The sequence below is a fragment of the Aythya ferina genome (genome assembly GCF_964211825.1).
Source record: "Aythya ferina genome assembly, chromosome: 3".
Lineage (NCBI taxonomy): Eukaryota > Metazoa > Chordata > Aves > Anseriformes > Anatidae > Aythya > Aythya ferina.
In genome coordinates, this window is record NC_140298.1 from 32,040,149 (window position 1) to 32,109,221 (window position 69,073).

Here is a 69,073-nt window from a genome sequence, read left to right on the forward strand (position 1 = left end):
CATATTTCCTAAAGAGATGCAGTTTGCTTTCCTTTCTCATGTGTGACATGAGCGTGCACAGTGCCCCAGGTATTTGGAGTCTCCAGGCATTTGCTTGTGCTCACACTGAACCCATTCTCACCTGGAGAATATTTTTCACGCTCAGGACAGACACACGGGTGTTTCTGGAAAACCTCGCCTTTCATCTTCTCCAAACTAGCCATAATAAGCGTCAAAAGATTTTAACCTGCATTTACTGAGCCACTATCCCACAAACAATTTGCAGGTCAGTTTACATACCCTCCACACAGTCTTTGGGCTTTAGAGATGGAAGCAACCCTGGCCATGCCAATGGGTGTTACATTACGTGACAGCTTGGTGATGTTGGGTTAACCTTCAAAGAAACTGGACTGAAAGCATGTAACTATTTTCATTACAGCCTTCCACCTGGACTGACATCACAGTCTCACATAATAAACAAGAGCCCTGTCCCCTAAAGCCTTTCAAGCTGTATGTTTTAATCAAGTTTTCAGCTGATGCAAAGATTTTGGTGAAAATCCCACTTTGAAAAAAATCACACTGTGAGTGCCTTTATGTTTGTGGATTTCCCCTTCCCTTGATCACATTTTATTTTGTTCCACTTTCTTTACTAATTTTGCCAAAACTAACTTCTGCTGACTTTGGTTTGCTTTACTCCCAGGTTTTTACTTCAAACATTTGATTTTGAAAGGTTTTAAAATCTGGACTTGGGAATAAATGTCGCAGGTTTTCAAAGCCAGAGCAATTTGCTTTAGCAAGCTGGTGTATTGCACCTGTATCAGCTTAGTGGCACAAAACATCTTTTGGGAATTTTTCGTTAAAGATTTTTCATTTTATTTTCACTTAGACATCAGAACAAGAGCCTAGCCAAGACTGATTGAACTTTAAATAGTTTTACTCACAGCAATGAGGAGAAACTCTGTGCTGCATAAAGGGTTCGCTTGCTGTGTGCTTGGCCTGTGTAAACGCCATGCCATTAGTACCAAAATTATTCACACTCGTGTTCCTCACTTAATAGGTGAAAAAGAATAAAGTATCAGAAGTTTGAGCAGATAAGGCAAGGGTTCGACCCATGTTGTGAGGGAAAATTTACTTTACTAAAGCTGAAGAACTGGCTGATGTGCCTGACAATCATAGACAATTATCAGCATTTTAAAACACAGCCAAATTTGGCATTTTTATACATGCTAATACTGTTTTGTGCTATTTAAATTATTCACGTCTTATTTTGTATGCCCAGGGTGAGAGATCTGCCCTTCTTAGCACACTTCATGTTGCTGCTCATGACCTCAGCGTTATTTCATATAGGCAAAAGCTGATGTTTGCTTCATTGCTGTCATTTTACTAGGGATGGGTCATTATGCAATTATGGGTCCTTTAATACACAAATTAATTAGCTTAATTACTTTGTATTTGCCTGCTTTGACTGGGCTCTTTGCCTAATGAAAAGATCTGTAACATAGGAGCCGGCTGCCTGCCCTGAACCTGTCATTTCTCCACACACGCTGCTCTGTCACAGCTTTTGCTGGGCACACAAAACAGGATGACAATCAGAATGCGCAGAGGGGAGAGAAACTAATGAACAAAGCCTGTGTTTGACAGCTTCTATGTGCTGAAGCCAGCCAACACCTGAAGTCACCTGATGCCGGTTACAGGCACGTCTGCTGACAGAAGCTGGGGCATCTGCAGGGAAGATGCAGGTCTAGAGGATGTGCTCACAGCCTGTCAGAGCTGGAGGAATACAGCTCAGGCACAGCCCACTGCTGGCTAGGCTGGAAGCTGCAGATACCTACATCTTGGCTGAAATGGTATCTGACCCCTTTCCTTAAGCGGCCGCATGGGAAGGTCGTGTGGGAGGCAGGTGTTAACCCTGTTTAGATCCTTTTCTGCAGGTCTATTTACTGGCAAGGAGACCCAAAACAGGCAAGGGAGGTGGATTTGTTTCAGCCCATCCTTCTGTCATCCTTATGTTGGGTAGGAGCTTTCCAAAGCTATCCTTGCTGGACTCCTTGAGGAGTATCAAAGTGAATTTGTCATGATTGGTAGGAACTGGATCACCATCTAAGGCCATTGGGGAGGAGAAGTCAGAGAAGCAAGCGATGAGTAGAGTTCAAAGAGAAAGTACTCCTGCTGGACCCGTGCCGGTTCTCAGGTCCAAGCTTGGCATCCATGCGGGCTGGACACAACCTGTACTCGGTCAGAGCACTAAGAGGACTGAGACACACAGTGGGAGCCAGCCACATCCCTACATGCAACTGTGCCGGCATGTAATCCCTCTCCAAACATCCTGCTGAGACTCCACCTGCACTTCTTTTCTCTCATTCCAGAACCTACGAGTTTCCTCACCAACTGCCTCCTGGTTCTGCGGGCACAACCATCTGCAGTGTCTGGAGGTGGAAACCTCAGAGCGCTCCTTCAGCTGCTTGGTGCCTGTTCACGTCAGCTCTTCAGTCACCTCCACTCAGCAGCATCTACTGGCTTTTTGGGAACCTTCAGAAACAAGGAAGTCAGAGGTGCTCTGAAAAATATTTCCCTTTTTGTCCTTCACTGTGACTTGCCAATCATTTAATCTTCAGCCTCTTTGTTGTTTGTTTTTTATTATTATTACTTGTTTGGATTTTTTTTACACGGTCGTAGAAAGGCTGGGGTTGGATGGGACCTCTCAAGATCACCTAGTCCAACTCCCCATGCTCAAACAATGCCAGCTAAAGCAGGTTGCTCAGGACATTGTCCACTTGGGTTTTGGAATATCTCCAAAGGTGGAGACTCCACAACCTCTCCGGGCAACCTGTGCCGGTGTTTGATCACCTTTACACTAAAAAAAAAATAAATTCCTACGTTTAAATGTAATTTTTTGTGTTTCAGTGTGTGCCCATTGCCTCTTGGCCTTTCAGTGGGCACCACCACATTGCTGGCTCACTTGTAGTCCGCTGGGGTATCCAGGGCCTGCTTTCTAGCTAGCCAGCCTTCAGCATTTACTGGTGCATGGGGTTATTCTTCCTCCAGGGCAGGACATTGCATTGCACTTCTTGAATTTTGTAAGGTTCCTCTTGGCTCATTGCTTCAGCCTGTCAAAGTCCCCCTGAGTGGCACCAAACCCATCTGGTGTATGAACCATTCCTCCTTGTATTGTACCATCTACAAACTTGCTGAGGGTTCAATCTGCCTCAGCATCTAGGTCATTAATGTCGAGGTTACCTAGCTGCCGAACAATCAGATATTTCAAATGCTGATAGCTTTTACTCACTGGTAGCGCATTTGCTCATTTTATTTATGAATATCCTGTTTGTGGAAAGTAAAGACAAACAATTCTCCATTATTCACCTTTGTGTTTTAGGTGCAACATAAAGCCAGGGGATTATTAAGTGAGTCTTAATCTGATGAAAACTGTAACAGACTATTTCCAAGAAAGCAGTTTTGTTTTTCAGGATGAACGTCATGTAACAACAATTAGAGGAACGCTAAGACTTATTTTTTTACTAAAGATTATGTACTGAAAACAGTCTGTTTTCTAAAGTGGGTTTTGTGGCTACAACACAGAACACACATACTGAAAAAGAACAAAGGAGACATTAAAAGATACTCCCTAGCCCTGGAGTAAAACTAAAACACTGGAAATAGGATGTTCCCAGAAAAAATAATAATAATAATAATAATTTAAAAATGCATAAAGCATATCTAAATATATGTATATGTATATAAATATAAATATATATATATATATGAGAGAAGTTTTATTTTTGTTTTCCAGCCAGCACAAGCATACCCTAGCTTTGACAACAGCACAGTGTAGTATGTATTTTCATGCCAATATGGGTTCATTCTCTTGATGCAAACGTGTGCAAAAGATGGGAGACAGATCTGAGGTGGGGAAGTAACAGATGTATACACAGACAAGCTTGTAAAGCTCTCCTGTGTAAGAAACAGAGCAGCAGCTAGAATTTGTACAAGGCCAAGAGCCTCCATCCTCTTTCCTAGCAATAAACAAGGCCCTATAATGTCTCTGATACATTGATCTTTGCATCTGTCTTACCAGAACTGTGTCTTGTTTTGTTACAGTAACCCATAGGGTACTTTGCTATCACTCTCAATCCTGAGAGATAATGGGGCAAAACGTAACTGTTGTTTGTTCCTTTGCGTTCACAGGCTGTGTTCCTGTTTGATTAGTGATGTTTCCTCTTTCCTGTCCTTTGTTTATTGCTCTAACACATTTCCTGTTTATCAGTTTATAGTAACCAGACAAAAATAAAATTGTTTAGAGCTCTGAGAGACCTCTGTCTGGAAGTGCTGGAGGTTCAATCAGACAAAGTGTTTGACTTCTGCACTCCTTCCTGATCTCTCTGCTTCCTCTTCCTCTCCATTTTCTCTCCCCTTTCCCAACTCTCCTCTCTTTGCCATCTCACATGGTGCTTTTCACTCACCCCCAAACCTTTCACTCACCCATTCAGGCACTGGAAACTTAAGTATTTGGCCAGAAGGAGGGAAGGAACCACAAAAAGAGGCCACAATGCAGCCAGTGTAAACATGAGCTTCACAGAGGCAAACCATCTTGGTCCAGCAGTACTGGTAAGAGAAACAAAATTGGACTTGGCTCTCCTGTGATAGGACATGCGCAGGGCAAGCCAAACAACTGAGTGAAACTGAACCCATTGCTGGGCGTCCACCAAAACCTGGATTTAGAATTGTAAACCTCAATAAATAAATAAATAAATAAGTGCTGCTTTTGCTTCTTCATGATTTGGGGACATTTAGGGTTTACAATTCTAAGCTTCCTTTTACCATACGGAAGATTGTTGTTTTTAAATTACTGTTTTATTTTTTTGACAGAAGCTGACATTCACAGGTAACATCCTGACAACAGCATCTAGATCTTTAAAAAGACAGGACAATACAGACACCACTCCAAAATACCACAGCACCTTACCAGCAGAGAGATCTCTTTACCTGTTGAATGCACCTGCGATTGCCCTGAATTTGCTAGCAGTTTGGAAGCAAGCTATCCTGGTTTCTTCATCAGGCTCCACATGTGCCACCTGCACCAGCATTCCCCAAATGTACACGTGCAGAGAAACTCGAGGCCTTCATTAGGCCTGACAGAGACCTTGCCTAGAAATATTCAGGGCACAGTTGTCATAACAATTATTGTAATTGCACAGATTATGCCTTCACACCCAGCCCCAACAGGACAGTGAATTATAGGAAAACAAGTGTGTTTTTTTTGGCCCAACGTGAAAGTCATTCCTTCCTTCCACAGACAGTTGCACCCTGTGGTGCAGAGCCACAGAGCAGCAAGCTGTGGTCTCACAGCTGCAGTCTCCTCAGGGGCTCTTTGGTGACCACTGGAAAGTAGCTGCTTGCTACTGCTCTTCTGGCCCTGACCACCACAGGCTTCTTTCTGCAGCTGCAGAGCCTGGAAAGCTGTCTCCGATCTACTTCTCCTGCTCCTACTTCCCTCCTGGCTCCTTCTTGGGAGTAGAGTCCTGTATGGTCTAGAGGATTTACTGGAGGATATTGCAACCTGGAGGCTGGAACTGTAGGGTAATATCACATCTAGCAATGAACCTGACAGTCCACTGCAACAAATGAGACCTCACAGAATCACAGAATCCTTTAACAGCTTGGGTTGGAAGGGGCCTTGAAGATCATTTTGTTCCAACCCCCCTGCCATGGGCTGGGATGCCACCCACTAGACCAGGTTGCCCATAGCTTTGTCCAGCCTGGCCTTGAACACCTCCAGGGATGGGGCATCCACAATTTCTCTGGGCAAACTGGAAGGCTTTTGTCACAAAGGGGTGTCAAGAGCCATAATTTTCTTTTTTTTTTTTTTTTTTTTGGCTATAGATATAGCTCTCCTTCTTGCTAGCCACTTACAGTCTGTATAAACAATCTTATTAGCTGCTTAATGAAGAGGAATTATGTCTGTCTAAAAGGTGAAGGGGATGCCCTAAAGAGAGAACTTAGATCAGATGAGGCAAGGAATGAACATACCAAGGAAACCAGATTTGCCCTTACATGATGGTTTTTGTTCAAGGAAATACTTAAAAGAGAGCTTGGAGAAACTAACTGCTTGGAACAAAGTTTGCTGCAAGACCAGTATGGATGTAAGTCATAGCAGAGGGCAGAAAAACTATTTCTTAATTAATAACCTGACTGCAGCATCCAGAGTTTCCCAGTGACAAAAACCATAGCTGTGGCATGTGATGTCATGTAACAAGTCAAGTTTCACAATCCCTCCCACTAAAGTAACTGAAGGCATGAGAAGGTTATAGACAGGAGGTCAAGCTTCGATGCTTGGAAATCATGTGTATAAACAACTTCAGCTAGCATTTCTAAAGAAGTTTTCCATTCATTTTTTCAGTTCTTACTAGGTAAGATAATGATGCTAACTATTTAGATACTTACTGATAAAATTAAGTGTCTGACTTGAGGTGTAAGTTTCAAAATGCTGGCCCAAGTTCCTTGTCAATGCTTACAGTCAGTCACTGGAAGAAGGGCGACTGCTTTCCAAAGCACTGCATTCCTACCACTTGACTGGATGTTGGAGAACGGAATAAAAAAAATAATTGTAGGGTAATAAATTCTTGCCTTGAATGTTTTCATTTTCATAGGCATTCTTGTCCTGAGTGTTTTCACAGGCATTGATTTCCCTCAGGTAAAAATATATGCACCAGAGTCACATTTACATTTTTGTCTTAGTGTTGCCACCCTCTGTTTTTCAATAAGTTTTTATGCCTTTATTTAATGACATGTAATTTGTAGTAAGTTTTATGCTTCAAAAGAAACACATAAAATTCAGTTTATTATCCCATTCTTTATTTGTCAGCTGAGTTCAGCTTGTCCCCCCATGGCATTGAACAGTCATTTGCTAACAACTTAGACAGTAGATAATCACCACTTTTGTCTCCAAGAGTTAAAATAGTTCAGGGTGGTGCCTGTGAGTTTTTGTGTGTACATGCACACCCGTCCCCTGCCCCCAACAAGCCACAGTGACCACAGGCATATCTCCACATATCTAAATACCGTTTTTCCTTGCACAACAGTGGGAATATGTCCTGAGTCACCCCAGCTCGCTCTTTCTCTTTTTCTTTGGAAGCATGCAATTAGCATCTGTTTTTAGTATGTAGTGTTCAGGCAGGAGGGGAAGGAGAGAAGTCCCTGTTGTTAGCTGTTGCTATGGCCTAGTTGGTAGCAGTGTGCAAAATCATAGCCAGCAGAGCTAGAGGGATCGCTCTCCCAAGTACATCCCCACATATTTTAGTTATTAGCTTCCCTTTCCCTGTGTATTAATAAAATATTTTGGAGATGGAGAGTTAAGGGTCGTAGCGGAGGGCCAAGCAATGCTCCATCAGGGTGCAAAATAAGCTGTGGTAGGAGGGGAGAACAGAAGGGGCCCACAGAGTGCTGCTCCACCTCAGCACAGAGGAAACACACCTCACTGAAAGACTTAGGTTTCTCAGAAGTCTCTTCTCCGTTCCCACTTGTAATGCACCTGAGCATCACTGCAGGCACGGCAACACAAGAACTCTGATCTGGCAATGTTTTGCTATTTGGTTTCTGAACTTTTAACAAGAGTATTTTATGGGGCTGCACAAAAGACATGGAGAAGGATAGGAGAAAATTAGCAACATTTTAAGAAAGAGAAGCCTCTCAGACCTTTTTAAGGTCAATAATTTGATGTTAGCCCCAAAGGACTCAAAAATAAAATGTAGCTCTAACATTACATCTAATTATCACTTAAAACTCAAGTCTGCTCAAGGTGGTTGCGAATTGCAAACATCAGATTAAACAACTCCTACCACCATACTTGCTGGTTTCCAGTTAGGTCCTTTGAACAAGTACCGCTCACCTCATTTCTTTACCAAATCAAGCACGTTAAGCAAGTTGGAGACACAGTTACAAACACTGCAGTCCAGAGTACCCAGATCAGTAGGCAGCTCTTATGGAGAGAGGTGAAGAGTTGAGTCATGGCCAGAAGGAATGTGTGTGAGTGAGGCTGTAAAAGGGAAGAGATAGCAGCAGAGTGGGGAGTGAGGAGCTGGATGCTGCCCTTTGCAATGGTTCCCTGGTGCTGCGAGCAGCCACAGGGACATTATTAGCATTTTGGACATGATGCACCAGGCCCTGGGGAGCAAGCTGGATTCATGGATTGACAAAAATCCTGGCTGAAATCTGTTTTGCACACTTAAAATATGATACAATTTTATGATTCTGAAATGTGTGCTAAAGAACACAGTGAATCACTCTTAGAAGTGCCACATCTTTCCCTTCACAACATCCAGTGCAACAGTTTCAACTATGCAACCACCATGACTTTAACAACACACTGGTGACTACTGGATTTACACTTTCCTACTCTTCCAGTCACAATTAGCCATAGTTTTACTGCAGCATTTTGCATAAGGGTTTGATGTATGATGATCTCACTTTATGTACAAGATACTACCGTTGTGCCAGTAGTGACATAGTAACATGGCGACCTGGCTCTTTACGGTTGTTGCAAGGTAGGCCTAAACCATGGATGCCCATATTTTCAAAATGTTTTCAGCTATTGTGTATATTGCTTCATTCTCTGAACATACATATACACAATTTGTATATTATATACATACTTATATATATACGTGTATGTGTACAATTCATGTATTGTGTATATTGCCTCCCTCACTGCTTAGGCAGCCATCTTGTTATTGGCTGCAAACTTTCTACATGCAGCAAAGTTTTCCCCACTCTCGATAATTTCTATCAAAGCAGCCAGAGGCAATGATAAACAGCCTAGTTACACGTTTTCGTGAACACAGAGCCAATTTTTTTTTCTTGTTGTATCAAGCATATGTTGGATTGAGCTAGAAGGAAGTGTTTGTGTATTTAACTACACATCCTTTTAAAAAGGATGAGCTATTCTGTTGTCAAACCACATTAGCAGTTAGACAAGATGTCTTGTCTGTGATTTGCTGAATATTCAGCCCCGAAAATAATGAAACGGAAATTCTAATCCTAATTACTGTGGGCTGAATGCATGTGCAAATTAACATAGACTAGTACTCTACATGTCTGGTAGCAAGGAGAGCCATAATTGCAGACCTTGAACTTCTAATGCCTATTGCTGTGGGAGAAGTAGGAGAAATCAAGGTCATTTCCCATTCTTTCACTAGTCTCCCTCTGGAAAGGTCACTTTGACTTTCATTTGAAAAACAGTGCATAATTATATCACATCAACAAAAGATGTTGCCTGTAAATGTTATGACCTGCATTTAAATTACAGGTGAAACTTGTTCCAGTTGGCTGACGAATTCCAAAGTGGAATCAGAAGCAGCAGACTGGAAACTCGTGAGACGTAGCTCTAGCACATACTGTGGGTCCAGTGTTTTACCCTTGCCATCTGATTTGACACTAGGCTTTGGGATTTAGCCTGTTCTGGATTTGAGACCAGCCTCAGGGTCTGATACTATACAGCATCGCAGGGTACAGCCACATGGACGTCAGTAGAACTCTGTGGTTTATCCAGTGAGTTCAGTGAAAACTATTTCATCCAATCAGTAGTGCAAGACTGAAATGCAGTTTATCAGCAATCTCAGAGCCTGCAAATGCATGGCTTTTATGCTGCTGATGGGACTTGGCACAGCAGCTAGATACCAATGTTGCAATCAGCAACTGAGATCTCAGTTGCAATTATCAGCAATCTCAGTATGATTTGAACACATTTCCTCCAGGATTTCAAAGTATTCAGTCCTCATAGTTGTCTATAAAATGGCTCCTCTATCTACTACAAGCATGTCCTAACTGCAAAACTGTTTACATTAAGGTAATTTTGTTATCCCGTTTATCTGAAGAATCCTTCTGAGAGAAGCTTTGCATAGCAAAACTCCAACCAACTATCTATTATTTGGGTGGTTCAGAAGAGCATTGTTTCCAAGAAAAGGCTTAGCTTTGACCCTGCTAATTAATAACCATCTTTCCAAAGATCAAAGAACAGAACCTGATCAGGAACAGATGCTGTTTTGTATCATTATTTACATTTTCCCGCCTGATATCCTAACATGTTTTTAATGATTTATCTCCCCTTTGCAATGGATAATTCCACAGTTTTATGAAAGAAAATTGATGTGCCTGTTCTTGGCAGATGACTGCATACCTAAGATTGTGCTGCCCTTGATCTGTACATGGAATTTTTCCCAGCAGGAATGGGAGTTTCATACAACATGTGTGACCACAGTCCAGGAAGGGAAAAATCCTGCTGCCTTCAGGGAGCTTTTCCTGGAGAGCAATGGGAAAGCAGTGATACATCATGGGGCAAAAGGGCCACAGGACTCAGGCATGAAGACTGGAGAGTGTTCGTAACACAGCGGCGTCTGTCTTTCCCCTCACGCAAAGGTGTCATTGTGCACATTAGCATGGCACATCCCTACTCTGTCCATTTGGGTGTCTGCAAAGAAATCTTTATTCCAGGTGTTTCAAGGCAGTAGGTGCTGTTGCTAACTCAGGCTGGATAGGTGACATGTCTAAGCAGTAAGAATCTCTTACCACCGTGTTTATGCCAGTAATCCAAGTTCAGGCACACAGCTCTGTTAAGGAAAAGTAAACTCTACTTTAGCTAAAACTGAACAAAAACTGTATGTTGGTGAAACCTAATGGTACCGAGCTCAATTTCCACCTAGAGAAACTGAAAATAATGACCACTAACTTATTAAATATATATATATATAGGTATACTGATGTGCAATTAGCTCAGAGAGAAGGCAGAAAGATGACAGAAATGACAGGGCAGTAGGTGGCAGAGAACAGATGGGGAGAGAGGAAAAAATTCTTACTCTAAGCGAGATTTTGCATGCATGCATATCCTGTATATAGGCCACCCATCCATGACACATGGATTTTGGAAGGGTGTTATTCTACCCCTTATACATAGCACTGGCTTTCCCTGTAACTAGGAAAACATTTATTTTAAAAATTGAATCAACCCTGACTAAAACATGGGTTTCAGTTACAGGAAGAATAGGTTCATGAACTCCAGCTAGATTTCTGAACCCTGCCATCTTAAAAGCAAAATCAAAAAATTGCATGTCTGCAAAACTCAAACTCCAGGAGGCTCACCTCTCTCTGGATCATCATGCAAACTACCCAGTAAGGGGTTGCAAACTGCACATGAGGCAAAATAGCTGCTAATACTAACTGTTAACCCACTGAGAAAGAAGTAAAAATGAGAATGGGTACTGTGACTTTCCTACAAAGTGGAGCCACTTCATTCTTCTGCTCTGAGGCAGTACTCATAGGCATGTTATCCCAAAACTCATGGTAATCTAGACAGCTATTAATGCTAAACTGGGACAGATTCAAGTCTCCTAAAGAGCGATTGAGAAAGCTCTCCAATTTCTTCTGTTCCTTTGCAGTCCTTAAAAGCTGAGAGGATTTGTAGTCTTGGTGCAGTTACCTATCCCTTCTTCCCCATAAATAAGAGGTTTTACCAGCCAACCCAGCCTCACTGGCCAGTGATGGGTATCTGCAGCCACTGGTGTATGATGTGAACTCACAAACCACTCAGGGAGGACTTCAGCCCCTTCAAGAGAGCCCTTGGTGGTCCTACCCTGGCAGTGCAAACAATGTTAGCAGAATAGTCTTTGGACAAGCAAATGGGCATATCCTCATGGGTATCCAGAAGCTTGACAGCACTATTTTCCATACCATTGTTTGCAGAGTGCAGCTTATGTTTTCCCCACTGAGCATAGCTGTGTTAGTGATGTGGTGTTGTTTCTATAGGTATGCATGGCAGTTCCCAGAAGCAGTAGTCACTGACTCATGAGGGAGGAAGGTTTAGTTCATGGAAGCATTTTACCTCTGCTGATGTTTTGCAGCTTTCTGAAGGCCCATGTCTACATAGCCAAATGCTATTAAACATCGTGTGGCTTAAATTTCTATATAAGCCAAAACCAAACCTTATTGTGGTCTCATACCACTTTTGCATCACTACAGCCTCACTAATTCAAGGCTCTGGGTGACTTGAGCTGTAAATGGAATCCAACCTGTTGCTCTAACTTTCTATAAATTAAAAAGTAGGGTTAATAACTGATCTCCATACAATTAGCTTGGATTGCACCTGAGGATAAGAAAGATCAGAGTCTTGCACACTACATCTGGAAGTTTCATTTGTCATAGAGGTATTTCTGGCTTTTCCGCAAACCTCAAGTTATGACTTTTGACAAGTTCATCTCTTCCATCTTCTACCTGCCCAGGGTCAATCAGTGCACATGTTGGTTTGACTAGGATATGAGCAAGCAAGCACTTAGCTGGTTGCATCCGAGAAGATCTGGCACTTGGGCTACAGCTCTCAGTGTTGTTTGTGCCTATGAATTCAAACATACTGCTGCAAATTCAGCAGCTGTGTCTTCCCCACATAGTGAGACCCTTCTTCTGCATATAGAGAAGGTCCTCGGGAGGCTTGCCACGTTCAGGAACAAGGCTGTTCTGTTTGTTGTGGATGTTTACGTGACCAGATATACTCTGCTGAACAGTACTCGAAAAATATCTGTGGCATGTGCTTCATCCCAACCACTCATTCCCTTTCCTTGACCTGCCCTTTGTGGAGAGTGTGGAATGTTAAACATTTCTTGTTGGTCTGCCCAGCCTCCTGCTTTATTTACACTTACTCTCCCATTCCCTTATCCTGGGGCACCTTTCAGGATATTTTCTTTCCTGCTGCAAGTAACAGAGTGTTGGTAGGGCCAGATTCTTCAGCAGTAACCAAGTGGCGTTGGCTATGAAGGCTGGAGTCTGTACCCACTGAAGCTGCATGTAGGCTCAGAAGTAAGAAGTAACAAAGAAAGTTAGGGTTTAAAAATGCTTTAGACTTCCTAAGCATTTCCTTTAAAATATCTTTTTTTTTTTTTTTTTTTCTTTTTCTTTTTCTGCTGCTCTGAGAAGTATTTTTAAAACTGTAGGTAAAACAGTCAGTTCTGCTGAAACATTTCTTCCCAGCATAAACAAGTCTTGGGCTCTTGAAACCCAATGGTTCAGTAATAACAGGGCCATCTCCGCTGCATTTAACAGAGATTGTGTAGCAAAGAATGAGCCTCACAGCAGGAGAGCCAAGATCCTGCACTTTCATTCAAACTTATTTACAGATTCTATTTTAAACTATTATAGCAAAACTAAGCTATCGGAACAGTTGCTTAAAAGTTAGTCAGGATTATTCCACTTTCTGTAAGACCACCTAGAAGCTGCTTTAAAATAAATAAACGAAAATAAAACTCTGTTGCCACTTTTTGCATTGAACTTACATGTAGATATACTTGTATATATGTGAGATAGGTAAAGTAAGATAAGGATGCTGATAGACAGGAAACAGCGCAGTGTCAGTCACCCAGAAATTCCAGGTAAATAAGGATTCGGTTATTTCCCCAGACTTCACCTGTTGCCTCAGAATTCATCTACTTTCAAAGCTTTACATCACCTCTTGGTGAGGTGTTGTGATGCTAAATCTTCCCTGTATGCTGCTTAATCTCATCTTTACTTTCATATTTCAGTTTAATGTGCTATGCATTTTAAAAACATGATGTCACCTTCCCTTCTTCAGCGTTATCCTTTGCATTAAGAGGAAAGAGGAAATATGTTTTCAGCAATAAGGTTGCAATAGAAAAGTAATTTTAAAGGGAAATCCATAGAAAAGCATAGAGAAGCCTCCAAACTTTTTTAAAGCACCCTTCTCACATATCATGTTAGATGTAAGATCCAGTGAGCCCATTGTGATGGTGTCAAATACATAATATTCAAGGTGAAAACCACTGGTTTTGTATGTATTGTCACACCTGGATTACTTCTGAAAGTTCATACTTGTAAGTATTGATATATTGCAATCAGTGGATTATGTCCTGTTATCCCTGTTCCTTTCAAGTACAGCTTGCAGGCCAAAGCAATCCTATCAGAAGTAAATAGCTGTCTGAGAGGAGCAGAGGTAGAAATGGGGCCCCACTTCATCTCAGTTGGGTACAGATTAAGTCCTTGAAGTACTAAGAAGATTTCTGTCTGGCCCCTTGTCCGCAGTAAACATTATGAGTGCCTCTAACTTTACAGCAGTTCAAGCCTTGCTTTCTCAGAATAAACACTGGCCAAGATTTTGAAATATGCCTAGTAAGTTCAGATGCCCCCCACATTTCAGGTACTTTGCATGACCCGGTTTACAGGACCTGCTGAAAATACTCCCAGCCACGTAAGGGGACTAGTTCACTAACCAAAGATGCAGATTTTCTACATGCAGTGTTTAGCTGTAGCATTCAGAATCCAGATGAAGACCTAAGACTCGCAATTGTATTTGCTAGCCTGGTAACAGTGACACCAAAAATAGGCACGCACGCCAGTGTCACAGTAGCTTAGTATGTTCGGGGCTAAAACACTGCCTGTCTGCCTCAAGTGGTCATGAGGTTTAGATCCAGCTGCCGGCTGCCTGCCGAGCTTTGACCCAAGCTTACGAACAGCAAATCTGTCCATGCCTTACATCTTGGTGTGCTTTTTGGTGATAAAGGGGACATTTGCCTACAGTAACAGATGCAAAGCAGATCCACGTCTTCCTCATCCTTTCATCTAACAAGCAGGATAAGAAGGATCATGGCAGTGGCAAAAGGCTGCTCAGTTCATTCATTCATGTGTGCCAGAGGGAAGTCAGATTTCATGGTGAAGAAAAAAAAAATGTCCAAAAAATCTGACCAAAAAATAGTGCCATCGTATTCTTCCTTGCTGCTGAATGGGTGATTGACCACACGTCTCATCAATAAAGCCATTATTCGTGATCTCAGCTATCTGGTGGAAAGATTCTTTGGGGACATCCGAAAATAACTTTGGTTCTAAGGATTTGCAGGGGGAGAGGGGAGGAATTCCATGCGCAGGCCACGTTCAAAGCGTGTGGATTCCTTGTGGTTTCTCATATTCCTGGAGGTAAGCTAAGAAGAGAGAAAATGTGCACCAACTTTTCATTGCACAAGAGCCCTGTAAGATGATCAGAGAGACTTACTCACTAGATGCCAAGAAGTTTATTTAAGGTGAGCCTCTGCCCTGCATGGGGGTATGTGATGGTGGGGTTGTATGGAAAGAGCACCCATGATGTGAGTAAGGCAGAAGAGAAGCCCCAGCACTGCTTTCTTCCCTTCTTCAGTGTGAACAAAAAAGCAGAGGAATCACCAGGTCAGATATGGAAGCAGCCTAGGATTTGGGGATTTAAGCCCCCACTGTGCCATCAGCTTCTTCAGTGGCATGGGGTGAATCATTTAGCTATTTTGTGCATTTGTTCTCACTCTAGGAAGAAGGTTAATAACATTTCATATGGGTTTTTATGAAAGAAAAAAAAAATAAAAATAAAAAGTGTTAAAGGCTGGGAAATGCTAAATCCCCACAGAATATAGGAGAATATAAATACTTAACGTCAGGGCAGACACAACTGCCATCCACATTGAGGACATACAGTAAGGATTTCCATGGGTGCAAGCTTGGATAAAAACGTGGGCACCTAGTCCCATAGCCCACGTGTGAGGTGAACAGAACAAGGATGCCCAGAACTTACTAAAAATGTATCAGAAAGTTATCCAGTGCCCATTGCATTGCGTATGGACAGTAAATCCAGCTCTTCCAAAACATTTAGTATTTAGTAAATGTCCAAACAGTGTCCAAAGAGTGGGGGAATTGCTGGTGCCTGGATGAGTGCTCTGCACTGATCAAAGCTAGTGGTGAAAGTCAAGGCAATGTCACCTCCATACCCAAAAGAGTAAGGGCAAAGGCAGCCCTCACCAGGAACAGAGGAGAGCAGAGTTGGGTGGCAACACCAAACAAAATGCTTGGTGCAGAAAAAACAAGTCGCTCCCAGCCCTCCTCAGGCCTGAGGGGATTTTATCACCCTTGAGGTGGCTCCAGGCACCGTCCCCAGAGCGGCTCTGCAGTCCCAGCCCCAAACCGGCCTTGGAGCTACTTGGTGCCAGCCGCTGCGTGCAGCCAGGCCATGTTTTTTAAACCCACAGCCAAGAGGGAAAGAGCAACTTGAAGGTGGATGAGGTAATGACAGCGCATAGAGATTTAATTGGCATTATCATGGCTTAGGATTCTCATACCTTACAGTGTCTGCACTGAGAGTCTGGGAGAAGCCTTTTCAATTGCACAGCTGATGAAAGAGAAACTAAAATAAGAACTGGAGGGCTATGGGGAGAGAAGTCGAGACAATTCTCCCCACTCCTGTCTATATCAGGAAAGAGACAAAGGCTTGTATGGAAGGGGAACCCTTGTTGTTTATATCATGGTCTCTTTCTTTGTGTTATCTGTAGCCTGAAGTTTTTGGCAGTCAGTGATTAGAGAGCCTCAGTGACAGGAATTGGGCAGTCACCTTCACTGGAAGCTTTAATAATAAGCTTTGGAAAAGGACCCTGAATAAACCAAATATGAAATACAGAGTATCCAGGTAGTCAACATGAAATTTCAACATGAAGTTGGTGTTGTAAATAAAATGTTAAATAAGCAAATAAACAAAATAACCCCATAGCTTTGGCACTTCATATTTGTCTGATAAAAATTCTTCAAGCACAACGTGTTTCTTCCATACCAACAGGGTTTGCATTTTAGTTCAAAGGCCACAACCAAAGCATGAAGTCTGAGATACACAACTTCATTTACAGAACAAGAAAAATCTGAAAAAACACTTTGACGTCACCACATGCCTACCCTTTAGGAAATAGTATTTCAGTACTGGCCTTAAGAACAACCTTCAAGGAGTGGATTTGATTGGTACTGTGTACTATTATTATTCTTTTTCTCCTGATAACAACGAACTGTATGAATACACCAATGCCTAGTTCAACCTCCCTCCACCCCCAAAAGCCTGTAAATTGTTCTCCAGAACTTTTGCGGGTAACTTTATCTGCTGCAGGCCCCAGTGTAAGCTTCTGAGATATTTTCTTCCACTTTTCTTACTTGTACCACTGCATTTGCACAAGCAGCCTGTCATTCTCCCTTATATGAGCTTAGGTCTCATTGCAAAAATGGCAATACCCGTTCTTTGTCTTTGCAGACCTGACACTTCCCTAGAACATTTGCAAAGACTTTAATCCAAATACAAACATACAAAGGAGGAGGTAGGGAGAGAACAGACAAATCTAGTCCTTCCTTTAAGACTTGATTTGGTATTGGCCTGAAGTCAAAAACCTGTCTGAGCTGCAGCTACCCACACCAGGAAAGTATCAACCTGCTTTACTTTTAGCCATCATTTTCTAAATCCTTCTAATTCACAGTTAAATCAGAGCAAAGTTTACATTACGTGCAATCAATAGCATTGGATATTGCCATATTTATCCTGCTTGTCTAATTAAACCAACTGAAAAATGAACCTGATTTCTGTAATTTTTAGTAAGGATTTTTCACTGAACCCATGTACTTGCTATAGACTGTTACCTGTTCACTTGAGGTTTTGATTCCTAACAAAAACAAAGAAGAGACCAAAGCCACTCAATCCACATCTGGCATCAGCTGTCCCAAAGCCCAGGGTTCATATGCCAACACACGGTCCAGCCTGAAAAGGCTTCCTCTGACATTTAGATCCGCACCTGGGTCTTCAGCAGAATGCCCTTGCTGTCGCAAGGACTTGAACTGGCCATGGATTTTACATGAAAACGATTCACAAGCACACTCTACTCCTCCTCAAAACTGAGAACAACACCAAAACTGCTATCATGAAATGATCGAACCACCATGGACTGCTTAATATAAAGATCTTTGACACTATCACCTTGAGGTGAACTAGAACAAGGGATATAAAGTTCTGATCACTTTGAGATATTTGAAATTTGAAGACTAGTGACAGTCTGATAACTGTTTCACAGGAGTGTGTCTCACCTTGTGGCTACCCATGTCAGAATTTCTTGTATATATTTTTGAATCATCAGATACCAGATGGATGGGAACAGTTTAGCATGGCATTTCCTGTCCATTCCTATCTGTGAAATGAATACAGTTGTGTGGCTTTCCAGTGCTTTGATACCTACTGGAATTACAATACAAAATAGAACAAAAATACCTTTACTAATACAGAAGATTTAGGAAGGGAAGGTGAAGTGGTTTGATTTCTAGTTTTAGAGGTTCTGTAATCCTGTATAACAGTCAGATTAGTAAGCACACACTCAATAAAAGTGTATTCTAAAAGTCTGAAAATACACTAATTTATCCATAGAAAAATCAAATTACTTAAATAATCTGATTGAGGGTGCACAGTTCAATGTGCTTTTTTCTAAAAACTGCTAGGTTCTTACTTGTTCCCAGCAATTTAAAACCACATCAGCAAGATAGGATATCTTCTCTTTTTCCTCCCAGACCTTTACTTTTCCCATATGTAAAGTATATAAGTTTGTAAAATTTTAAAATATGTAAAATTATGATAGCAGCCTAATCAAAGATGGAATTTTTGTTCAGGGAATAAAAGACACATATGACTTTTTTGCTCAGGGAGTGGTATCCCATCAAAAGGAGAAACAGGATTTGCCTCTGAAGAAGGGACCTTGTTATTGAACACATTTGAACTTAATTTCCAATGTTAACATCCTTTTCTCTCCATAAACAGAATCAGGAGTTAATCAAAGAACTTCCAAGTTAAATTCTCCATTTTCCATATCAATAAGAGAAATTCTTCCAAACCCACAAACTCCGTTTTTTCACTTTGTGTTGAAAGAGTGAAACTGGTAGCCAAACCTCAGTATGCTACACATTCAGCAGTGTAGCATCCGTTACATGGGTAATAAATTGCCTCCGGAGGAAGAATTTTCCAGCTCAGATGAGCTTCCAACAGCAAAGTGCAGGTGTTCCAAAGAAGCCCTTGGTTTAGATGTGGTGAAAGGATTTTGCAGATGATAAATCAGAACTATTACTTTAGAACAACTACCTGGTTTTTATTTCTAAATTACCCATTTGCATCACACCTCCTCATCTCTGTATACCCAATTTGAAATGCTCCTTTCATTTACCAGTGTCACGACCACCCAGCGATTTCAGAAAGTGTGTTCTGAGAGAGAGAGAGAGAGAGACAGGGAAAGAGCATGAGTGTTCACAGCTGCCCACTGCCAGAATGAACACCCATAAGTAATTTTCCAGGGTATGGAAGTGATTTTGGATAACCTTCAAAATGAAATGCAAATCCATTTCCCTCTTTTAGATATCTATATTTACATGCCTAAATATTCTCCCCGCAGTACTAGCATCACAGCAAAACGAGGGAGCGCAGTTGCAGGCTGTGCTGGCATCAGCAAGCAAGGACAGAAGATAGCCAAGAGAAATTGATGGTTTGGCCTTTTAGGATGTGCTAGAAAACAAAATACATGGGCAGGATTCTTGGGAGAGTTCTTCGTGTGGTGGCTGGCTATGCTTATACATTGGACTTTTAGGTCTAAATTATTTTTATCATTCATGCTACTGGATTTTGCTATCAAGGTAAGCCTACCCAGATAACAATCATAATTTTCTTCTCCTGCACAGACATACCAGAAACTGCCACCACCAGAGCTTGAAGTGGAATTCAGGATTTTACTTTGAACATCTCAATCACATTCTTTAACTTCTGTGAGGTTTCCTGGCATTAACACATGCCACAGTGTTTGGAAAGAAATTTTTGTGGCACCTTGTTGCTGAGTTGGCATTTCAAGGAGGGTTATACTTGGAATCTTTTTTTTTTCCCTCTTTTTCTTTTTCTACAAGAAAATGAAGCTCTATCTACATTTCTGCCACCTTAGATTCCACATGTCTTGTCAAATTACCTTCAAATTCTCACACTGGAACTGTTCAGGTCTCTAAGGTGTAATAACAGTTCAGTAAGAACAAAAATTTGTTCAGATGACTGCCCTTTGAGTTCCCAGATCAGAAACAAAAACAGTTAAAATCAGCACTTTTTAAAATGTACACAAATATATGTTTAGTTTAAAGAGAAAATAAGTTAACACTGCATGAAGTTTTTCAACATTCATGTTTGAAATGAACTTTTCCTCCTCTCCACTACATCTGCAGTTCACCCCATGCAGACAGGCATCGTACATTTTTGTTGAAACGGAAAAATGCAGTAAAATAATACGAGAGAAATTATAGCCACTAATGGCTTCTGCGGAGTCACTGGGGTGTTTGAAAATAGCACTTCATCATATTTTCTTCTAGGCAATTTTTGTTGTCTCCCACAAAGAAGACTGCCAAAGACCCCACGCTCAACAAGCAGTGCTCCTCACAAAGCCAAACTGCTGTTTGAGTCCCAGTCCTTCCCAGGATAACCACTGTCTCGTTCAATGTGTTTGTTGATGAGTATTTCACAGATACATTTTGGTTCTATTATGCCCTGGTTTTTACCTCTTCCAAGACCATGTGTGACACCAAGCTACCATCTGCTCAAACTCTCCTAGATGCTCGTGCATCAGCCCAGGGTCAGCTAAGCACATCGCTCATCCCCAGACTGCCAAGCAAGTGAGAGGAGAAGAGCACAGAATGTGTTAAGCCAGCTGGAGACCTGCTCAGCAGGAGGAGCTGCATTCATTTTAAAGCAGATGATATTACACTTAAATCTCCTATCTTACTTGCATACTTGAAACCATGGGTCGCTACATTCTACTGGATAACCTTTACTTCTAAGCTGCCCCGATATTTCCTTTCACACTACTTCTGTACTGCCTCTTCAATGAAATAAACATTCCCAGCCTCGGAGTAGAGGCAATATCTTGCCATAAAAAGTAATTTCCCATTGCATCTCATTCTCCCAGTTTACCACCACCACTGGTGTGAACTTTGATATTAACTAAAGCTTCAGAGACTGGGGATTTTGACCCTTCCATCATTTTGAGGTCTCCTCTCTGTGAAGAACATTATTTTTGTCATTAGCCCAACTTCCACATTTTCCTTCTCTTTAGTGGAAATCCATTTCCCCTAGTTACTGCTGCATGCAGCACCACATAACCCCTGCCCTTATTGGGTTGTGCCATGCCCCTCTTCCCAGCTGCCTTCAGCCTGTCCCTGCTGCCCTCAAGTACTCCATAGGATGCTGACTACACTGCGTGGCTCAGGAAGCAACAGAAACCTACTGCTTGGAAAAGCCATCATGATGGTGCCTCTAAGCGCCTCCATCCAAAAGCACCTTTCAAAAGCAAGAATTTTGGAAGGAATCAGAAAGTCAGAGCACCTGCTTAAAATGTCACAGTGGACGTCTGCTCTAGCTAGGAGAGTGTCTGCAGGTAAAATAGAGAGGACACTTTGACTCTACCAGCAGACTAGTCTCTCTCCTTCCCCTCATTACCAGGCACAACAGTCGCAGCTGGAAAACCTGCCTGTACCCTTCTGGTTTGCAGTCTAGGTCCAGCCCTCCCAGTCTCTACCAGAGTATCTCAGTGGTTATGCTCCTAGTAAAACTGCAATTGCTTAAGTTTCTTTCTGTTTCCTGTTTTGGGGAAGGCAGCCTTCTAACTGGCTTCTAGCTCTCCAGTCTGCATTTGAGATATGTTGATCCTATCAGAAGTTATTTTCATAAAACTATGACATTCACAGAAGAAGTAGCCATTGTCTGATGATCCTTTACCAATGGAAAGTATGACTGAATTTTCAACCATTAGCATTTTTGTTACCTGTCTGTTTCAAGAACACTCTTCTCATTGTTTTACAGACTGTGAATCTACATGTTCCCTTTGCTAATAACCAGTCAGGAACATATTCTTGCTATGTATTCTGTAAGTTTTTAATTAAATGACCTCAGTATGACCACTCTTTGAAGTTGAATCCATAAAACATTATTAAAAATTACTCATATGCTCTTACTTTGGTATTAAATTCTATTGAATACGTGTGAAAGTTTTTCATTCTTCACCCTTAACAAGAATTGTAATTACCTTACGATAGTAATAAGAAGAATAAACAACTTAGTCTGCCAAAAATTGTTTACTTACCCGTCCTAGCAGGGTAGCTCCAATCATTATACACATTTTTCCAGTTCTCTAGAAATACAACAAAATGAAAAAAACTATACTTTTGAAAATGTTCAGTAGCATGATCTCATTAACAAGAAAGATTTTTGCTACCAATAACTTAGTACTTTTCTAAGTAAGTGCTTTTGGACTTTGCAGTAGTATTATCAGATGATACAATGCTAGTTGTTTTTTTTTTTTTTTTCCCACTTTGTTTTGTTTTTCTAGGATACTATTTCAATTTTATTCTACTGCTTAGTAAATGCTGGGTTGTCATCCCTTTGAGACTTAAAGCTCCGATTCATAGTTAATGAAGCATAGGCAATAAAGCTCTTATTCATAACTAGTGAAGCACAGTCAAAAGCAAGGCAAGAATCCCAGTCTTTATAGAGGTAGTTAAGAAATAAAGGAAAGCATATCATTTGTCTAAATTCAGTATTCTTAAAACTTACCCTGACTAGTTGCTATGATATAATAAATCATTAGTATGCCCTAGCAGTACATTGGATGGAGTGCTCGGATGGATAAGCCAAATGACATGAGCAAAATTTCAGCTGAGAATGTGGCTTTTGAACACAGACTTAAATGTTGCAGCTAGGGTTACAGGCTCATTTTATATGTCTCCTATGGCTCTCAGGCATCTTCAGCTTCAGTAACAGGTTCAAGTACCTGTTCAAGGAGTTAGCACTATTGTACTGAGCACTGGTGTCCTATACCCCATTGGTATTACTGCAGGTCATTTTTATGTAAGAACAGTAATATGTACTGTTTGTTTCCACCAATGGATTATTCTTTTTGAATGGATTCTGCTCTGGTCCCTCAAATATTGTCTTAAATAGATTAAACAATGGCAGGTGAGACAAAAAAAATAATAATAATAGCATTTTAAAGTTCTATTCTATATGCCATCTGCAGAAGAAATCAAGATAGTTGCCACCATTGTATAGTGTGACTAAATTATGTATTACAGCATAGCTGCAAGAACTGTAAGAAACTCCATTCTCTTTGTGCTGTGTGAAAAGTCCTCTGGGGTAAAATGTTCTGTTCATTAAAATATGAATAGGCAATGCCATTGAATGTTCTTCAGCTTCATAAAATCACGCTTGGTAGCACTGTTGACTTAAGTGAGCATTACAAACACTTTCTACCTACTCCCTTCTCCATTGCAGAGCCCTAAATGGAACTCCTGTGGGCTCCTTTGCCTTGAGGTGGGAAAGCGTGAGGGTCTGTTGAAAACTGAGGGGCAGATCTGAAGACTAAGGTGCATCTATCACTGTGTTAAACAACTAAATTACTGGTTAAAACTCAGTGAATACTAGTTTATTGAATGCCAGCTAGTAGAAATTGTAAAACCAGTCTACAAATACTTTAGGCTTACCCATCACTTAAAATACAAATTTCCAACTTCACTTTCTTCCCAAAGGTAGTGCTTTTTACAGTCTCTCAAGAGGATCTCCTCAATTACTCTCTTTTTTTTTTTTTTTTTACTAGAAAACTGTTCCAGTTTCTCCTTTATCCTGTCTATCTAGAACAAAATACTTCTGTCACTAGGACACGGCTCTAATTACCCTGCATCATTAAGCAGTGTTCAGGCAGCTGGCAGCAAGACAGCTTAGTTCAATTACCTATGATTTTGGACTTTACTGGGCCTCTGCAAACATGCAATTGGATGTTTGGTTCTTCACGTTTCCTCTGGAGATCAATCCACTTTTTCCCATTTAAAACAGAGCTGAAATGATACTAGGATATAGCTATTAGCACAGTTACCTCACTGCTGTAATAATGCAATTTGCTTACTGAACCGTAGCAGCCCACCAAGCAGCAGCCAGCCTTCTCTCAGGTTGCTTTTCTGCCATTTCAGTGACCACTTCAGCTGTGGAAGTAGCTTTCACTACAGCTGGGGCACGTCCACCACTAACAGTACCCAAGTTCCTCTGAAAGGGTGTGCAAAGAAGGTTCTAGATCAGGGTCTGAGACCTGAGACCTGCACCTGGTGATTGATTGGTAAGCAATCAGCCACCTGGACTGTGGCTGATTGCTTACAGGCATGGGCTGGGCCAAGATGGCAACCACCTCCACACAGGCCTTGCTGCTGGTCAGGTGGGAGACCCTATGCTGGCTGGGCCCCTAGCCTGGGGTGAGGACAGGCCAGGAATCCTCTTCCTTCTGCATAGAATCATAGAAAAATTAAGGTTGGAAAAGACCTTCAATATCATCTGGTCCAACCATCACCCCACTGCCAATGTCACCCACTAAACCATGTTCCTAAGCACCAGGTCCAACCTTTCCTTGAACGCCCCCAGGGACGGTGACTCCACCACTTCCCTGGGCAACCCGTCCCAGTGCCTGATCACTCTTTCTGAGAAGAAATGTCTCCTCATTGTTATGCACCCTCTTGGTACACAGATGTACCCACGCAAACTGAAGGTAGGAGTCTCTGCACTGGATTATTTATAAAGGCTCCCTGTCAAAAGTTTTTGGCCTTATTAACAGGAAGTTACATTCCTTTCATTGTAGTTCTTGGATGAACTTGTTGATACACATGGAAAAATCCTGTGCCTCACGTGTGCATGTGGGAGGCACATTTTACTCTTCCTTAATTTTATTCTGGGCTTTGCTACTCTTCACTTGCATTACAAAACATATTACATTAGCACCAACAAAAGATATATATATATATATATCTTTTTTTTTTTTTTAAGATATATATATATATATATATATATATATATATATATATATATATGCCATGTTTAATGTCCTGAATGCTCTGAGGGAATAAGCTAAAAGCTGTTACTACCACTCGAGGGAATAAGAGCTAAAAGCTATTACTACCACTCAGCATCTGACACTCAGCATCCTCCAAAGCTATCTGTGATTACCCTCAGACCAAAGAATTACACCTTCCTTTAATATCAAGTTTTGACTTACCCCTGAAGGATAAAAGACGTGGTAGTTTTGAATCAGTTAGCACATGGAATTAGGTTTAAAGACCACACTGTAACAGTGACTGACACACAGAGTTGCAGCCCTTAGAAGGAGATATAATTATGATTGCATTTTCAATCCTTGGCCAAGTTCCAACTCCAGCACTCCAGCTGTGGGGTTTCATTGTTTTAAATTGCTGTCCCTAAGTTGTAAGATAATCTCTACCTCAGATGTAGATGCTACTAGGAGATGCTTTGGTGTGTTCTGCTCTCTGTCATCCATGACATGCACTTGTCTAGGCTTTAATTTCTTATAAATGGGAACAAGTAGTTTGTGTTTTGCCAGAAGTGTGATGCTATCAACATCTTGCAAATCTACAAGCAGCTCATTCACCCATATGTTCACCAAACGCCCTTCAGCTCTATCTGGGCATCCCATATCTGTCTAAAAGCCATCTGGAATAATGCATTGCCAACTTCTGATCTTAAGTACAGTAGCAACTTTCTGAGATCATGCTTGCTAAAATGAGTAAATTTGGAAAGATTATAAAATTACACTGTAACAGAGGAGCCTGTTGGATGCTTTGTATCCCCCAAAGCACACTACACTGTTCTTTTTAGTCTTTTTAATGAAGTGTAAAAATAGTAAATGGCTTGATCTGCATCAATTCCACAATAACTTCTGGGAGCAATTTCTCTATCATTTTGGCTTTCTCTTAATCTGCCTTTGTCCCTTCTTTATCAGTTGCATTTTCAAATAACATTAATGGCATTTGTCACTGCAAGCCTCTGTCTCCTTAACCTCACTTGTCATCCAGTCTTTCTTTGCCTTGTTATGTTTATCCACTGACTTCTCCTACATGTAACTGTTGCCTCCATACTTTGCCATTTCTGTCTGAGCTGGAGTAAGTGACTTTGGAAGATACCTTAGGCTTTTGTGAGGACAGAAATAACATCTTCCAAAGAGATTTACAAAACTTGTAAGCCTGTAGACATTATGGGAATTACAGCTTGCTAGAATTCCTAGGTAGAGCTAGCTACGGAGATGTTTTGTCTTTAGCAATGAAGAGGGATGTTTGCATCAATAGCAGAGGCAAGCATGAGATTTTGCCTCAGTTGTGTTCTCACGTGTCCAAGCTGACAACTTTAAAACGTCATTCACCAGGTGCTTCTGTTAAACTATATATTGAAAAAAAATATATAAAAATGTTCCTTTGTCAACATTTTGCTGATGTTGCAATTAAGTATAATGTTTATTAGAAAAAATTTAAAAAGAGAAGGTTGTGAGTTATAGAAACTTTTTGTCAATAGATTTTTATTGGACTAGATGACTTAGAGGTCAACATCCATGCTGAGAAGAGTGTATTTTTCCTCTGTACTGATTCACTGAACTGTTTTAGATCTTTGGAGAGAGAGCTCTAGATATACAAACAAAAAAGCCTAGGCTGAATGAATATTTATCCCAACATGTCATTAGCACATTCTCTTATGCCATTTTTTTCTGTTCTTATTTCATGTTCAGAAACAACAGGAACAGTTCATTCATGATTATCTGGAACGCTGTTGGCACACTATCTTTCATCAGTGAAACGAATGCTAGAAAACTGAAAATTGGTGATGAGTGCTATTCAATTTACTGAACATATTTTAGAGTTAACTCAGTGGCTGTGCTTAATTTGGGGTTTACTGGCATCAAACGGAGGGAAAGGTTCATCCACTGTGGCAAATCAGTAAGTGCTTTTGATGTCAGTGAGTTGCGCTGACAGTGGCTACAGATGTGCTCTGAATTTTGTTTTCCTTTTTGCTTTAATGCCACTATTTCTGAAGACAGCAGAGACTATCAGTAATTCCAGCACAAGATCTGTCCCACTGGATTATGCAGAGCTGCTCCAGTCAGAGGAGTCAGAGTTCATTTATCTAAAGTCTTCTTGAAAAAAAAAACAAAACAAAACAAAAAAAAAAAAAAACAAAACAAAAAAAAAAAAAAAAAAAAAAAACAAAAACAGTCATCCATCCCTCTTAATCAGTTTTATATTTAAACAGGAGTATTGCAAAATCTGATAATAGCAGTCAAGTTCAAAAATCCCATTCTTAAGACATGGATCTTGGAAAATAAATACTGGTCCAGTTTCTGCTTCCAAAGGCTCTTTTCCAGGTTAATATCTTCTTACATTTCCTGTAAAATTTTCCTTTCCTGGACATGTTCTCATCACCTCATGAGTTCTGGTTTTCTCTGAGTTGCCTTTTTGTCCCTTGCCTCCATTATACTTTTGTGAAGGGACGAGCATTCCCATTAGCCCAATTGTATTTGCTTGTAAGTTGGCTGATTTTTACTATGTTTCACATAAGCACCAAAGTTTATTTAAGCACCAATTCATCCAAGGTAGTCTTTAGGTTTATTATGTATGGACAGTCCCTTAGAGGATTTTACTCGGTTTCTTTGTTCCTGAAAGTGACTCAAGGGCTGTAGGTGATGCAACGCCCAAGTGGTGACTAGGGAAAGTGCCAGTAGATGGTGCTGAAGAACATGCAGCAAGGAACCTTCTTGTTCCTGAATTCTGGCTCTTACAGCAAGTGGCTGCTGGTGTTCAGAACACACTCAGGAAAAGGGAAAAAGCGATCTGGATCTTTATCTTATTAGAGCAGATTAAAGTCATGTTATTTTCTTGCAATATTGAGCAAGGAACTCTCAGTTAAGGGGGAGAACAGCTTTGTCATCAAAGACATGCTATTCCCTCCACTGCAGACCTTTTGTCAGAACCTTCTCCAAGCTCTTCCTGCTTTAAAAAGCCCACATTTTCATATCCTATCACGTTCTCTACTCAAATACTGCTACTTCCTTTTTTATTTCTTTATGTCTCAGTCCAGGCTAACTCCTAACCATGGGATGGCCATTGTGCACAGAACCATCTTGAGGCACTCACTTCTGCATAGCAATCAGGAAATACAAGTCCATGTTGGTCACATCCTCTCCCCTCTCTAATATTAAAAATGAACTACAGAAGGGCATTTTCCTTAAAAACAAACAAACTAAATTATCTCTTACCTTCCCTCCTCCCACCCCCCCCCCCCCCCAAAAAAAAAAAAAAAAAAAGACCTTCCCATGAAACTAACACTTAGGCTGTGATCTCCCATTTTGTACGACTTTCACTTTGTGACCTGGCTAAGGCTAGGAAAACTTTGTTTTTATCTTTCAAAGAAGAAAGAATGCCACTCTTCTTCATTCAAAACCTAGAAGCCTTGAGGTAGGAGGATAGATTGTGGATGGAGGTGGGGAAGGAGAACACTTGAAATAACATAGATTGCGGGTGGATACAAATATAAAGTCGGTGAATTCGTGGTTGAGGCAGTTTAAATTAGTGACTCCTTCCTTGTCTTTTATTGTACTGAACTTCATAAGCAAGATTCAGGAGACCAATTTGGCTGCCTGTGTCTGCTTTTATCCTCACTTCTTGTAGCTTACAACCTTTTTGAAATGACGGAAGCTAGAAATGCTGCCAATAAAACGTGCAGTTCCATGAGACCTTCTTGTTGTCATTTAAGGAATGGTCTCATTTAGCAAATTTAGATCAGTTAATTTCAGAAAATTCCTCTACGCCTGTTTGCCAGGGAGATGGCACAGGGGAAAGAATCATTACCTCAGTAACAGCTCCCACACTGGTTCAATAGCACGACTCCTTCCTCACCAGGGTAATACACATTACCCTCAGTTTATGACATACTGCAGCTGAGACCAAGGCACATGTGTATTTCTGCTCCAGGGGTGACAATATCTGGCAGATTCCCTTAAAAACATCTTTTAATACAAAGATTTCAAAAGGTTGACAGTTCCTGAAGTTTTCTATATTGCCTTCATTTTAGAAGACATGTTAAGCAGTATGAGTGAGGATTAAGACAACAGATGCATAACCAAGAAAGCCTCTTGTTTAACTCCTCCATATGAGAAGACCCAGCTCCACCTGTGTGCAGAACCGTGCGCAGCTGCTCTCCTGCTCCTCCACCTGCTCTGAGCATGCCATGAAATACAGAAAGGTCTTACTCAAGCCTCAGAGACACATTTGCACTGCTCTGTTAGAGGACTGCTGGATGCCAGGGCAGTGAAGGTACCTAATGTTGAGACACCCAGCACTCAGCCTTCAGATCCTGGGACAATTCTGGAGAGCTTGGGGGATGTGTCAGCTTTGCATGTGGCTTCTAGTGCTGTTGGGAATGGCACATTTCCCAGCCTAGAGCCTGGATCCCTCTTGGAAAGGCTCCTCTAATGCTTGACAGTGGTTTGTCTGTACCACCCACATCTGGTAGTCCTCCTGTGTAGTTCTTCATCTGCAGAATTCACACCATTACCCACCACCCTAGGGTCAAAAGGAGGGTGCTTAGCTGAAAAGTCTAATAGCCCCCCACAATACTTTCAATTTTGTAACTGCTAAAATGCCTAGGATTTTTTTAAACTATTTCATTTATGCTTTAAATGGAGGAAAGCTCTATTTCAGCTTTTGTTTAATGAAAATTACTTAACTTTGTCAAGAATTGTCCTCTGGATGTACAAAAGTTTTTGTTTCTGTCCACTTTATGGTGCATAGTTTGTAAGAAAATTCTGCAGTGGCAAAAAGCATGGTCTTGTCCAGAAGCTCAGCCCGTTAATAAAGCACAAAGATGCACTGTATTCTGCCAGGCAAAAACACCAGACAAGCTGGAAGCCAATATGGAAATATTCAGTGAATTTTTCAGTAGAAGTGCCAGCTACTGTATTACATTAAATGGGAGGAGGAGTAAAACTAAATAACACATAGGTTTTGTAAGATGTGCGTGTCATAATTTACAATGAGAATAATGGGGGGTTGAGTCACTGTAGTCACTGAAACGAAGCTATTATTAAAAAAACAACGGACAGACTGTCACTTACAGTGGCTTGGAAAAACATTTTTTGAGAAACTTGATGTATCATTTTTCTTAAATTCATACACATGTGCTCTGATCATCTTATTTTATAATTTAGGTAAAAACTCATTTAAAAATACGGGGAACGTGGTATTATTACAGAGGAACGGATATATTTGTTCATTTTTCTCCTTCCTTGAATGGATTTTGGAAGATATGGTACCTTAGCTAGGAAGATCTACAGAGAGCTTTTCTAATCCTTGGCAGTAACAAGAGAGATGGAAATTGAGCCAATACTGTAACTGAGAGTTACAACAGTAATCTGAGTCAAGTTATAAACTGTACTGGGTTGCCTGCGTTGCCATCAAAGGGATACTGTTTAGAACAGCAGAGCTGAGAGATCTCTGGGAATTCCCTGTGTTGATCAGATCCCTGGGTCAGATCAGTCAGAAATGGTAAGAAAATACTACCAAACCAAAAGAGTCATGTTTCACATCTGCTTTCCACCACTGGAAGTGACCAGATGATGCAGTGCAATGGTTATCAGAGCTACAGTTCAGACAGGTCTGGCTTTTAGAGCATTTAGGATGCATCTTTAGAACGTTATCTCCAAATTCTACCTGCGCTTATGGATGTGCACCCACAAATACACCTTGAAAAGTGCTTGTGCAAATGGTCGTATAGCCCCATATGAAAGACTTCTTGATAATACATGGAATGATGCTGGCTGCATGAGCTGGCTTGAGTGATATTGCTGAGTAGTCTAACATTACACTAAAAATAATCCATATACCTTTCTTACTGAAGGCAAGTATCATGAAAATGGAGGATAATTTTCTTTTTATGGGTTCAGTGGTATCTTACCTGTTACAGTCCAAGCTGAGTGAATTTTTTGGTTTTAACTTGTTCTTCATTTATGTCTCAGGTGAAATTCTGGGCTCAAAATATGAGTGTGATCCTCCTGAAGATGGTTGCAGCCCCTCTTCATTTCTCTCAGCAAGTTAATGATACCTTTTGCTCTTTGGGAAAAATCACTCCAGAAAACTCTCTGAAAGGTAAAAATTATTGTTCCAGGTTAACATGTGTCAAACTGATTTGTCTACAAAAATGAAATAGGCATGTGGAGTAAAGCAAGAGGATTTCCAGGCAACCAACTGTCATGATAACTCAGTGACTTATAGTGCTACACAATCTTCGGGGCACTAATGCACTGCAAGATAAAATCCCACCCTTCACAAATCTCAGGAAATGCATATTTATGTGCTTCATGGTCTCTGTCTGATTTAGTGCTGATATTGTAAAGTGCTCTATAATCTACATCCAGGCTCCAACTGTGCTTTAGGAGTACCATCACGGAAATTAGCAATAATTAAATAGAGGAAAGATGAAAGACTCTAGGAAGCATTTAGGACCCAGTAATCCTGTTTCCTAGAGAGGGAGACTGAGTGTGGTCAAATAAAGCTGCTGAGTGATTAGGTCAGAGGTTCCTGCCTTGCAAACCGGGGCCAAATTCAGTGAAAAATGCTCAGCAGCCAGCACGGAGAGGGGAAGGCAGTTCCACACTGGTTATTTCCATCTGAACCTGTTCCCCCTTTCTCCCCTGCCTGTCCTTACCATAGCCACTGCCACAGGCTGTGAATCAGAGGCACCCTCTCCATGTCAGTTTGGTGTTCCTAGGAGAAATGCTGCAGTCCCACTTAAGCTGTGGGGTGTCCAAAACCTGGAAAATAAACAGTAAAAAGGCTGAAGTAATTGTTCTTACTGGGGTTGTGTTCTGACGGTTGGAACTGCAGTACCTCCCTGTACTCAGGGATTGAGATGTCTTGTGTGCAGTAGGTACCTTGTGTTCAATGATAGTGACCTGAGCTAGAGGTTTCTCTTAACAAAGAGAAGGAAAAGGTAAGAGTTTGGTATTCAGGGCTGTGTCTTGCTGTTCCTTCCCAAAGTGTCCCACACCATCTGTGAAGCTATTGCATTCCTGGCAAGGCCTGTCATCATCTGAGGAAGGCAGAGGTAAGGTTGTGCTGTAGAAACAAGGTGTGTCTTTGTTTCATATTTGCTGTTTTCCAGGGTTTACATCTGGAACAATGCAACTTGCTCCAGCTGCCTTCCCATGCATGACAGCACCATTAGAGTGTGAGACCCAAACCCATGGTGGAACCATTTCCACTTGTTGGTAAATGCAGAGTGAATGTAATATGTGCTTCTGCACTTCTGATTTGGAAGAAATTTATCTTCACCTTCTCTTGGTGGAAACAGCCACATGAACTGTCTGTGAAAGTCCATACTGCAGACCTCAGGGTCAGATAGATCAAACTCAGTCTGTAATTGATTAAATAAAAATTCTCCTCTATTGCACAGGTTGGCTACTGAAAAGATTTGTTCATATTTTCTCAGTTATATACATTTATCAAATTGCCAGTGGGAAGACAATGTGCTCTGGAATTTGAAGTCCAATCTTTACTTCATCACTGAATCAGAATCTGATATCAGGTAAATCTCCTCCACCCAAATTTCTCCATTCATAACAAGGAAGTCACTGCAATGTCAGAAAGGTGTTATGAGGATAAATTAGTTGATAATTAATAATTAGTAGATAATTCCTTAATAATTAGTTGATGAAAAATGTGCTTGGAATAAAAAAAAGTAAATTATTATCAGTGATTGCCTTTTCAGTAAGATTTGTATTTGCCTTCAATTTCTAACAGTTTATTTAACTAAATAATTTAAAATCTATATTTTAATAAAATTTTCATTCTTGTTTTTATGTTGCGTTCAGACAAAATTAAAAGAGCCTTCTAGTGGATATAGTTTCATCTAACCACAAGAACGTGACAGACTTCAGAAATCAAAAATCCTGTTCCTATTACAATTTTAAGATCTGCCTCCTCCCACACTGCAGGTAAGTTCAATTAAAATGCTGAGGCTGAAGCCGGGTGCATATCAGGGGCAGTGGCTCTTGGGGCAGACTCAGTGGCATTCAGTGAATTTTAAGGGGTACTTCTACTATTTGTGAGGTTTCAGTTTAGATATGTAGGAATGGCTGTGGCATGGTGGCTGTGTGCATAGCAGTCCCAGCTCAGAGCCCTCCCCAAGTCAGTACTATTCAACTTCCATGGCTCTTTCTGGGTCTTCCCAACAGAAGAGCTGAAGGACAGACTGTTTTGTATTTTGATGTGTTATTGAGCATATCTTGTGCAACGCATTGATGTGCAAGGCTGCCTGTAATTTTACAAAGGCTTTCAGCCAGCAGAAATGGGAATCAGCTTTGCTGGAGAAAGCAATCTTGTAATGGCCTGAGCTGTTCGTGCCCTTGCTCAGATTACCCCCTTCTTGGGCAACACCAGGGTGAGCTGGAGAACCAATCTGGTTGAAAAACAATTACACTGGCATAGGAGAAGGGCCCCCTCGAGGGGTGAGGACATGAATCTGGGGGTGAGCAGAGGGGAGAATACAGCAGTGATGGCTTAAAACATCTGTTCAAGCAGAGCTAAAAAGATCTGGTTCAAATATGGGAAGTAGCTGAGCTGCAGTTAACACAGGGCTCTTTGAAAGCCAATTTATCCCGCTGAGAGACATCATTAGACAGCTTCAGGTACAAGACATGTTTTACTTGTTATCAGAACCACCTTCACTTAACTGGCAAGTACAGAATAAACACATCTGCTGCCAGAGATACAAAGTTTGTTTGGGGAGTTTTGCAAGTATCAGGTGTTCCTGAATCAGGAATTCTGATTTCAGGACATGCTGGGGGCTGACACTACTCAGTATTGGGCAATACAAGGACTAAATAAATAGTATGTTACCGCTCTTTAAAGATCCTTGAAATACATATATACATATACATATGTACATGTGTACATATACATGTCCATGCACGTGTAAAACAAAGCATATGTTAAAACACTTAAAAATTTCTGTACAGGTTCAAGATAAAGGAAAGAAGAAATCTATTGCAAGGAGAAGAAATTTCTCAATACGATCATGAAACTCATTTACAATAATTCCATAAATCTGTATTCCCACAAGGTAAAGAAGAGAGTGTAAGGAGGATTTGGACGATTTGCTTAGGTACTGCCAACCGAATGCAAGTCTTATGTAAGTATGGAAATCCTTGTGTTGGCTCCAGCCAGCCTGGGATCAGGTCCTGAGTGTTCAAGGGAGGAGTAGAGGACAGGAGACAAAACTCACTGCAACTGCTGCTGTTGCTGAAACTTGCTCTGATTCTGATCTATCAGAAGAACATAGCCATTGTTTCCCCATGAATTTTTTCATAATTTGTACAAAATATTCCTGAAATGTAGAGACTGTGATAATACACCACTTGTGCTCCCTATCAGATTGGTTTCAGGTATAGAGTTTATTGGAAAGTCATAGACCGTGCAGTAGTTTTCACATCTAGTATTGACCTACTGCATTTTTTTCAAAACTGGTTAGCTCACCAATGTTTTATATAACATAAAACCACTACAAACACTTGTGTTTCTGGATTATACACAGTATTAAAAACATTAGCTTACCCCTCTGCCTATTTCTGTGCTAAGCCCAGTATATACTTCAGTCTGGATGCAATGAACTGGAAACTTAAATAATGTTTTGGTTTTTAATCCTTTTTTCACTCCATTATGCATTGCTCATTCAAATTTCCTCCCTATATTTTTAAGTACATGCAAAAAAATGTGGGATCTACACTTGAAATAACAAATTCCTTTCAGAAAACTAGATCCTGATTTTGTGACAGTTTCTCAACCCTTCATAGCCAGGCTGCTAGATTACACACACACACACATGCATACACACACACCCCATCACTTTCAACATCCTTATATACTGCTGGCAGGGGAGGAAAGTGAGAAAATTTTAGGTGATGTTACAACTGAAATAGAGCTGCCAACATACCATTTCATTTCTAAGGCCTATGATATTCACTACTGTCACAGAAAAACTAGATCCTGTAATTCTGTTCTGCAAAAAGCATGAAAACGTGGTACTAATAAACATGTTATAAAGACCCCCTAAAGAAAAAAAAAAGGGGGGGAGGAAGGGGAAGGGGAGGACAAACAGAATGAGTACAGCATTTATTTACTTTATTTACTTTTTAATACTGTGATATCTAGGCTAACCTCAAGGCTTGACTCCTGTTTTGCAAAATGTTGGGACTGGCAAGGCTAAATGAAGAAACACAGTACTTAACTGATGTTTAAACAGCATTAAATCTCCATAGGAGCTATTGCTAATATACATATGTGTAAACGGACACCAGCATATTCATAAGAAAACCTGCACCGATCAATTTAATGTGCATATGGAGTGATTCTTACTTCTAAATATTATTTATTTGAGTAAAACTGCATGGAAACTGATTACATCAGAGATCTGCTGAGTTTCTTGGGACATAGAGGGTTTTTCAGGAGAATGAAACCCAATATCGTAGGCTGTTTTTAGAGCAGGATATGACACAGACTATTTAGAAGGTCACACAAAGTGTATCTTACATCAAGGAATAAAAACAGCATCAACATTTTTATTACTTAAAATCTTATGATTTGGGGGGAAACTATCTTATTAGTTTTGGATGCCTGAGTTTTGCAATTGCATGAAATCAACTGCATGGTAAAACAGCTCCTGATAAAATTTAAATTGGTATGATCTATCTACTGCTCTGACTGCTTTTACAGATCCCAAAGCAGCTTAGCTGAGGAGGGAACTGGAGGCTTTATAAATCCAGTTATTATTAAAAATAAATAAATAAACAAATCTAGTCAAACAAGCTGAATTCCTTAGAATTTATAGTATTGGCAAAAGATGATTCCTCTTATCCTGTTAATTGTTCCTATATTTTATCTTTTCAGGAAAAGAATGGATAGGAAACCCCTTCTTGACTGGAAAAAATCCAAATGAAAGAGTTAATAAAGCAAAACCATCAAAGGAGTCCCAACACAATCACCATTGAAAGGGAAGCATATATTTGACAAATTTGCATAGATGGAAATGATACCAGCAGCCCTATCTCTGTACAATTCTGTCCCATCCATCCATAAGCGAAGGACATGGTGCTTTTTATGTTACCTGTAGCTCACTGAGTACCAGACAAGCACATTTTCAGCCATGAGAAAGCCACGGGGCTACATGTTCATTCTGCACAGAGGACTGCATTCCATGCATGCATTGAAATTACAGCAAAATGGAAACTGGAGTTCCTCAGGGCAAGAACCATAACTTCTAATTACCAAAGGTAAAAGATAGACTGGAAAAAAAAATATTCTTTCAGATATGGCTAAAATTATGATGTGAGTCTTAGAAATATTTATCTTTCCTTCCTTAAGTGAACATTCTTCTGGTGACTTAGAGTTTTTCTTGGACTGTTATTACTGTTTCACAATGATCTAAGGCTTTATTTGTAGTCTTAGTGGTGCTTATATAATTACATAAATCTAAAAAAATATAGTGTCTGATTATGCTAAATTCCAGTTAAAATGAGTCAATTGAAAAAGGAACTATACCTCAACGTTTCAGCTACACTTCAGAGGATCATGTATTCACGTGCTTAGAGGGGTGCAAAATGAATGATCTTGTCACAGGAGACTGTCAGGATTTCTGTGAAACCCCAAATATAATTAAAATGTCTAATGTGTATTAAAAAATACATTAAATACAGTGTTCAAAATCTCTGGTAGTCCTGCAAAAAAAAAAAAAAACTAGAGTTGGGCCAAGTGAGAAATGAGACCATTTATCTCCTCTGAGAGCTTGTCTTTGAGAAAGCACATGAGAAAGCCAAGGCTAATTAACTGAAAACACAGAATTAGAGTTGATGAAATAGCTATTCTCATGCCATGAATACAGAATCAGCTGAACTCTGCCAATGATGCTTTATCTCTGTGTGGCACCACCAGACATACCTCCAGGATTTTCTAGACGTACCACCCATCCACAGAGTAATTGTGCCCACTAACCAGCCCACACATTAAATCTGATCCTTCCTATATATGCCAAAGTGATTTCACACATCTGAGGTGACTACATAGTGCATGTGGAGCATATCCTATGCTTCCTGTAGCACCAGGCATCATATGAGTGAGGTATACATCCACACTGTGTGCCCACTCTCCAGTTGTCTAGAATATTTCTGTATGCAACAGGTCCAAAAATGCCAGCGCCCATGTCGGTAGACAGCACACGCAAAACAGCGCCTGACCTTTTACCAAGAACTAGTCTCTAAGAAGGCTGAAAATCCCTGACAAATATAGAAAGTGATCAGAATTTGCCCAGGCAAGATTTCCAGGCAAGAAAAGGGCACATGCTGGGAAACAGCAAGCAAGAAGCCAGAGGACGTGCCAGGAAAGGCAGTTCTGCTGTATCATCCACAGCTGTTAACGTATGCTGTTGCTGTTGGAAAGTATGTCAATATAAATATTAAAACTTCTTCTGCAGAAGCATGTCTTCCTACCAGCTAGTTAAATCATGAAATCAAAAGTCTGTATTATATCATATATTAATGACTAGAGCTGGATCAAATACAATTCAGGTTCATTGCATAGTTTTCCATGATTACAGTTCACCTTTTTCTCTTGCCTGGGCCAGAAAAATCTTACTAATGACATACAACAATCATTTCTCTCAGTATTACAGAAAACCTTAGGAGCAACAGGATCAGACATGCTGAGAAATTCTCTTAGTAATTGCTCAGAATGAAAACCAAACACCTTACAAGATACTTGATAAAAATATGAAACATTTAAGAAATGCACAGCATTTAAAAGGAAACATAATTTTTCAACAATTTTGACCAGCAGTGTAATGTGTTTCCAATAGAGTAATGTGTTTCTGGGTTTTGTAGTCAGGGATCTTTGCAGAGCACAGCAGATCTGATCCTAAGCTTTTCCAGCTCAAAAAGCTAGTGACGATAGCTCGTATATCGTATAACGATTGCTCTTGCATATGCCCTCCACAGCGCCCCACAAACCTCTGTAGGTGAGAGGTGTCTAAGCTTTGGCTGGCTGCCAGTCCCAAGATGTTAACTTCCTCTTTCGGTGTAGGATAGAAGCAAAAATGGCACAAAACATAGGAAAACACTCATGACGACTCCAGAAATCACTAAGTTTTCATCAATAGTATGTACCGTATGCTGCCATGGGGAGTTTGGCTACCATGCACTTCTTCTTAGTAGAAAACATTCTCCATCTAGTAAGAATTTGCTGAATGTGTAATGCCTCCCTATTAATTCTGAGCGAGCAATGTGCACCTGAGAATCCCGATACGCAGCTGGATCAACATTCCCGCGCGCTCATGCAGTGACTCATTGGGTCTGATCCAGTTCATCTCGCCAATTAATGAAAACAACAGCACCTTCAAAGTCCAGCCTTAAGCCTTTTATCTCGAACCACTTGACCATTGCTAAAAATAATGATTTGCTTCCTATGATATACATGGAGATCCAGGACGTTTTACAAAGGATACAATAAAAATACATTTGTCTTCACTGAGAAGTTGATTTTCATGTGAGTGCATTAGCTTTGTTATATTAAAGCAATGCTTTTAAATAAAAAGTACAATATTTTCAACAGCGCGGATTCTTTCATTTTCTCTTTATCCATGAATTAATGAAATTATCCAAATACGAGTTAGAACAAAATCTAGATATACATGTATATGCTTTGGAAAAGAAAATAGGATATAAGTAATCACTATCAGGCTAAGCTTTTGGTTTGCACCTCCTTCAAACTGGACTACCAGCAAACACAGGGCAGACATTAACACTACATTTTATAAATATCTAAGATCCTGTTTCACTGACATTTTAGCATTACAGCTCCCTTGATATCTGTGGACTTTTCTTCTGATCTGTGCTATTCGTAATGACAGCAGAATCAGCCCATTAAGAGATAGGCGTTTTATCAGAATTTGGCCTGGCAGTGTACCACCCTAATAGTAACAAATGGGACTTCTGGGTAGAGGCCGCAAGCATCAGGCTTTTAATTTGGAGTATGATAAAGTGGCAAATTATCTCAGCCCTTCCCTTCCATCAATTAGGCAATACAAAATGCAGTATTATTTGATTATGCTATTTTTGTTATGAGACCTACGTTATGGAAATGAATACTAATAGTCACTGTTCGGTTACTGGCGAAAAGCACATTAGCAAAAGACGCAGTTCCTGCTGGAGTCTCCTGTACCAGGAAACCATGAGAAATCCTCTTTTCATTCTTGGAAACTTGCAAAAGCAAACACAGTGAAAACATAAGATATAGATGAACTGTAAGGAGCAACAAACAGCCCTGATAAGAGTTACACAATTGTTGTGCAACGGTAGAGACAGTTAAGAGAAGAGACATAAATCTGTGCAATTAGCCACAGATTTAACCCGGCCCCTACCTTCCCCTCGGGGTGCCCGCAGGGAGTCTCATGGCTGCTGAGGACATTGGGCCTTCTCGCCACCCCCTCTATTCAGCACATCCCTGGTGGGGCTCTCCCAGTGGCCAGAAGGATGCTGGCACCTGAAGGTGGCCCTGTCCTTCTTGAAACCGCCCTCGGAATAGCAAGGAGCCTCCAGGGTCATCAGGCAGTGCCCCATTCCTTCCTCCCAGCTGTCCTTCCTTGCTGACCTGCCCCTAATGACAGGTAATGCTGTGGGAGGGAGAGATGGGAAGAGTCCTGGGGGTCATTCCTGACGGATGGTCAAACAGCACCAGGTGGATGCTACGGAAGGAGCTCAGAGGTGTGATGCAAAGAAGGCTGAGGTGTGGCTCCCACGGTTTGAACCTAGAGAGGGGTGACTGTCACAGTCAGACCACAATGTGGCTGTAGAACGAGCCTAATTAGGCCTGTCTGTGCCGATGGATCCAGAAATATTTCGGATCTCCTAGGTGAGGGCAGCCCAGCCACTTCCCAGCTTTGGACTGGGTGGAAAGTTGGACCCACGCTGCCTGCTCCCTGCCTGGGCTTCTGCAGGAGGCCACGGGGCAATCCAGTGGAGAGCTGCCCTGTGCTGAGGGAAAGGTCCTGGGGGGGCAGGAGGCGGCCAAGCTCCTCCTGGCATGCACACCTCTCCTCAGCCTCAGCAGGTAGCCAGAGCCTACCCACTGCACCAGGAAATCAGTCAGATCCTTGAAAAACAATAGGGCAAGGTTGGTTTGTAGCAGCCACCAGCCCATGGTGATCTAATTGTGCTGCAATTTCACGTACTCGCATTCCTTGATTCAAACCTACCGTGAGCTAATCGATGACCCATTTGTCTCCCATTGGACAGCAAATAATAGGGGTTTAGATGCCAAAGAGGAATGTGGCACAAGGGGGGAAGCTGAAAGCTCCTATTTATTTGGGACTTCCCCATACTGAGATCAGCAGTGATAGGAGGGCCAGCTGAGTAGGAAGGATATTATGGGCTATTGCCTGCTCTGTGCAATCAATTCCTTTCAAATCCACGCAGGATATAGCCTTGTCATCCTGTTTGAAAACACTCTTTGCATGTCAGAGTTCTCAATGATAAGAGAAAAGGTGCCTAAAAAGGTTTCTTACAGCCACAGGGAACAAGAGCACATATATGCGTGAGGATGAGCGTCACCGAATAACTGTATATCATCCTGCTAGCTCACTGCACCTGTGCGGACATTGTGTTTTTTAGGAAGTGTTTCAGTTGACAATATCCTGTGCTGCTCAGCTGAAACCACAGCTATTTACAGAAATTGCCAATATTACTCCAAAAGGACAAATGCTGGAATGCGGAAGTTCCACGTTTCTTGATCCTGCGCTAGTCTCAGCTCCTGCATCCCCACCCCCGGAAACAATTATTTAGCCATGAGGTAATTCAGCTCAGATTGGTATTTATCTCTCAGGTCAATATTTGCCTTTCAGGTAATTCCTGCTGAGGGCAATAACATGGCTACTTTTTTTACCTGGTAGTAAGGAAATCCCCCAGACTGTAAGGCAAGCATAATAATGTCACTGTCACTACGCTCTTGTAAGTCAGTTTGAAGTCCAGGCAGGATTATCTGTTAAGGGCACACTTTGCCAAATCTCAGTTCTTTGGGAATTAAAAATGTACCCTAAAGCCTACCTGTCCGTGTGCAGCAGTATTAGCATAGCCTGCTTTCTATGGCACTTTCCTCCCACATTTTTATTTGCATTTCACCTTGAGACTGCATATTTCAATATGAACTTCCTTGGGTGTTAATAACGTTAATTCCTCAGTATTGTTAATAAAATAAATATTTGCATTTATTCTAAATAGCAGTGTAATTTAAAATTAGATATAAATAATGTGCTAGTCAAAACTCCCAACTTGTAAATCTCATTAGGCCCGCTGCCAGGCAGTGTGGCCTGAGGCCCTACCAACTCCCCTTTGGCTCAGGTGGGCCACGAGATAACCTGTCCCAGGCCAAGCCGCTGGGGTGCTCCACAGACAGGGCTGCTGACCATGGTGACTGGGTTTGCAGGCTAAACCTGTAATTTGGAAGCCTGTATTTTTAAAAATCCAACATTTTTTAAGATAATGTAGCATCTGTGTGTGTAAGCTCTTCAGTATCACTATCTTATTTCTTGCGGAGGCTGGTGTGCGTGGAGTGATGGGCTCTGTGGGGCCTGTCTGCCTGCCACCAAACACTCTGCAAGCTTTTGTGGGGTCGGCCTGTACTCCAAACAGTCGTACATCGCAAAAGAGGTTTTCAACAGAATTAAGTTGGAATGATTTGTCAGCACTTGTGATGTTTCACAGCTCAGAAATGCAGTTTCAAACAGAGAGGGTATTATTAACCAGCATGCAATTTCTGCAGGATGTCATGAATCACAGGTTACTGGACTTCCTCCTGAAAGACTTCATAAATTCTGAGTCACTTTTTAAACAAACACTACACAATGGCAAGCAAGGCCAAACCGATGTAAATATGAAAACACTGACATGCAGAAATCAGATTCCTTCCGCTGTCTCCTCCCAGCTGATACCTTCCTCCCTTATGCAAACCACTGGACACTTTCCAAATGACGGAGTCCCTTCAGGAAGGGTGGCTTCTGCACCTCTCGCCGTGCATCCTACCTAACCAAAGCCTGAGAAAGTCTTTGTTCGTGATTTCAGGAATTGGTCAATTGTGAGCAAGCTCTGAGTAAGGTTCTTTCCCTTTTTTGACGGTATCCACTGGAGAATTTGATGTAATCTCTGGGTTATTTTTTTTTGACAACGCATTTTTTAATTTGCTTTTGATAGCTGGACACATCATGAGAGAATGATCACGATATCATTCCACAGCAGCAAGAGTGTTTTGGTTTTTGTTATTGTTGTTTTTGTTTTTTCAAAAGATGCGCCTGTATTGTTTGAAATATGCACACCAATTAGGAGTCCAGTTAAAAATAGAATAAACTGAGTAGAAAAGTCATCTCTTCAAGTACAAAAAGGCAAACTAGCCCACAGGGCTGGGCATCTAAAGCTGAGCACTAATACTCTAGCTTTAAGCTGTTTTGGTTCCTATGGTGCCATTAGCTTCACAGTATTAAATTGATGAATTTACCTGAAATATTTGTAAAAGCAACTCAAAGGTTATGGAAGAAAGACAATCCTACTTCTTCCAGATTAGGTCAAAATGGAGGAAAAGTTCACATATTTGAAAGCAAGTTCACATTTTTCTATTTCTTTCAGGTTTACTTTTAACATTCTTGAACAGACAACCAGAAGTCAAGTGCCAACCATATCTTGGGCTCCATCAAAAGGAGCGTGGCCAGCAGAGCGAGAGAGGTGATTCTCCCCCCTCTGCTCTGCTCTCCTGAGCACTCACCAGTGCTCACCTGGAGTGCTGCATCCAGCTCTGGGACACCCAGCACCTGAAGGACACAGCACTATTACAGCAAGTCCAGAGGAAGGCCACAAGGAGAATCAGAGGCCTGGAGCACCTCTTCTATGAGGACAGGCCGAGGGAGTTGGGGTTGTTCAGCCTGGAGAAGAGAAGGCTCCAGGGAGACCTTACAGTGGCCTTCCAGTGCCTAGAGGGGGCCTAGAGGAAAGATGGGGAGGGACTATGTCAGGGAGTGTAGTGACAGGACAAGGGCAGATAGCTTTAAACTAAATGAGGGTAGATTTAGATTGGATATGAGGAAGAAATGCTTTACTCTGAGGGTGGTGAGGCCCTGGCACAGGCTGCCCAGAGAAGCTGTGGATGCCCCATCCCTGGAGGTGTTCAAGGTCAGGCTTTGGGTAACCTGGGCTGGTGGGAGGTGTCTCTGCCCACGGCAGTGGGGTGGAACCAGGTGGGCTTTCAGGGCCATTCCAACCCAACCCATTCTCTGATTCTGGGATTCTAAACCAAACATGCAGTCACATGCAGTGCATTTTCCAAGTATTCAGACAGGCTGAATAAGCAAATGACTGGAAAGTGTTGTATTTTTCTGTCCTTGTAAGGCAAGCTCATACCCAACAAGTTTTATTAGATTCCATATTATCTGCATTTACAGCAGGGCTTGGGACAAACGTTGTTGTTGTTGCTGTTTTTTCTTGGTTGGTTGGTTGGTTTTTGTTTTTAATTTCATCATCCAATGGTACTAACTCAAATGTATAACCTGGTTTGGGTTAACACATACTTCTGCATAGCAGCCTGAAAGCTTAAGCCAAAAAGAAGGAGCTGTTCTTGAAGGTTCCTGAGCACTGCCTACTGAAAGTAGTGGAAATCTTGTAACAAAAACACTTTGTGAGTTTCTAATAAACTGGCAGATGTTACTAACTGACTCTATTTGTTCCACTCCAGCAGCTTTTGCAGACATCAGCATTAGTGTAATACACCTACAGTAAGCTACACTAAAAAAAAATAAAAAAACAGCCAACTTCAAACCTAACAGACTCAAAAAAATATATATTGTGGTTACTTAAGAAATACAGATTGTGTCATTTAGCTGAAAGGCTGATGACTGATGACAAAGGTTTAGTACACATCTTTCTTCTCTAAAATACATATTCCAGTCATACCAGTTTGCTTAAAGTTTACTCAAAAACATAATATAGCTAAAAGAGGGTGGGATTTAAAATAATAATTTAGTGTCAAAAACCACACAGATAGTGAGGACTTGATTCTGGACTAAGCTACTGCAGGAAAAAATCCTACAGACTTCAGTAGGAGTTTTCTTATTCTAGGATTTATTTACTTTAGTAGGGCTCTTCTTGCCTGTAATTAATTGTCCGTTCGTAGGCTGTTGCCACATTTAAAAAGATCAGTCCAGTGGTTTCCCTAATTATCTTCTAGGATGACAACATATTTATATATGTGTGGGAAGGTGAGGAGGGAAGGGGAGGCGTTAATGAGGCTGATATTTTTTCAGAAGAAAGTATTTTGGTCTGGGGAAAAATAAAACTATATATCACAAGCAAATGAATTTTTCCACCACTGTCAAATTACAATCCTATGCAATTTGATCAGTGCTTTAATCGCATACAGCATGTTGGTTGTTCAGCCAGATGTCAGGTCATCTAATTATGCCACAGGAGTACTGGTAAAAACATTCCCATAATTGATGCAAGTATTAGGAAAATTAAAACATATACATGTATAACAGTAATGTTTGTTATTAGGTTTTCAGACATTTTTCTGCAAATGCACTAGGTATCTTACAGAATGGAGGTATCTTTAAAAAAATTGTTTCACATCTTATCAGTCTAACCATTTTTAAGCTTTCCCTATATTTTGTTCCCACTAATACTTTCCAATCTAAAATAAATGGCTAAATAATCTTTTCCACGTGTAGCAAAAATAAATAAATAAATAAATAAATAAATAAATAAGGTGTAAACTTGCATTCCCTGGATTATTTGTTTCAGTATTTCTCATGTTGCAGGCTCCTCAAAATTTTCCTGTGCAACTGAAAACCTCCTAACAAGAAGCATGCTTTTCTTACTTATCTTTCATAAGCCCCTTAAAAGTGGGCACTTGGGGTCCCACGGATCACAGGTTTGAAATCATGGCTAAAAAATAGGGTAACAACTAGCTTCTCTTAACTGATCTGGGGAAAGTTTCCAACAAGAAAAAAAGAAACCTTTAAAGCTTTTTGGGGGTTGGTGGTTTCAGTCTTGGTTGGTGACGTGTAAGCTGTGAACTAGAGAATATTTGTGGGGTTGAGGCATAGGTAATTTTATAAATTCTGCACTTTAAATGCAGCTTTTGTTGACATTGATGAAGAGGACATAGCTAATTTCATCTGTAAGAAGAGGCAACTCCAGCGTTTGGGGAATCTGTAGCAGAGGCAGACGTGGTCCTGATCTACACAGCATAGGATGGGAGCTGCACAGCTGTGGTAACATCAGGAGACACAGAAGAGCGCAAGGTAAATATGTCGTGAACATGCACCTCCATGAAGTGTCATCTTTAAGTGACACCTGATGGTGATTTCCCACCAGCATCATGCCGTTGATCTTCATAGCTATTCCTAACCTACAGAAAAACCAGCGGAGAATGGGTTCCGTAGTGTTTAAACAATGTGTGAAGGCCCACACAGAATGAGATGAATCAGTCCTTTGTTTCCAGGAGAGATAGGATCTCAAAAAGGTCTTCATGGCAAAGCAAGCAGGTAACTGTAGATTTTTAGGTCAGATCTAAGCACGTGCATGGCAGAGCTATTCTCAGGCATATCTATCCTGGTACTGTGCTCAGTTAGGTGGCAAACCGTGATGTCTGAGGTTATATTTACTGGTTTTGACTGCAGACTCAATTGCACCATTCTGTGGTGTGCTGTGGGAAGACTGGTCTGTCCTTTGTGGGTACCTGTACAGATGTGACTTTGTCCTATAAACATAGTAAACTGCTTTCAGTTGGCATGCTGAAGTTTTCTCTCTGCAACCTCTGTTCCATTCAGTGGTAAGGCAGGAGTCCAGCTTGGAGCACTGATCTGTTCCAGCTGTTGGCATTAACGCAACTTTCAGTTTGGAACCAGGAGGTAAATGCAAGACATGAGACATATTTGAAGGCGTTTTGTCAGTGACTTCTTGTTAGCCAGCAGCTTGCCAGACTAACAGCAACGTGCAGACGCAGTGGCAGCTGATAGAGATTTTTATAGCTGTGAAATCCCATCATGCTGATGAGTGATGCTGTGGTAAGGCTGCAAGCAGAGAGCAGTGAAGCAGCCCTGTCCTGCACACCAGAAGGGATGTCAGAAGGGCCAAAGAGGGAGGACTGTGAAGCTGTTGGAAGAGCTTGCCCTTCACTTGTCCAGTAAAGATGAGCCCGTAAGGAATCTGTAAGGTGAAAAGATCTTCCAGTCCTCTAAGTACATCCCATTCAAGCCCCAAAATGAAGACAAACTGAAGCTACGTTACAGCTGGAATTGTCCTGTCCCCCAGGTAGGTCTGCAGGTACCTGCAATCTTTTGCTGCTGTAGCAACACCTGGGAAAGTGTTTGACGACCCAAAGGAGGCAGCTGGCCTGCCAAGCTCATTTCCTGGTGTGAGCCAGTGGGGTTTGTGTGATGGGGCCAGGGGCTCATCCATAGGCAGTGCTGGGGAAGCACACACACAGGGCAACAGCTTCCTGGGAGAGATTCTGGCTGCCTCCCTCTGCAACCTCTTCCTTCCAGCACGAGAAGCCGGGAGATAGCTCTAATTCTCATCAGGATTAAAAATAAGACTGTGACCAAATTTGGCTTGCCCCGCTGGATTCGTAAAGTGTTTATGAAAGAGCTGCATGGAAATGAAACCTGGGGAGCAATTGTTTAGCTTAGTGGCAACGGTAACGAGGAATGTGAGATGCATACATGATATCTGGGCTCAGGGGCTGAAATCTGCATTGTTACCTTTTGTTTTATCCTCTGTGAACTCTCATTTTCAGTAAGTGAAGGTCATGTAAAATGGCTCTTTACCAGCCCACATCCACACCCAGCAGACCAGCATTTCCTAATTAGGTTATATTCAATCTTTATAATGTGCTTGTAATAGATGCGGCATAATCTCAACTGATATTATTCACTTCCCAGGAATGTACAGCTGAAGCTGCTCTGCAGGCTCTGACTGCAAACAATGGGTGTGCAGCTGACAAATAAAAGTAGCTATTTTACATGCCCTGGTCTATTTGGATTCCATTATTCAAGCGATGTCTGCTGAACAGGTATTCGCATTGAAAAACAAGCACAATTACAATTTTCTGATGTGGCAGCTATTTTTGAAACTCATTAAAGCTTGCTAGGGCTTTTCCCATGCAATGAAAAACTGGAATTGCCTGTTGTAATATTGGCTGGCAGATATGAATGGTTTCAGCTCACATTTTATAATGAAGAAATGAGCTCATGCTATATAATTGCGGGCTATCCCCAAGAATATTTTTATTCAGCCTTATTGTCAGACTAAATTAAAACTGCTGAAGAGCCTGGTTCCTCATGATGCCAGGTGCTCTCAGCTCCCACAGTAGTTAAGGGAAGGCAAGAGTACTCAGCAGTTTCAGAAGCAGTCCCTAAACGCTGATAGCAACGTGCTAATTTTTATATTAAGCAAGACAACATTTTGCAGAGTTGTCATTGTTCTTTTACTCTTTGTTTGTGAAGGGAGCAATTATTATTAAAATGAATATTTATTCTATACTTCATCCATTTATTACATTTACAATACAATGAACAATTTACAATGAACACAATGAACAATTACAACAACCTTTCAAGATTTTTTTTTTTCCCTATTACTTTTCCTCACCTAAGCTTGAAACAGCCATTGACTTCCTTTTATTAAAAATTAACTAATTACCTATTTGAAGCTGCTGGTGATTATGGACAGTGGCATCCATCTGGCACTAGAGACTTGTTTGCATCCCCTCCCTCCAGCTACTGGGGGCTTGTGTCCTCCCTGGGGAGCTCCGTGGAGAAAAGTGGTCTGAACTCAGGGGACCCAGAGAGAGCAGAGGATGAAAGAAAGAAAAGCTGTTTGGGGCACTCGATGAACTACCACCTTCTTTTGCGAGCTGAATCGCTGCCTCACCCCATGCGCTGCCCCCAGGCAGAACTGGGCAGCCTGGGAACACGTGGGGGAAGGTTGGTGCCTGCACGCACACGTGCTTGCTCGTGAGGTTTTGTAATGTAGGAGGAAAAGGCAGGCTAGGGAAGCCAAATTGTGTGCAGTGTTGGAATACCAAAAAAAGTTGCATGTCAGACATCCATCACTGATACGTAAAAGGTCACGTGAAGGCCTTGCTCGAACAGGGGGTCAATTAGCCCTTCTTTCTCCCCTGTGTCCAATGTGTTATCACCGCAGAGGATAATGAGTTAAAGCTAAGTAAGGACCTCGGGAGATCAGAGGTCACAGAACGAGAGGCTAAAAAATGGGATCCAAATATTATAAGTCTTTCAACACTGTTTTCTAGGTATTCTGTTAAATATCCCACCGGGAGGCTTCTTTTCGTCAAAGCTAACCACATTTCTTTGGACTTTCTTCTCTGAGTGATTTCAAATATATAAAGAATTTAGATGAAAAACAGATCTGTATTTTTTCATTGTTTAAAAAATGGTAGAAAATGCACATTTCTCAGAAGAGTGATAGTGATTGTATTTATAGAAATTCCCAAAGTGACAGTTACAGAAATAATCCATGGCAAACAAGTTGCAGAAGATTTTTCCCTCAGTCAGATCACATTATTTCTTTCCAACGCTGCATAATAATTTCCATGAAAAGAAGCTGCACTGTGTAGCTCTGATCATTGCTTTGACTTGGTAAGAGCAATCAGTGAGGAAAAACTATAAGGCTGGGGAACAGAGCAGCTTCCAAATAGGATTGTTATAAGGAAGATGGTTTCTGTGTTCTTTGGGCTCAGGGAGAGAAGAAAGTGGGTTACTTTGCAGCAAAGAGAGAAGTAAGTTGCTTATCTGCCAGGAAAAAAGAAAAAATAATGGTACTGAAGGGATGAATCTGTGGAGCTACCACAGGGGGCTGTGGGGTTTCCATCAGCAGATGAGTTTAGCAACAGAGGATAAATAGACATGTGAGAATAGCCTGGCCCCGTCTGTGGTTTCCCAACCCATCCACAGTGCCTTGGGGATCTGTGGGGCACAGCAAAAGGTGGCGAGGGAGGTGGGTTTGTGCCCATGATGCAGCAGCCTGTGTCAGGTAACTGTAAAGGGGCTGTGTTTCCCCTGGAAAAGAGAATGGAGAGGTCCAGAGGTTTCTGAAAGGTTTTAAAAGGAAAGCATGCTTGATCCTGCATCAGGGCAGAACAAGGAGGGGATGACCCTGAAGTCCCTTCAGACCCTACAGTTCTATAACTCTATAAATCAGGTTATCAGAAATGATGTGTGTTTGGGTATGTCCTTTGGTTCTTCGTGATAAAATTGGCACTCCACACAGATTATTAAAAGAGACCAAAATTCAGACTATTCCTATATATGATTACTAAATACTATTTAGGAATGGCATTTCAGAATGCAACCTTAAGGAGCACTGGAAAATAGCATTAGACAGATTTTGAAAAAGGTTTTAGTAATATGTTGTTTGTCATCGTAAAATGAAGAGTGGTTATGTTAAATAGTTTAACTTCTTAGCTTCCAGAGTTTATGTTAACGGTGTGTGTTTTAAGGATCATAAAACCTTTCCCAAAGTACAGCTTTTGAGCAGTCGATTTCAAAGCATAAGACTCTGCTTAATGATCCTCACTAAATTCATAATCTAGCTGCAGCTGAAAGAAGTGCAAAAATGCCACGGACTTGAGTTGGACACACATAAATAAAACCAATACTATGACAAGTAGAAGTCATCCTGATTCAGGAAGGCACTTAAACAGATACTTTAATACTTACATTCTCTAGATATCATGGGGACTAAAGTATTCAAGTATTCAAGCATGCCTGTCATTTAGGAATCTTAAGACTGTGCTTTAAACTCCAGTTTTAGTTCCTAATGTCAGAGGTTTGAAACGACAGGAGAGACAGCCTTAATCTGTGGTGGAAAGGGACCAAGCAGTGGAAGATTCCATCATTCCTTGCAATCAGTTCAAAATCTGCATGTTATTAACAACGCTGAGGCTTTAACTGCTAAGAATTTGGAGGAATTCAGGATCTTGTAGGAACCATCATTCCCCCTCCGACAAATACAGTTCTGTCCTCCAGGGTTTCCTGTAGCACACAAAGCTGGGAAACGGATTGGCAATTTTTCTGCAGAGAAACTGAAACTTTTCTCTGAAATGTTAGCGCCTCAAAACAATAACTGCATTTACTTGTGTTAGAATGCTTTCCATTTAATGTATTCCTTTGGTTCTTCATGATCAAATGAAATTCAGAATGGATTTGAGGAAAAGGTTCTTCACCGAGAGGGTGGTTGGGCACTGGAACAGGCTCCCCAGGGTGTGATCACTGCACCAAGTGCGCTGAAGTCCAAGAAGCATTTGGACAACTCTCGCAGACACATGATCTGATTTTTGGGTGGTCCTGTGTGGAGCCAGGAGTTGGACTCCGTGATCCTTGTGGGTCCCTTCCAGCTCAGGATATTCAATGGTTCTGTGGTTCTATGATCCTTGTGGGTCCCTTGCAGCTCAGGTTGTTCTGTGAAATGTGACCCATGGTGGTACACTTGGGCGCAGTGCAGGTTAAAGAAGACATTCCCTGTACTGGGGTGGCACAGCCTGCTTTCTGTAATCCTACAGTGCCTAACACAGGAAACAAAAAGGTAAGACCAGCGATACGAGTACAACTGAAGTGGTGTTGCTGCAGCTGCTGGCAGAACGGGCTTTTAGGACCAAAGAGAAGCTGCTTGTCTTCTCACCACAGCAACACAAAGCACAAGCATGAATCTCAGAATGGGAAAGACAACAGTAAAATGAAGGGGGAAAAGCTGGAACAGGTGCCGCAGGTCAGAGGCACAGGAGGTCGCTACATGAAAGAGCATGAGAGGGAAACAAGAGTTAAACCAACTGTGGCACGGTACAGTGACGTGCAGAGGTGTGGAACCCAGCTCTGAAAAAGAACCAAGAAAAAAGGATGGGGAAGAGGCAGGGATGTGCAACACGACTGGGACAAGCTTTTCAGCGTGCTGCTGTGCAGCACTGGCAGCCTGGCATTACAGCAGGTGAACCCATGCGCCTGCCTCCTTCGTCCTCAGACATAGCTCTGTGGATTTTCGTCAGCTTCAGCACAAGAAGCCACGCACATGCATGCCCACACACATTTCCTTTCTGCACTAAAAAGAAGCGTGAGCAATGTCATCCCTCAAGTGTCCCGTTTCAAACGTCCTAAACCACTTAAATTAGGCTCCGACATGAAAAAGCAGTCTCAAGAATAGCGTCGGTAGATTAAAGGTAGCGTGGAGTGCATTGGCGCAGAATAAATAATTGAATAATTGCTAACTTGGACATGTATCCAAAGAAGCCAGCATTTATTACAGAATTCTTTTCTTTGCTTTTGCTTACACAAACTTTACAATAGCTGTTTTCTCTGAGTGTCCTGCTGCAGAAAGCGGGAGCAGCCTCTGGGCTGCTCTCAAATTTACTTTGGCTTTTGCAGCAGTCACTGAGAGTTACTGGAAGCAGGAGCTCTCTGGCCAAGCCCTCGGCCCCATCGGCTCCCGCTGCCTCCAGCCACCTGCTCGCTGGGTGCCCGACCCCAGATGGGTCCAGCATTGAGGCCTCGCATGGACTGGGCCAGTGCCTCCCCTCAGACATCGAACCCGCCTGGGGAGGGCTGGGGCTGTTACAGAGTAAAAATTGTGTTACACGAGTCAGGTGGCTAAAAGCATTTTGGCAGAGTTGGAGATAGTGCCACAAGGAGGCATTTCGTGTTTAGGGGCAGTACTTTCTGCAGAGGGTGTATTCTGGGGATTGGGATTGGGGTGCCCAGAGCCACCCCCTGTGTGTGCCAGTCTGCAGGCACGTGGCCCACTGAGATGTCCACCATGTTCTGGCACGGCATTCGCGTCAGAGGGAACATGACTCTCTGGTGGCAAGGTGCTTTGGCATCAAAACGCTCCCACACCAAGAATGCAAGGAGAGTGAAGGGAAATATCCTCTCTCCCACACATATGTGTAAATGTGAATGTGTCCAGAGAAGGGCTACAAAGCTGGTGGAGGGCCTGGAGCACAAGTGCTGTGAGGAGCGGCTGAGGGAGCTGGGGGTGTTTGGTCTGGAGGAGGCTCAGGGGAGACCTCATTGCTCTTTGGAGCTACCTGAAAGGAAGGTGTGGGGAGCTGGGGGTCGGCCACTTCTCGCAGATAACTGGTGATAGGACTAGAGGGAATGGCCTCAAGTTGTGCCAGGGGAGGTTCAGGTTGGCAATGAGGAGCCATTTCTGCTCAGAAAGAGCAGCCAGGCACTGGGACGGGTTGCCCAGGGAGGTGGTGGCGTCACCGTCCCTGGGGACGTTCAAGGAGAGGTTGGACGTGGTGCTTGGGGACACGGTTCAGTGGGTGCCATCGGTGGTTGGACCAGATGATCCTGGAGCCCCTTAGGGCCCCCGTGACCCCCTTCTTCCACCCGTGCTTCTCAGCCACACGCCGGCCGCCCCACGCGTGCCTCCCTCCGCCGTGGCCCCTCAGCGCCGTGCCGGGGCCCGCCCCGCCTCGCTCCTTGCCGCTCCGCTCCGCTCCCTTTCCCTTCCTGCGGGCGGCTCCGCGGCGCCGGGATTTCCCTGCAGCCCGCCGCCAGCGCCGCCTCCCCGCGGCCGCCGCTCGCCGCCCGCGGCCCCGCGCCGCGCCCCCGGCACTCGGCGCCCCGCCGCCGCCCCGCCCGGCCGCCGGCCGCTCGCTCGCAGGTGCCGCCGGGGGCGGAGGGGCGGCCGCAGGGACACGGGCAGGACAGGAGAGGAGAGGAGCGGAGAGGAGAGCGAGGAGCCGGGCAGCGGCCGTGAGTCGGGGAGCGGGGCCGCGGGGGGCTGCCGGGGGGCGGAGGAGGAGGAGGGAGAGACTGGTGGAGGGCTTGCGGCGGCGGCTGCAGCGCTCCCAAAAGGGGCAGGGGGCTGGTTGGGAAGGGACGGGCTCCCCCCCGCCCCGTTATCCTTTGTTGTCCTCTGTGGAGCGCCTGGGGCGGGCAAGGAGCAGCTGTGTGTGTGTGTGTGTGTGTGTGTGTGTGTGTGTGTGTGTGTGTGTGCCCACCATTGTTGTCCGCTCACAAGCAGGGGCCCGCGGGCGGGATGCTCGCAGGGCTACCAAAAAAGGCAGCGGGATGCTGGGCACGGGTTTTTTTCCCTTTCCCCTACCGAAAAGGAAAGCGCAGGGACAGATGTGGCATCATCCCACCGGGCAGCGCGCATCAGCAGGTGTTTGCTGTTCCGTGATGTATTGTTAAGAGGTTTGTGCCGAAAGGGTCCAGGCAGGGATAGCGGTAGCAGGAGGCTTTGCTCCAGCTCTGCGGCATGTTAAAAACAGTTTTTCATCAGGAGCGATCCGCAAAGTATCAGAAAATCCCCACGTCGGAGGCACTCCTCGCTCTGCACATTTGTTTCGTGTTACGGCGCGCGGAGGAGAGGAGCCGAGCAGGTTGCTCGGCCGCTGGACGAGCACGGAGAGGGGGGATTTTTCCTGGCCTCGGCGATTGCCGGCGATATCTGCAGAGGGAAGGAACAGGAGCGAGGATCAGGCTGCAGAGGCTGCCTCCGTGCCTCTGCCTTCTTCAGCAGTCCTCAGAGCCGGCCAGGATCACCAGGAGGTGGCCTGGGTGCCTTGTGGGAGCCCAGGCGATGGCTCTTGCCCGCCAGGCAGCCCGCAGCCACGCGTCCGTCCCCTGGGGCGGCACGGCTCTGCACCTCGCTGTCGGGCTGCTGGGGCTAAATGTCAGGTCGACTTCAAAGAAATGGTTAAAACTACTCCAAACCACGGATATCGGCTATGCCGTAACCAAAGAAAGCCACGTTTCGTGGCTGAATGTGTTTTCTGCTCAGCTTTTCGTAATGACGTACACTGCTTTGGTTTATCATCTTCTAAGCTGGGTGACTCCTTACAGAAGAAATTCTGGTCCTCTGCCCAAGTCTTGAGAAATAGTTTTGGGGTAGGGGAGGGAACTGTGCTGGCATTTTAAAACAAATTTCCTTCTACCACGCATCCTTCTTGCCTTCAAGCTCTCTTTTGCTTCGTTGATGCTGTGTCCAAGAGGCTCACTGGTCCTCTCTGGCCAAGTCTTCCCGTTGCTCACCCTCGATGACAGAATTGCGGTAGATCTAAGTCACACAGTGCCCATTTTTTGGCTTTCTGTAATCCTATAAAACCCCACAGGCTTTCACCTTACTGCATGTAAACATAGCTTGAGGGGGGATAAAAGAAAAAAGGAAAAAAACAAAGAAAAAGCATCACTTCTCTACTTCTCTCTTATCATGATCAAGGCAGAATAAATATGTTTCTTCAAGATTCAAACCATCTCAGCAGGAACTGGCTGGCTCTCCCTCCCCACTGGTACAGGCGGACTGACTGGGTGGTCTGTGCCTCAGGGGTGCTGCTGCATCCCCGTTGCTGCAGCTCTTGCAAGGGTAGCGCTTGGCTGAAGGTGTATCCTCTGCTGGCTTCCCTGGGAGGTGTGTGTGATGGAAAGGCGCCTTTCTCAGATAAACTCGGCTCTGAATTTCGATGCAGATGTGGGGAGAATCGTATGTGGGTGTTGGATGGGGGCTGTTTCGAAGTGATTTCTTCTCGCTGCAAAGCAGGCCAGTTACTGGCCAGCGAACACACCTGGCTGCTGCTGGTGGACGAGGCTGGGCAGAGCAGCAGGAGCGGATGCAAAGCACCACCTGCACAGGGGAGGCTTTCCTGTGAAACAGGAGGGCAGAACTGGGTGCAGCTACTGAGTACAAGTTAGGTGATGTTCATGCAGAAGAGATCTGATTCTAGTGCTGTGCTAAATAAGAGGTACTTCTGGATGATGCTCATGAGGATAATCATTACTCACAGAGTATCTTACGGTATTCTGTGTTTTTTGAACAAAGATATTGATCCAGCATGGTGACTGCAGGGGAAAAGAATGTAATAGGAGTGGCTGGAACAAGATTCTCCATAGTTTAAGGGTTAAATCAAGACACAGAAAAGCTGCAGAAATCGCTCTGCCAAGATGAAGCGAGATGATTACAAGCAGACTGAGCTGGCCAGAGTGACAAGGTATATTTACACCCTCACTTGGGTTTCATTGACACTTATGGAATAGTCAGGTGTAGGAAGAAATGTTTGTCTTACGATTCAGCCACTAGTTAAGTCCACAGAAGCACAGTTAATTAATAATTTTTGTAAGCTAGTGTGAGATTTTTCTTCTGAGAGGGTAGTGAATTGTTGAGTGTGTTTTATTCTTTTTCTGTGTGTGTGTGTGTGGTTTAAAGTGGGGAGATAAGCCGTTTACAGGCTAAGCCTATGTTAGAGTAGCACATTTTAATACTTAAAGCTCTGAAAATGTGAAAATGATAGTTAAATACTCTAGACTAAATTATACTTTCAAAAAAAAATTGGCCTCACATTAAAAGCTACTCTGATCATGAAGATGTGTTTAGCAAAAGTAATTTGAAATATTGTTATACTTATCTTTTGAAATTATGCAAGTTGCACAATACTTTTAAAACACGATGACTAGTATCTGATAAATGCCAAGGAGCCACATGAAGGGTTTCAACTTCACCATGTGTGGTTCAGCAACATGTAGCTCAACTATGTAAATGCCATGGTAATGTTGTGTACTTGCACTGAATAGTAGAAGAAAGTTTGATACACTGCTTTGATTTCTATCATAAACACGGAACAAGTCAGATAAGAAATTAAATGGGATGATGTAGCGAGGTGTTGTGCTGGGGCTCATTCTGAATGATCCAAGTGAACTTTTCTGTGGTTATGTGCAAACAGCAGCTGACCTTCTGTAGAGATGCAAGTGCTGCTGACAGGCTGTGGGCAGTGAAACTAGGGATGGCTTGCTTAGTCAGGGCTCTGCAAAGCTGTCTAGATGTATTTACATGGCAATTTTTATTTATTTATTTTTAAGCAATGCGTAGGGAACTTCCTAAAAATAAATACTTCTTTATATCTTTACCAGGAAGGTCTAAAATTTAGGGCTTGATGTATTTTGATTACTATTTATTCTGTCCCTTTGAAATACCAGATGTGTTGAGTCTGTTTCTTGCTGTTCTGTTGTAGATGTCTTTGTGTATCTGGATATTTGTGTTGTGCCTTAAACAAAGGAAACAGGTTTAAAGTCTTTATTCTAAATGTTTTCTTTCTTGCCTAAAATATTGGATAAAAATAGTAAATAAAAGCAAATGGTTAGTCCGATTTATTTTTTTTTCAGTTAACTTTTAAAAAAGTCGTTATGTTATAACAGTGAAGTCAAGCAAACCCAAAAACCTATGTGAAAAGTTAATGATGGTAAAAGCGAGTATCCAGAAGTTGGAAAATGCTTGTGGAAAGTGGCGATAATGTATATAAGGGCATTATACTGACGTGTTATTACTTGTAGCCCTCTTGCCTCAGACAATATGTGAAACAAATGGGGTGAGAAGTGACAAAAGAAAGGATCTGCCTGACATGCTGGGCTGAGGCTGAAGGTCCTACTCTGTCATAGCGCTTATGGGTTGTGCTGGGCAACGTCTTAATGCAGATGGTGAAGGAACCAAATAATGGTTGCACAATAACATAATCTTGTGATTTCCTAACTTTGCATTCTTTGACTTTGCAAGCTGAGTGTCCCACATAGGATATTTCTAATTACGGGGTTCAGAATTCTCAGTGATACTCTGCAAGGAAGATCAAAGGTGCTTTGTGCCACCACTGTCAGCATCTGTGAAGTATTCCTCCAAAGAAGTTGTGAAACTCGCTTCCTAGCCAGCAGAGATCTCTGTCATGAACCTGAGGAGAACAAACTCTGACACCTGTGAGGATATGAGTAATCTTGCTGCAGATCTTCAGGAGGAAGCAGAGCTGGGGGAAAGGAAAGGCAGGAAGGAGATGGCAGACAAAACTGGAGGCTTAAGCTTTTTAGTCAAACAGTGGCTGATGAATCTTGTTGCTTGACAAACACTTGATCCAGTTCTAGTAGAGCATCTCAGAGTTTTAAGAGCATGGTTTTCTCAAGTAGAATGGTTGTGTTGACTCCTATGTAGTAGACGTTTTCTTTTTCTTTTTTTTCTTTTGATTTAGTTTTTTTTTTTTTCATCCTTGAGTGGTGCTCTGATACCAAGTGATGTACAAGAACATAATGCCAGCGTTGCTGTTTTTCACACATACATCTTTCCATTCTTGCCCTCTTGTTCACATTTTTTCCCTTTTCATTTATTTTCATGAAGCACATGACAGCACTAATTGATGCTTCTCATTAGGAAAGCTTTTAAATTTTACAAAAATCAATTTGTAAAGTAATTTAGGACCTTAAAAAAAATCCTTGTGAAACTAGAACATTTTTTTTAAATGTTCCTCTTAATGCTTACTAATCTAACCTTTTAAATTGTATTCACGAGTTTATTGTGATCAGGAACTGCTTCCATTCTTTCTTCCTTGTATGCATATCTGTAGCTCTAGTTATGTAAAGCCTAAATTGTGTGTGTATAGGTGCATCTACATCTTTTAGAAAATACTTAAGATCTTCATGAAAAAAAATCAAACTTTATCTTTTTGTCTCATTTAATATGATTTGTTGTATGCTTTGATTTAGTTTAACTTTACTTCTGTTTATTCACGAGATCAGATAATTAAGCTCTGAAACTCAGGCCAGGATTAAACCAAGATGCAGTGAGGCTTGAGGTGAATGTCCTGTTTTGCTTTTTCTTCCCTTTCCTGTGCTTGAGATGTACACTGTAAATACCCTGTCTTCAATGTGGCAGGCCACCACTAAGGAAGCACCTTGTTCAGACATTCTTGCCACTGTTTTTCATGATGAATTCTGTTCCAGAACAGCCATATGTATCACTTTTTGGTCTTTATTTTTTGATTATTTGATTAAATTGCCTTTTGGGAACTAAAATATAGATTCAGTTTGTTTAAAAGGTGCCCCCAGACAATGGTTAGGTCAGTCTCAAAGTTTAAGTTTCAAATTACAGCTTAATCAATTTTTGATTTTACAAGCTCCGTGACATTTAAAGCTTTGATAGGACTCATTGGTTCTTTGCGAGTACCTGTTTTTGCAATCATAACCAATAAAACCACAAGCTTCCCTGACACCAAAGCAGAATGCATCACAGAGCGAAGGAAAAAGAAAATGCAGGTTCTGTTTTGTACTTTGGTGCGACAGCCAGCCAGACCATTTCTCCCCAGTGCTGCGGTTCTTGCAAAGAGACGTCCGTTCAGGGTTTGCATGACTTGTCTGTATTCATTTGGAGGATGGTATGGGGCTGTGTAGATTTTGTTGTCTCCCTTGTTTTGAGGATGTGTGGTTCCTAAGAAGAACATTAGGGGTTGGCTCAACGCAGGGAGACATAAACAGTAGGAGAGTGAAATGGGGAAAGGAAGAATAGTGCTATTGATTGTCCCGCATGTCAGATGCAGCTCACATGTTCCTGCCTCAGATGCAAGGGATTATTGCTCTTCATCAAGTGGAAGCTGGTCTTTTGCCTGCTCATTTCTCTGTAGTATAATGACCTTGGAAGAATAACCACAGTTCATAAGAGGGTAAGAGGCAGTGTGTCTGGGGGTGGTGTGTGCATATTCTGTGGGCAACATTTTTCTGCTTGGATATTTAGAAACCAGATGGGAATGTGAAGGTAAAGAATGGTGCGGTGTGTCCACACAGGCTGTGTGGACGTATGGAATTGTATTTTACTTCAGTGCAAACGCTTGGAGTAGAAAGATGGAAAGGGGAGGGGAAGGTGACGCTCACAAGTTTGAAGCTAACAGTGTTCCCTGCCCCAAAAGAGGCCACAACTGAAGAACTGTTTTTTGTGAGATGCTGATGTTGTTGGTTTACATCTGCATGGTTCTTAATATACTAGATATTAGTTCTTAATGTAGTAGATACCTGGCTTGTAATTAGGGCTCCTGATGCTACAATAATACAGATTAGTCATCTTGCGTAGAAGTAAAATGTTGAAAGAAAGAGGGTTCAGATGTCTAGTCAGTTTGGAAAAAAAAAAAGCCTTAATTGAACAAGTTGGATTGTTAATGTTACCAGATCTGCTCTTCCTTGTTTCTTCTTAATGATATGCAGAGCAATTAGTGGTACAGATGATATATTGTTAGGAACAAGATAGCTGACAAAGCAGACCAGCAATTTGTGTGGCAGTTACTCTCTTTCTGTATGTCCCTTCTCACTTGCACAATATGACTTGAGCTGGGGAAGGAGGCTGTGTTTCCTTTTGTTTTTCTCTGCAGCTGGTTTTGTCTACATGTCCCCTCAGGCATGATGAATACCCATCTCAGTCTCCAGAATCTGTTAGATAAGATCCAGTAAGGTCAATAGCAAAGACAACAAAGGCATCTGTTTTATAACAGAGGGCTCTACAGTTCTCTTCAAAATAGAAAATTCTGGTCCCAAAGAAGAAATGTTACAATAGCAAGAACCCAAGTAGGTTAGGAATCTGTAGGAGTTCCTATAGTTGAGAAGGACCAAAAGAAACCATGGCTCCCCAAATGAAAGTGATAATCAAGTAGCTTATAGTGCAGACAGCTTCCATCGTTTGGCTGAGAATTAACTTCAGTTTTAGTTTAAGTGGTTATTTTACCTTCGCACTACAAACGTGCCTCTATTTTGGCAGAAGAATGTGCATCATGTCTAAGTTTTTGTGTTACAGTATAGCAGCTGGATTGTTGGGATGTGCTATGATGACCTTATAGAGGGAAGAAACAGGAGTGGCATCTAATGAAGCAACAGCAGAGAATTTGGGAGTTTTTTGGCACTGCTGTTGGTAAGAAGTATATCCACTGAAATGTAAATCTTTAATTGTATTCAAGTAGTCTCTGACAATGAGAAGACATAGTCTGCATAAAACTGAAAAGTTGTAACGTAAGAAACATGTTTCAATGCCCAAATGAGCAATCTAAACACGGAAATAGTTCTTATTGCTAAGTACTAGCTGATTCTCCTGTATCAAGCCTGCCTGCAGGTCTTTCTCCATTGTATCTGTGCATAAGGGTTGATCCCTTCCCCACTTTGACCATCCTCTGTCTCTTGGTTCCACCTCCTTAGTTCTTCGGCACAGGTTCAGTCCTTCCTGGGTCTGGGCTGATGGCTCTTCCTTTGAGTTGTTTGTGGGGATGCAAGGTGAAGTGTAGGGTGGTATTTTTCATAGAGAGGTAGTCTCAGAACCCTATAGCTGGCAAACACCAGGCTACTGAATCTTGCAGAAATTATGATTTTTAACCACTTTAAAATTGACCGTCCTGAAAATTCACAGACAGGAAAAGACACAATTTTGAATGTCAAGATTAGCTTTAAAAGACGTGCCAGAACTTTTTAGCAAGGCTGTGGATTGTGATGGGAGGTGTATGGATGAGAACAAGGGGCATTAGGTTGCAGCAGGGGAGGGGAAATACCTCATTTTGGTTTTGTCTCATTAGAGAAGCAGATTACCAATTTATGTTAAAATTCTCCTACCTCTTTTAATCCTCCCAATAAATAAACATATACAGATTACTGCAGACAGAAGAGAGAAAACATTGCCTTGAATGGCAAAGTATGATATTTATCAGCAACTCAGAAATGAGCCTTAAGATGGAAGTTCCTAAGACATCTGAAGGCAGACAAGTTAAAAAGTAGTTATCTGAGAAATGGGGTGCGTGTTCTGGGTAATGAACCTGTTACCTGCTGAAGCAAGGACAGCTTGTGCAGGGAGGGTATACAACAAGGATTCTGGTCTGAAGTGGCACCAGGTGATTTTTGTGGTCCTTCAGTTCAGTGTGATCTTTCAGCCCGTCTGATGAGGGAGTCGTCAGAAGTTACTGGGCTGTCAGAGTTGCCAAGTTTGTAGTTCTTGGGTTAATATCCTTAAATGATAAATGTACTCCTGAAGTCAAATTTTACAGCAGTGACTATATATAGGGGATGTGGCATGAAAATAAATGGTATTTCTGGTGTGTTGTCAAAATTCAAGTCACAGCTCATTTTTCATTGTTATTTTCTCCAGAACTGAGTATCTAAAATTGGATGCTGAATTCTGTTTGGTCACGGATTTGAGAGATCTCTTTTTTGGAAGTTGTACTTCAAGATGTTTCATTTCCCTTATTCACTTTGAATGGGCTAAGCTGTTGTGAAACGTGTGCCCTTCTGCTTGAACGGCATCGGAGGAGAACCAGCTTTTAAAGCCTGCAGATCTCAAACTGTTCATGACAATTTGACAGCAAAGAATTTATTTAATTTTCTGTGCAGGATTTGAAGTAGTGTCAAATGTAGATAGCTATTTTTCTTTTCTGCTTTGTGCTGAAAGACTAGAACTTTCCAAGCACAACAGTTTGAATGAGAACTCTGTTTTGATAACTTTCAGGAAATTCACCCTTTCAGTCTTTGTAATTATCTTTATGGCCAAGAAAACATAACTTGTGGACAAAAGGGCTCTACAAATTTAGTGTGGCTTTCCTTAGATGAAAATTCTTTCCAAAATATTTAATTCTTAAGAGAAAGTTAATGTGTTCGGTCAAGGGAAAATACTGTTCATACCCTAAATGATAAAAGCCAGACCAATCAGGAGCCTGTCTATCACAGGTTTTAGGCCTTTCTTGAATTGTTACCCAGTTCTGGCTCGGTATGGTTCCTGGATCTGCCTGAATTGTTTGAATTAGACCGTGGACAGTTTTTTTGGGGGGAAAAAAATGTTTAAAAAAGGCCAAATTAACAGAGAATCCACCACAAGCCTTTGATTGCCCTTACTGTTCAGAGAAGATATATTTTCCTTCTTCCCTTGCTTTCTCTAGCTTTATGCTAGCAACTATAAGCAATAGCATGGAAAAATAAAATCATGATTCAGTGGCTGGGAGCAGGATGCCCTCTATGATTATATTTTTTTTCCATATGCAATGTTACAGCCCATGACCAACTCATTGCTTCGTTCTCTAAGTAGCTGAAGAGATTCAATTCTCCATGTGTCTGTTTCTCTAAATTACCTAGTCCATTAATCAGTCTCATGGCCCTTCTGAAACCCCTCCTTTGTTTAGTGACATCCTCCTAGATTTGTGGCTACCAGAGCAGGTCGGATGATGGCCAAATGGGGGAACTTTCCTGTCCCTTGTCAGTGCTCTTATGCAGCAGGGCATTGCACTAGCCCCTTTTGACCTCAGCACAAGAAGATCTGCTTGAGCTGCTTATCTGTTTTGGCCTGCAGAACTCTTATTACTGTTTTTGAGCACATTCTTCTATCCTGAAAGTGTGGCCTGTGTGATTTGGTCTTAAATTTTAGTCTTGAATTTGTGACTTTGGCTACTGTTAAAATTCGAGCATCCTGCTGATGTTCATGTATCAGAGAATCAAGATCCCTCTTCCTCTCACTCTTACTATCTCCCAGTTGATTTTTCTCACCTTTCCCTGCTCTCCCATCCCCCAGTACAGGTCATTTTCATGAGAAATGGATAATTTAAAGGGAAAAGAGTTAAAGAGCAGCCACTGGGAAGGCAGCTTGGGAGTCCTCCCGCTGAGCAGAATGCCCACGCAAGTCAAGACATCCATAGTGCCCTGGGAAATGGAAATGCCCTGGCTCCTATTTGTAACATCTTTAGTCTGACTGCCAGCGACATTACTCTTTACTGTAACGGGCAGAAATTCCTATGAGATCCGACATATAAAGCTGGTATGTAAGAAGTCGTAATTGGTCTGCTCTGAGATACCATGACAGGGGGAGTAAAATATTTTGTACTTTGAGTAGGTGCGCTGGACAGAAGAGCAGCCTTGTTATGTTGGCTGTTACACAGACCTATCCTTTTCCCATTGCAGTTGTATTGGTTTTGTTATCTTGTCATCTATTTAGTGAAACAAAAAGCCCAATTCTGATGTGATTTACTGTGGTTATAGCCTCCAACGATTGCACGCATTTAATTACTGCTAACAGAGAGAGAAGATGTGGACTAAGAGGCTCAAAAAGTCAATCTGGTTGTCTTTCAAGCTATCTGAAAAGTGTCACCAGTAGCTGCCATCTGGTACAGTGTTTCAAAATGCTAATTTGGTTTCCTTGTTGCTTCTTGCATTTGCAAAAAGAACAGAAATAGGAGCTCGTTGTCATTCCTGGGGTGGGGAGCTGTTGCTTTCCAAATGCAGCATGTGAACTAAGATGTTTCTCGTGTTGGTAAGCTCTTCCCCGTGCTCTGCTGAGGATATGAACGCTAGGTTTGAACAAGGAGCACGTGGCTGTTCCCAAATGACCATAAATGTCAGCCTTTTGATGGAAAGTCCAAGAAGAGTATGTTGGTGTCTGGAAAAACACACAGGAAAACTTGCTGTATCTTCTCCGACATGAGAAAGGTAAATAGCAAGAGATGTAAAGGGAGTTGCATGATTCATTTGGCTTAGTCAAGTTCTAAAACAGCACTTTAGCTCATATTGTTGCATAATTAGTCACTAGAGCACAACAGACAAAATTCAGGTAGATTAAAAGTCTGTCTGGATACAGGTATCCACAGTATTCTTGCTGTTAGAATTGAGATTTAGTTTTAACAAGTAATGCTCTTCCAACCTGTGTTGGCGTGCTGGGCGATATTGCCTGCCCTGGGCATGCAGTTTGAAACACCCAGGGAATCTGTGGCAGGATTTCCCTTTCAAGAAATAGCTATGCTTAATTTGAGTTACTACAGGACAACCTGTATTTAGGGTGTTTTGTGTTCCGAGAGAATTTAAAAACCAAAAGAAAATCCCATTTTCCTGTGTAGAGTAGAAAATATGCTGATGGTAAAGGAGGCATTGGGAAAAAGACATGCAGAACATCAATAGCAAAGGGATCTTGGTGATCTGCTGTCTTTCTCTTTTGGATTCAGAACATCCCTTACATTACATTTAATGTTGGAGGATGAGCAGACAGGTATGCATGTTTTCTTTCTTATTTGAGGGCAATATGCTATTCATTAGCCCAATAAAGCAGTAATGGTTATGGATGTAGTTTAATTTAAGAAGCGTAGGAATATAGCAGTAGGGATGTTGATGAACATCCCTAACATCTAACATGGGTCTTGGTAGCTGCTGGCAAACAATTTAATGATTTCCTCCAGTATAAATCAGAGCCTGGTAAATCCAGGTAGTACCCATGTGCAGCCGAAAAGAAGGAATGGCAGCTTTGTTATAACAACTTTCTTGCTGAAGTTACTGTACTTGTCTTTTACTGGCAATGTGTTTCACAGAATTTTGGTTATGGTATTTCTGTTCCTTCCCACGTGAGCTATATCCAATGGCTCTGTGGACCTGTCTCTACATTATCCGTGGATTTCTTCCTGTCCGGTACTGAAGCAGCAACACTGAGATGTTGATGCTGTCCTCAGAGGGAAGTTTTCTCTTGAATTTCTTCAGTATTCTGTCTCTGTTGGCTGTGTGCTCTTTTGTAATTCAGGGAGCTGAAGTGTGTCAGTTCCCTGTGCTTCTGCAGAGGCTCTATCTGTTAAAAGAAGCTGTATGGACTTTCGCAAGAGAAGAGAGGCACGCTGTGCCTTCAATTAAGGCAATCCTGTTGCATTATTGCAGTATTCAATGAAGGATATCTTGCCTGGATATGGTTTCTGCTTGCTCTCAGGTCAAAGAAATTAACCTCAATTTCTGCTCTGCTTGCATACACTAAAGGAGATCAGGAATACCTGAGCATTTCCTTCTGTGGCTTGGATTGTCACCACCTTTACATTGCTTTTATTTGCTGAGGTTTGTTGTTTTTTTTTTCCTCCAGTGTTTGAGCAGCGGTTTTTGTCTGGGTGTCTGTCCTAGGCTCTACAGCGTGTCACGTTTTCTTCAGATGAATGGTAAACCATGCAACTAAGCAACCTATCAGTCCTCCCCCCACGACTTGACTTCTGACTCCCTGGAGCTTGCAAGAGCCATTAGAAATTTCTTTTAAATAGCTGTCAGTAAAAGCAGAAGTTCACCTTACCTACTTATTAAAGGATTAAGCAAATAAAAGTGCCCTTTACATGGTAAAGCAGGTCTCGGAATAATATTCTTTTATTTGTCTGTCTACACCCCGCTGCCTTCCATGCCAGGCGTGTGAATTGGTACATGGACTGCTTGCAGCGTGTGGCAATATCTCAGGCTTGGTTGAAGAGAGAGGTGCATCCATGCCCACGGGGATCGCTGCTCCTCTCCTCACTTGGGTGCTGTTACAGCTGTCTAAACGAGACGCCTGATGACCAAGCAGAGTTATAACAGTCTCCCAGCAAGTGTCGCAATGCCGTGTGAGGCCTTGGTGTATGTGTGCTCTGCTTCAGAACGAGCTCCTCTCAACTCTGAACTAATTAGCGCAACCTAGATAAAGCATAGGTTAGTATATATAGCTGGTGTTTGCTTTGCCAGACCTAAATGTAACTTCTGCCTTGTGCAACTGACCGATTTTCTGCGACCTGTCAGCACAGAGCTCTGCATCCTGCCAGGAGCAAGCTGATGGGTACTTGTGAGAGGCAAGCCGAGGCATTAAGAAAAGCAGGGCACTGTTTAATTCAGGTGGAATTTGGCTGTCAGAAACCTGGTACAAGCCTTTTCGACGTGCTGGAAGCTGGGGTGCCCCTGCTGCTCAGGCTTGATTCTACAGACAGTGGTTTTGGCAGTGGATGGTACAATTAATGGTCAGCTTCAGACTCTGTCCCCTTCGATATCCTTTGCTTGAAGCTGCGTAAGGAACATGGGGGCTGGCGCTTAGGAGAATATTTAGCACTGAGTTGGCATTTGTAAAGGGGAGCGATTTACCTGCAAACGCTGGGCTCTGCCTCTGAGGTGGGAGGGAGGGAGAAGAGGGAACTCGGCCCCGCTTGGCCTAGGAGGACTGCCGGGTGGTGTCATTGGTGCTACCTGAAGTCTAGCCTCGTTTCTATGGAAACAGATGATTAATTTGGGGTTTTTCATTAATGTGGGTTTTGAACAAATTAAACGTGACCAAGGTCCCAACAAGGATCTGAAATTTGTTTTCAACTGAAGGGCTCTTTATATAAACGAAGCCCAATTTACATAATTAAGGGCATGCTTCATTCATGCTGCTCAACAGGACTGGGCCTTGAGACAGGGATCGCTTCTTGCAGGGCCTCTCTTAAAAGGTGAGAGCTGCTCGTGCCCAGCTCGTGCTTTGGCTTCATATGTGTGTGTGTTCGTGCACAGCCTTTCTGGGGAGGTGGTAGCTGTTTTATAGCAGTCTTGAGTTTGTTGTGATCCTCATCAAAAGGGCTGCGCATCGTGTATTTCCTTGCAGGCTAGCAAACAACTGGGTGTTCCCCTCCCTCTCCCTGTGCACCCAAAGGATTTGCAGTCTTTTAAGGTGTGTGAGAAGCTTGGTATAGATAAAGCTCATCATAAAAAGTTGTAACTTGTTTCTCGCAACAAAGGCAAGTTGTTGTTTTGGTTGAGCACGGAGTTACGCCACTGCATTTGTCAGTGTCAATTTACGCCAGGCTTTAAATAGGATCCTCTGCAACGAGTTTGTTTGCTGGTAGTCTGTAATCCTTTCAGGCTAGCTAACATTAACGAGAGGCTGCATTGCTGTGGCTGGCTTTCTTTTGATCATGCACAACCTTAGTCAGGAAATGGGTGAGGAGCATGAGTCATGATTACATTACCCTAATGCGACTGCCTACTAGAAGTTTGCTTTTTGCCGCCAATACTCCTTCCCTTGACGTTACTTCTAAAAACAACATGTGCGTTTTGGAGCACTTTGAAATACTGACCTTTAAACACAGAGATTTATGTTCTCGTACAGTCTCAAGGCAGAACTCTGAGCAGGAGCCCCTGCAGAGTGCAGAGAGAACAGGAACGTGTTCAAAATGCTTTTCCAGAAAGCTGCAGAGGACAGGACTTGACTTGCAGTACATTAGGTCTGCTCGGGTTCAGTGGATACGGCATCTTTCCCTGACCCGTTTAATTATTCCGTCACGCTGCCTGCACGCGCAAGCTTGAGGTCCAGGCTTCTCTCTGTACAGATGCTGTCATCCCATACACCATTTGGCTTAAGCTGTGCCATACATCTGTGCTTATCTCTTGAAATACGGCTGCAGTAATGGGAAGATAGGTGCTGAGTAGTGGCTGAGGTAAAACCCTGAGTGTCGAGAAGGCATTTTGACTGGGACCTGAGACTGCAGTATTTTAGCGTAATTAAATGCCTGGGGGTTAGTGATTGAAAGAAATATCAGCTGTTAATCAGTAAACTAGTTTCAGTACTGAACTGCCACTGTGCCACTCTGAATATTGTCAGTATACCTCTGCAGTGCTTCCAAACGTGAAAAAAGCAAGTGCTGAGTATATTTGTTCCTCTCAAATCTGTTTGAGACTGTTCAGCCCTGCCAGGTTTGAAGAGCAGTATGTGAAGCACAGCTGTTGGCACAGAGAGCGAACGCACTCCAATAGTATTCGATATATTCCAGTGGGGGGAAAAAAAAAAGCCTGATCAATGCATTATAAGCAACCCAAGCTGACAGAACTGAGCGCCTGTCAAAAAGAGATGGCAGGAGGAAGTGGGGAGCACCGAACTGCCCCATGGTGTGATGCAGCCCTGTCAGCTGGGGCAAGCCGCAGGTGTCACTGACAAGCTGCAGAGCTGGAATATGACACGTCTTTTGGCTGTAACTTACTCTGCCAGACCCCTACCTCTGCTGAAATGCTGCCTCCAAGTAGAGGAGCTGTATTGTTAGGAGCGTAGCTTAAACTCATAGTGAAGATGTCATTTTCATGTTTTCCTTCTGTTTCATATAAGAATGGTAAAACAAAAGCACTCACTTCAGTTGTGTTAACAATCTCCTTCAAACTGCATATGGATAATCAATTTTTAAAAGTCCTATTTACTCCATGATTTCTCCCCCATCCCTTAAAGAGGGCATGAGGTGGACCAAAAAAAAGGAAATTCAATGAAGACTTTTGTAATTAATTCACTGACAAATTTCCTTCCTTCCATCTACTCCAGCCCCAAGCTCTTTGATCTCATCTTGATGACTATGCAGCTCTCTGGAGGAGGCCTAAGAAGTGCAGCAGAGCAGAGGATTCATCCTTCTCTAGGCGATAAAACAAACAAGGCCTGTGAAGTTGATATTTTTCTGTAGCTCTGTGCCTCTACCTCATCATTAGCCTTTGCATATAGAGGGTTCTCTGGCCTTCAAGTTCAGCTGAAACTAGTTTATCAGCCATTTCAAGATGGTAAATACTTATTTCACATGAAACACTTTGAGAATTGAATAACAGCAGAACCGGTGATTATAATATGCCTACGTCACTCGTGTGTTTCAAGGAGATGATAAAGAGTATTTGACTTGGAGAAGAAGGGTATTTGAGAATTGGAGGAGGAGTGGGTTAAGGGTTGGAGTTTGAGTGGGATCTTGCAAGATGCTTTTATTTTAGGTTGTCTTTTGTCAGGAGCTGCTAGTTAAGGAAATAGTAAAATAGGGACTTTTTTTTTTTAAAAGAGTGACAATGAACTCTTGATTATCTATGGAAAAAACTTCATTTTGAGATGATACCAACTATGGGAACTTTAAGCCAGGAGCTAGTGAAGCTAGCAAGCCATTTTTGCATCAGAAGTGAATGAAATCTGTATGCAATTCCACAGAAACTTTGTCTTGCAGAAGAGTTAAGAATTGCCCGTCCCTTCTGCCAGAACTCTGCGCTCTGAGCTGCTCAGATGATTTGCTGCAGCTGAAAGTAGCAGTCCCACTCCTAGCCGTGTGACCTTAAACCCTTTTCCTAGTTAGTTTTCACCCAGTTCGGTGTGCTGAACTGGCTTAGGAGGGGGTCAAGTGAGTGCGCACAGAAGGGGGGCAGGGGAGAATGCCTTTCTGACAGCAATAGTTATATTGGGCTTGAACTCTCTCTGGAAGTGTTACCAGCGGTCACGCTGCAGCTGTTTGTAAGCCCTTGCTGTAAACTGAGTCAGCGGGGAGAGCTGCAGCCATGACCAGCTCGCAGTGTGGCTTGCAGGTCTGCCTGCTGCGGAGAGTACAAGGAACCGCAGCGCAGAACTGGGAACAGCAGCGAGGAGTGGGGAATCGAGGGGGGGGAACTTCTAAAACCAGCTCCGAGAGCACAGCTTGGCTGGGGAACTACACCCTGTGTGTTAAAAGAGAAAGCTCTCCGTGTAACCTGCTTAAAATTAGAAAGGGTGTGGATTCATAAGCCTTAAACTGATACTGACGCTGGCTGACATCAGAAGGGGCAGTTCTGCCGGCCTCAGTCCACCTGCCCTAATAATTCTCCTGCGTGGCAATGCCAGCACTTACCTGAGCATGTCTCAGGCTGCATCAGGGAGCTGATCTGGCTCAAGACTAATCCTTCCTTCTCCCTTTGCAGGTGAGGTTTTAGCTAGAGAAGTTACCCCATCTTTATAAGCAGCATCTCGACTTGGGTTGTAGGGGTGGGTTGCTT

General features: G+C 42.3%; 1 protein-coding gene and 1 long non-coding RNA gene across 8 annotated transcripts in view; one reads left to right on the forward strand and one right to left on the reverse strand.

Moving 5' to 3' along the window:
* Positions 1 to 363: 363 nt before the first annotated feature.
* LOC311433509 lies at positions 364 to 23,841 on the reverse strand. 6 transcript variants are annotated; one of them, XR_014690798.1, is made up of 5 exons: positions 23,772 to 23,803; positions 23,582 to 23,685; positions 21,939 to 21,986; positions 16,104 to 16,153; positions 14,131 to 14,945 (listed from the first exon to the last, which is right to left on the reverse strand). It is a non-coding gene; the product is annotated as an uncharacterized lncRNA (long non-coding RNA). The 6 variants fall into 6 exon arrangements; XR_014690797.1 differs by having other exon boundaries at positions 23,582 to 23,841; XR_014690799.1 differs by lacking the exons at positions 23,582 to 23,685; positions 23,772 to 23,803 and adding an exon at positions 22,409 to 22,643.
* A 28,518-nt stretch (positions 23,842 to 52,359) lies between these two features.
* Positions 52,360 to 69,073, forward strand: part of CDC42EP3 (CDC42 effector protein 3) — a 26,700-nt gene continuing 9,986 nt past the window's right edge. Inside the window, exon 1 of one of the 2 annotated variants that reach the window (XM_084512698.1) lies at positions 52,360 to 52,525. The gene's annotated coding sequence lies outside the window, so the exon portion shown is untranslated. Of the gene's footprint in view, positions 52,526 to 68,924; positions 68,999 to 69,073 lie in introns of those variants that run through there. The other variant, XM_084512697.1, reaches the window with a different exon arrangement.